At 35.8% G+C, this 72,089-nt stretch overlaps 2 protein-coding genes across 2 annotated transcripts in view; both read left to right on the top strand.

The window, feature by feature from the left end:
• Positions 1-7,827: 7,827 nt before the first annotated feature.
• On the top strand, positions 7,828-55,129 carry LOC148940026 (uncharacterized). The gene is made up of 7 exons (XM_089105967.1): positions 7,828-7,887; positions 23,362-23,456; positions 28,714-28,806; positions 43,888-44,008; positions 45,249-45,389; positions 49,217-49,342; positions 51,791-55,129. The coding sequence occupies exons 1-7, from the start codon at positions 7,834-7,836 to the stop codon at positions 51,878-51,880; spliced, it is 720 nt and encodes a 239-aa protein (XP_088962093.1). The 5' UTR covers positions 7,828-7,833; the 3' UTR covers positions 51,881-55,129.
• A 7,278-nt stretch (positions 55,130-62,407) lies between these two features.
• The window catches only part of Stim (stromal interaction molecule), a 28,987-nt gene continuing 19,305 nt past the window's right edge, over positions 62,408-72,089 (top strand). The window contains exon 1 of the mRNA XM_089106296.1: positions 62,408-62,470. The gene's annotated coding sequence lies outside the window, so the exon portion shown is untranslated. The remainder of the gene's footprint in view (positions 62,471-72,089) is intronic.

Raw genomic sequence — 72,089 nt, forward strand, 5'->3', positions numbered from 1 at the left:
TATTGGGCATGAGAAAAAATTATACTAACTTGACACTGGCAAAGTTTTCTCAAGTATGTTCTCCTGATGAAAAAAGAGTTTTCGCTGTCCGGAGGCGATGGGTCAATTTTTTGTACTGCTCTTCAGGGTCCAAAGGTCAGCATTCCAAATTTATTGTTGAAACTTGAATGTTTTATGTGTTCTTTTGTCTGGAAGCACTGTTTTTATATTTCTTGATGAATCTTTCAATAAAAGTTTCATAATGTTCGTATCTTATTTTAATTATGGTAATATATATCACAGAGTGGTATGTCTACATGGGGTATTGAACATTTTGTTTAGAATTGTTATTATTTATTTATTCGATCTAAGGACTTTATTTGTAAAAGCAAAGGGGCACTTAAAAAAAAGACGCCCTTAGTTCATTTTTAAGCAGAGCCCATAGTTGCTTTGGCGGGGGACATTCTCCCCCTCCAGACCTTGCTTTCCCCTTCCCCCATCCTTATGTTTGGAAGCCATTTGAAACAATGTATGAAAGAAGAAAAATGCACGAGAAAATCAAACTTCTAACCACCAAGTCAAAAATTTTCGTTGGCTCGCAGCTTAAAACAATCTTTTTAAGATTAATTATCTCCTATCCAATGTGTGTGAGAGACAAATCAAAAGTAAAGTTCATAGTCTAAGTGTACTTTGTATGTTTTTATGGTGCTTTGAGCTAGAAAATAAAGTTTTAGGCCCTCCACAGAATTCATTCTTAAGTAAACACCCAATACCTGGGGTGGTGTAGGACATTCCAAATAATTAATAATCTTCATAGCGTAAAACATGTTTAAAGATGTATTACGGGTTCAAAAAACAACAAAATATATATCCCATACACTACTTGATAGCTAAAGACAAACTATTAGGAAGACAAATCAAGGACATCATAGGTTGTAGCATTTCAGGCAGCGGTTTCTTCGTAGCCCACGAAAAATTGGCCTCTCAACCAATGTTTCACACACTCAGCAATCGTACTCCACACAGTGGGAAGAACATAACGTATAGAAAATCCAGAACACGTAGCTATCATCCGGGGTCTCATAAATTGAAAGTAATTTTTCACACAGTAACGATAATACTATGCTATGTTTTATTGTATTGCTTTAAATAATTGTTAAGCGTCCTCAACACTTAGCCAGTAACGGGAGGCTATAAAACGAATAGCTGAAGCTAATGCTTTTTTGGAGTACTTTTGCGACAAGATTTCAGTTAGATTCCGATCACCGCGAGAGAGTAAACCCTGTTTTGTCTCATGCTTGGGAGTCAAGTAGAGATTTCAGGTTTTTTATAGGGGGTATTCATAATTTTATGTTTGGGGCGAAGGAATAAAAAGAAATTCTGTGGCCCTATTAAAAGAGTATGCTATACGCTGTTTTTTCTTTTTTCTTTTTTTCTATTGTTCGTCAGGCTCTTTGGCTGCTACATTCATTTTTTTCAATTAATTGATTTAAATACCTTCTGGAGGTGTTTGCTTTGACATGATACGAAGATTCTTGAATTTGTGTTCTATTGAGCATTTGATAATGAGTTTCACTCTGGGAGGGGGGAGGGGATGTAGCATCTAACATTGTCATTTTACTTGAAGAACCTTTTTCCTACCTATGCTGAGGTGGCAACTGGTCGAAGAGGCAATATCTAATTTCATCTGCATGCAAACATTGATGCCCTGAAAAAGGGAGCTTATAGAAAAGTCTCTGTAATCCCAAGTGTACTGCTCTTCAACGTTTGACCAGTAAAACAAATTTCTTATAAATTCCAGCATACCTTGTACAGACGTCAATAAAATTGAAGAGTATTGTCACAAATTAAATCGGAAAGAATTGGTTCGGTTTATATTTTGTTTTTTTTAAACTTGTTTCCATCAAGAAAATTCATTTATACTTTACGGTATAATTGGCAATGTCGATAACCCCAAAATTAAAACGTCTCTGTAAATCCTATGTACCTTTTGTCCGTAAAATAAGCGCAAATAAGCTGACTGATGATGTTTCCTTGCATTTGTAGAATTATATGGGACTAGCTTTTTACTGAAAAAAAAACGAAACAAAAAACAGACAGTTTTAGATGTTTGTACAGTAGCATGAAGCCGTTTGTGATGTTTTTTAAAGTTTAAAAATACAGCATTTTCGGATGTTTGTATATGGTTTAAGTTTGCTTAATGTGGTACGATTAGTGTGAAATCCGCCCAACCTAACGAAATGCTCTCTAATCGGCTTCAATTTTGATAATTCTTGATGATTTTGTAGACACATCCGGAGTAAATCTGTCTTGGAGGTACTAATCAGGACCGTAGACCAACTTCTGAAACTCACATCATAGTTCGAAATTCTCCGTACTTCAGACATTATCAAGATGTATTTCTAGTTGTTTTTTTTGTTTATTTTTTTATCAGGTTTACGTTATCAGGGCTGGTAAGACAAATGAGTTATCTTTTTAATAAGACATATTTCTTTTAGGCTGCCTGTTGCCTTTTCTGTTACTAAAATGATATTAATTTTTTCCCTTTAGTTTTCCAAAGAATTTAATTGTATGCTAAAAGTTGCCGATACCAGAGCTGATGAAAGGCTATTGAGAGCTTTGTAAAGCAGTCTGGTATTTCTTGTCTGCTAAACATTCTGGATTCTTAAATGGGTTTTGTGTTGTCAGTATAAAGGGCTAGTTTTGCATGATCCTGCAAATATAGGGAAACATTAGCAGTCAGTTTGTTTGTATTATCTTTATAGGTAAATGTAGCATAGTCTAAAAGTGGTAATTTTTGTTCCCCATTACTTTTAATTTTCCTCTTTAGTCTCACTAGGAGGAAATTCTTTTTTGGCCTTTTTTTTCTCAAATGTATGTCAAAATCAGTGGATGCCAAAGTGGTTGTAAAGTGACCAGTTAGAGGTTTACTTGGGATCACATTCTAGTTACCCATAACGGATTAGTTTCTTGTCACTGTTGACACATTTGAGAAACAGGATGCTAAGGTGATTAGAATAATCTAGGATAAATTATTAGTTTAGAAACAGGTAGAAACAATTAAACATTATCAAGTATTGTTCTCCTTTTAGACTGCAGGAATATGTAAAAAAGATATAAAATCAAATTTATTAGGTAAATGTGATCTTTCCATTATAATGAGCTAGTATAGTGAAAGATGTTAGTTTTTTTTTTTTTTTTTTTTTTTTTTTTTTTTTTTTTTTTTTGTCATAACGAACGCTAAGATCCACGAAAATTGTCAACTATGGTTGTACACAGGTATGTATATAGGGAGAAAAAACGCCGTGACCCCCCCCCCCAAAGCTCAAATATTCCGCCATTGTGTACTCTATTTTGTATATTAGACAGAGAAGTAATATTAATGGGGTTAGTCACTGAATAAATGCTTTCATTCTCACATTGCTTAATGTCTGTAATTTTGCTCGGATATCCATGGCTCATTTTCCCAACACTAAACTGGGCATATATTCAATTCAATTCACACTTTTTATTTCCTCCGAATACGAAGAGTAAAAAGAAATAAATAAAAATAATAACCGCTAATCAACAGGCCATAAAATTATTTTAAACTATATAACAACAAATACGCAAAGGCCTTCAATCAAATTGATTCACTTTTTAAGAGTCAAGAGATTGAAGGGTAGCTAGCCCCCCCCCTACGCCCTTTTTCCCCCAAACCCATCCGCTACAAATTTTTAGATAGCCATTTTTTTTAAATAGTTCAAAAATTAGATAACAAAAACTCCGGTGTCTACACAACCCCCCAGGGCCCGGGGGGTAGGCGTTGTTAGTGTTGTCCTGGGGGCATATATGATTCTTATGAAACGGATGCTCGTATAAACTTCAGAGAGGGCTCATTTGATAGGAAATTGAAAGTTCTAGTTCACTTTTTAAGAGCTAACAGATATCCGAGGGCAACTGGCCCCCCCCCATGCACATTCTTTTTTCCCCAAACCCATCCGATAAAATTTTGAGATAGCCTTTGCGTTGAAAATAGTTCAAAGGTCAGATAAAAAAACTCTTGTGTCGACGCAACCCTCCAGGGCCCGGGGGCAGGCATTGTAAGTAACGCTCTGGGGGCATATATGGTTCTTATGGAAGTGATGCTCGTACAAACTTCGGAGAGGGCTCATTTGATCGGATATTGAAAGTTTTCGTTCACTTTTTAAGAGACAAAAGAGACCGGAGGGTAACTAGCCCCACCCCACACCCTTTTTTCCGCAAACCCATCAGATAAGAACTTTGAGAGAGTCATTTTTTTCAAAATGGTTCAAAGATTATATAACGAAAACTCCGGGGTCAACACAATCCTTAAGGGCCCGATGAAGTGGTTGTAAGTTATGCCCTGCTGGCATATATAGCTGTTATGGAAGGGAGTCTCGTATAAAATTCAGAGAGGGCTCATTTGATTGGAAATTGAAAGTTCTAGTTCAGTTTTTCAGAATCAAAAGAGATCAGAGGGCAACTATCTCCCCACACCACTTTTCCCCCAAATGTATCCGATAAAAATTTTGAGATAGCCATTTTGTTAAAAATAGTTCATAGGTCAGATAACGAAAATCCCGTACCGACACAAACCCCCAGGGCCCGGGGGCAGGCATTGCAAGTGATGCCCTGGTGGCATGTATAGTTCTTGTGGAAGGGATGCTCATATAAACTTCAGAGAGGGCTCATTTGAATGAAAATTGAAAGTTGTAGTTCAAATTTAAAGAGTCAAAAGGGATCGAAAGGCAACTAGCCCCATCCCCACCCCTTTTTTTCGCAAACCCATCCGATACAAATTTTGAGATAGGCATTTTTTTAAAATAGTTCAATGGTCAGATAACAAAAACTCCTGTGTAGACACAACCCCACAGGGCCCTGGGAGCAGGCTTAATAAGTTATGTCCTGGGGCCGTATATGGTTCTTATGGAAGGGATGCTCGTATTAACATCAGGGAGAGCTCATTTGATTGAAAATTAAAAGTTCTAGCTCGCTTTCTCAGAGTCAAATGAGATCGGAGGGCAACTAGCGGCTCCCCTCCACGCCTTTTCTTCCCCAAACCCCTTCCGATAAAAATTTTGAGGCGGGCATTTTTTTAAAAATAGTTTCAAACATCAAATATTAAAACTTCAGTGTCACCACAACTCCCCAGGGCCGGAGGACAGGCGTTGTAAGTTAGGCACTAGGGGTATATATGGTTCATATAGAAGGGATGTTCGTATAAACTTCAGAGAGGGCTCATTTGATTGGAAATGGAAAGTTCAAGTTCACTTTCAAAGAGTCAAAAGATATCGAAAGGCAACTTCCCCCCACGCCCTTTTTTCCCCAAACCCATCCGATAAAAACTTTGAGATAGACATTTTGTTAAAAAATAGTTCCAATATCAGATAATAAAAACTCCGAGGTTGACACAAACCAATTTTTTACTGTGATAGTGTTACTTTGATACTATTTTAAATCATTTGATGAACATTTGATTTTGAAAAAAAAAGTTTGATTTCCAAAAGAAGTTTTTGAAAACTTGAAACTTTTTGCGATCAAAAACGAACAAAAATTAATAAAAAAAAAACTTTCCAAAAAAGAAGTTTTTCAAAGAAAAGTAAAGGCCATTTTAAACTTGAGATCAGCAGATACAATCAGTGTCATTTTAAATGCTCATTTGTGGGTTATAAATAAATAAATAGACAGATGCTCCCAAGCACAGATCACGCCAGACGAATAATTAGCGAATAACGGTCATTCTGTAGTCAGATTATAGTCATAACTGTGAATAAATATAAGATAAATGCAGTCATCTTCACTAAATTCTAAGGGCATCTCACGTAGCCTACTGGAGGCATGATTAGAGCCAACACTACCACCAATGGGTAAAACTCCGATAATTCTTATGCAGTAGGGTAAGTCAGGAGAGCAACAGGAGTGATTCCCCAGAAATCAGATGAAATCCTATTCCTTCTGTTTTTATGAACAGTTCCATAATGAGATATCAAAGAAATAAGCATATCATTTGATTTGCTTTTAAGTGCCCTATTCAAATACTAGAAATATTTCCGTTGCAAATTCATTCGACAAAGTTGGCCAAATTCTTCAGATTTTATCTGCCTATCTTTCTTTTTTTCACTAATCCAAATGAGAATTTAAGAAAAGTTGAAATGGATTAGCCTCGAAAAAAGCAAATTTTCAGTGCCAGATTTAGCACAAAGATAATTAAGAGGAACAGAATGAAACTCATAAATATCAATATCAATTTTATTAGCTGTCAAAAGCTTTTTTCCAGCTTTCTAGCTTCATTCGCAAATGAGATATTTAGATTTAGTGCCACGCGACAGTTTTGTAACTGGTACTTTCCTAAGTAGCAAGATGAGCTCATTATTATACCACGAAGGCCCGTTGATAAGACCTTTCTAAAAGAGGTCTAACTGCCCTCCTACCCCAATCCATTCCAGATATGGAATCGGTGCCGTTTCGATGCCACATGACACTTTTTTGCGGCTCAAGTTATCACAAGGTATTATATGTAATTAATAGCTTTCAGATAAACCCTTAACAATTTCTTTACGACAATTCAATAATTAGCTAGGCCCGAGAAAAAAAGATAGACATGTCAGTGACAGCGATGCTGAAATAGAAATTTTCTTTATATCATGGATGTGACGGACTGTAAACCAACGGGGAAGAGTTTTCTGCCATGGTGATTTTAGTCGTATACTTTTCATTTTGATCCGACGCCATTTTTGAGGGGTTTCCCGCTATTTTCTGAAAATCGTAGAAATTTGTTGTCGCGCTCCAAATTTACTTCGAAGTTTAACCTAGGTAATAGTTATTATTTCTGAATCAATATTGAATAAGAGTTTTTTTTGCACTAAATGGCTTTTCCAAAAACACATTTAAATAATTTTCAGTTACTATGGGCCAAGGTTGGCTCTTTGTTAGATTGCAGCTACCCTTGTAACTAAAATAGGGACACACTTGTCTATTTTGTTTTGACTTCTCCCTTTAAGCAGCCCTTAAGAAAATTACTAGTCTACTGTGATGGTGGCAGATTCCGCCTATCTACGGTGATCCATAACTAGTCTTCTAATACAAGCTTGTGCTTTGTGTTTAATCGCTCTGCAGGAATGTTTTTGTACTGTATGTCTTGATTTGAGTTTTCTACTGAAGTCACAATTCTTAAAAGTCTAAATTATGTCGTTGCCTGGTTTGAAAGTCAAACACTCGTCATCAATACTATTATTTGGTGTTCTTTTTTATTTTTTGTTTAGAGTCGAAGCTGTCCTTCCAAATAAGCTGTTCTTCATTTCTTACCGTTTTTTTTTCTTTGCTTCAGGCTGCCATTGTAACAAAATGGCTGTTAGTTATGGCACTTAGGAGTTCACTAAGATGGTGTATATTTCTGACTGAGGGAATGTGCAATATAAAATGCCAAAGACAGCTAATTCTTTTGACTGTCTTACTGAAAATATTGATATGTTTCTCTAATGTATTTAACGTGCTCCTTCAAAAACTCTGCATAGATTTTAATTCTTGTTTCACGGTCCCATGCACAGTTAGGTCGTTTTGCTGGCTCTTATTTCGCTTTTAACCTATACTTATGTGAAGGCAATTTGATATGTCAATTTTATTTTATCCTCATTTTACCCATTGAAGTTGAGCAAGAAATATTTGAATTAATATCTTTGATAATTTTGCCTGAAAAGGGCTAAATTTTGAGTTATCATAGAGTTCGCTGTTTTTGGGCTAGTCTGGGCCATTTTTGGGCTAGTGATCGCTCCGACTCGGGCTATACATTCCGCAAAAAACCTGGCAATTGTAAAATATATTTCAACAACAAAAAGAAGTAAAAAGGAAAAAATGGAAAATTTTGTAACTGATGAAACTTTTTGTTTTGATGAAATAGAAGAAAAGGTGAAAATTTTGTTAAACAGCCCACTTTTTTTCAAACCTAAATATCTAATTATTAAAATATTTATTTTTAAGTGCATTTAGGAATTGGCTATATAGCCTAGTTAAATATTGATGCTTATTCTGAGAGAATTAGGCTTAATTATCTAGGCTAGCTAGTTGGGTAAATATCTACGAAATCATATTATTGAGTGGGGACTATAGTGAATACACTATTCGATGCCTTTTTTATGCTGATAACAAATATAATAATAATTTATTTTGATAATTAATTACAGCCCCCCCCCCTATATAGGCTATACCTAACCCTGCATTGGCATATAAAGGGGAAGGGGCTGAAATTCATTTACGATAGAAATGCTAAATTCGTAATCAGCATAAAAAAGGCATTGAATGGTGTATTCACTTTAGTCCTAACTCAATAATAGCCTATGATTTGGTAGATATTGACCGCTAGTTGGATATTGTTATCTGATTGCATGACATTTTACTTATCTTGCTGTGCCTAAGAGAAAAAATTTATCTGGCTAGTTGGATATGATCCCAAAACTGCATAATAGAATTCACTTATCCTCCTAGTTTGATATATATCAGGAGTGTTAAGACTTGGTATTATCCACCTAGTTAGATGTTCATGCTGTGCCTAAGAGAAATGAATTATCTGGCTAGTTGGATATTAACCCCTAACTGCTTAGAGGATTTTCTTATCTGCCTAGTTGGATATATATCAGAAACACTAAGCTACATTTTTATCCAACTAGGTAGATATTCTCTATAACACACAGTCAAATATTCAGCTTGGTAGGTAAAGGTATAAGAGTTTTAAAAATGCTATTATCTGGCTAGTTGGATATTATCACTAGTTTGCATAAAAAATTTACTTATCTGTCTAGTTATATATATATATATATATATATCAGAAGCATTAAGTTAAAGTGTTATCCTCCTAGTTAGAGATACTAAGTTGGCTCTTATACTATATTGTATTTGGATAGCAAGCTAAATTCTATTTTGCTTTTAAATTTTGATTATTTTCCTAGTTGGCTAATTTCTTATTTGCTTAAAAGGATTTTTCAGATAGCTAACTAGTTGGATAATTTTGGCAATAACTAAGTGTGGTTGGATACTATTTTTATACTCTAGCCTAGCCTATAGAATAGAAATTTTTTGATACTATCCATTAAGTATACTCCCCCCAGTTTGAGACACTTCTGGCACTAGATAGGCTTTGGGCTGTACGCCTTGTGCGGTTTGATTTGCCCGAAAAGGAATAAATTTTCTGGGATATTAATTTTTTCTTTCAGTGTACATAAGAAAGATTTACTTGTTTTTAGGCCATTAGAGTCGGGTTTACCCAGTTGGGTGACATCTTCAATAGGGATTGTGTTGCCAGCTCTATCTGAGAGCCCTTCTTTTAACTCCTGAATAGGTATTTCTGGGGGGACATTGTACACTACTATTTTGTTTGGGATTGGTTTGGGTTCCATGTAGATGAGTTAATTGGGATATTCAGCAGATATTTTAGGTTGATTATTATATCTGCTGATTTCTGATCTTGACAGCTATTAGCAAAGATCCATCATGGTTCATGTTAAGAGAGAACACTGATTTTAACAATTTGAAAATTGCAACTCTTATTGTAGTAATCTTCATTAACTCAAAGGGGGTATTAGGAAAAATTTTGATGTAAATTCATAAGTTTCAAGAAGGAGAAGCTTGGGCAGGGGGAGGGGAAATACTTTTGATTGGGGAGAAGTTTATTATTGGTAAAAAAGATAGTTTTGTGTTTTTTAAAAACAAAGCATTATTATTTTCTATAAAAATTAAGAACTCTAAGCGCAAATTGCTCCAAAGTGTTTTCTTTCAAACTAAAAGGCAACAGTTTTAGGGCGCACCAGAACGTGTTAGAAGAAATTTGAAAATTAGAATCAAATATAATTACCCATTAAGGTAATATAAATGGATTGAGTTAATTGGTTTCAAATTGACTGTTGATTTGGCAATTAAGAAAACAATGAGTGGCAGGAAGTCATCCAAAAATATAAAATAAAGTATTGAATGTTTTCATTCTCACTTTGCACATCTGAGTTAGGTTGCATGTCATGTTATTTTTATTTTATGTAATGAAGCAATGTATATAGGTTATTGAAAATTGTAGAATTTTGTGATATATAGTTGCTATCATGCCTAAAGCTCATGTCTGACATTTTCATACTGTCTTGTGAGATAATTGCCAAAGGCCATTTGCAAAGCTGCCCTTGGTAGTAGTTTGTTTGCCATTTGAATTGCAATTAATCAATACAATCTTATTTATAGAAAGCAGAAGAGTTAGAAAACATTTTGTTTTCCAAAAATTTGAGGAATTATTTCTTAATCGTCTATCTTTCTTTTAATGAAGGAACTAAATGCCAGAATTTACAATCATATTCACAGTTTCAAATGCATATCAGCCATATTCTTACCACTTTTTCAGGAGTTGGTATGATTGTTGGTAACTCTGTATCAATATCCTTGTCCAAGAGCCTGGTTTTAGCTGGAATGACTGGCATTATGTCAACCCCAATAAACTCAGCCTGTCCCTTAACTATAGATGACTTAACAACATTAAATTCACCAAGAACATTGATAATCATATGACTTGTCAGATCATTGTCATGTATCACCTGAAATTGTTGGATTTTACTTTAAATTAAATAAAAAGTTAGGTTTTTCAACTGAAAGTAAGGAGCAACATTCTAATTGCTTTGATTCTAAGCACTTTGATGTAGTCTTGGGAAAATATGTTGGTCCCCACCCTGCATTGGTATCCAGGACCATTACTTTTCCTGAGGCTAAAATAAATTCAATGATTTAAAGAATGTGAAAATTGGAACTTAGAATTTTATGACCTTAAAAAATAACTATTGTCTTGACATTTTGACTGCCAAATTCAGACAATTCAAACTGGACTGATTAGGAGTTTCAGAAACTCATATCCCAGGGGTAGGAAGCATGAAATTAGGTGATATAGAATCATAGACAGGGAGTAGGGCTCACAGTCAATAAAGAAGCTGGTAAGTCTTGTTTAGGCTGGGAAGGTATAATAATAGAATACTAATTGCTTGTTTTGTGACTAAAAAGCTCAGGGTATCAGTTATAGAAGTCTAAGCCTGGTCCCAGGTAGAAATATGATGTTTTTATTAGGAGATTTTAACACCCAAGTTGGTAGAAATAGGGAAATATGGTATCCTAGCCTAGGTAAATTTGGTGTAGGAAAAACAGTAATGGTTACAGACAGCTTCAATTTTGTAGGTATAACAATCTAGTTATAACCAAAAAAGCATTTGGTCATAAAATGGCCCATATGGTATTCAAGGGATGGTTAGACAGACAACCTTATTGATTATATTGTTGTAAACCAAAGACTGGCAGGATCAATCCTTGACACTAGGGTATGTAGGAGTTCTGTTATTGATGTTAAAAGTAAAAGATCATTATCTAGTAGTGTCTAGGGTTAATTTAATGCTGTATTTTTAAAAGGGTAAATACCTCCCAAGAACTTGTGATGTTGGTAGATTCCAGGATAAAATTTGAGAGACACTTTCTGGCAACAGTTGAATACTAAACTTGAGAGTTTAAAATTTGACAATGTAGAAGATGGATGGAATAATTTTAGAGAAAGAGTTTGTTAAGTCGCTCATGGTGTCTTAGGGAAGAAAGTTAGGAGTGCAGCTAGGAATGTTAGTGAAAATGCTTTATGGTTAATAGACAGGATAAGGGGCTTGTACAAGAATTATCTAAGCAATAGATCATTTAAAAACAAAAGGAATGCAAAGAAAGTGGAAAAGGAAACAGTAATAGCTATAAATAATACAAAATCTTATATTATTTTGTATATTTTCTAAAATTATATTCAATCATAAATACAAAATCTGAGGTTCAAAATCAAAATCTAATAAATCAGTAATAGTAAATATATCAAAATATCAAATATATCTCTATACCTCAATACAAAAATACAGAACTTCAAATGGTGCTGACTTTGTGTTATCAAAGCATCTGAACACTGGTATTTGCTTACTTGGCGATGCAAATGACCTGAGGATAGACTCTATCTGTACCACTCTTAATATTAAACAACTGGTTAAAATATCTACAACAAAAGGTAACACCTCTCCGGATGTTATTTGTTCAAACATGAGTAAGTATTACAACTCCCCACAAGCACTGCCCCCATTAGGAGGCAGTTACCACTATTGTCTTCTTTTTTCTCCCTCTTCAGCCATTGAACATTCCTTTACTCCCTCCATTGGGGTGTGCCGTCCCCTCACTGACACAGGCCTTTTCTCTTTTGGATCATGGCTGACCAGTGAAAGTTGGTCAGACTTTTATAATTCTAATAACCTTGATGATAAAATGTAGATTTTTACAAAAAACTAACTGATTCCTACTCATTATGCTTCCCAGAAGAAAAAAAAATCAGAAAATGCTCCAGTGATAAACCTTACATGAATAATCACATAAAATTTTAATCCGCACGAAAATAAGCTTATTTAACAGGGGTAATTTAGCTGAAACAAATAAATTAAGAAAGGAATTAAAAAGTCACATTAGAAAAGCTGCCCGAGCCTACTAAAAAAAAAAAATTAAAAACTTGCACCATAATAAACCAAAGAACTGATACTCTGAAATTAAAAATTTACCGGCAAGAGTCAAGAACAACTAAATTTTAATATAAATAAACCTCCAAAGACCACAGCTAATGACCTCAATAAGTTTCTGGCTTCTATTGTCCAGAGTCTCCCACCACTATCTTACGCATTTCCAGATATTCCTGATCCCTTTTCACTCCCACATATTTCTCCACTTGACATTGTAAAAAAAGGGAAAAACTAAAACAATCAAGCATTTGCCCTTTAGATATTCCTGTTCCTCTGATTAAAGCTTTCAGTGATTACCTCTCAAAACCCCTATCCACCCAGTTTAATGAGATTACCAAATCTGGACAGTTCCCTCAATATTGAAAACAAGGCTTTATTACCCCAATCAAAAAGAAAAATGGGAAGTCTGGCTTTGATGGCATTCGTCCTATTACCCTCACCTCAATTTTTTCAAAATTGTACAAAAGTTTTCTCGCAGACTGGCTTAAGATGAAAGTCCTCCCCCTCATTGATCTTAGACAGTTTGGTAATCTCAAATCCACGTCAACCTCTCATTACCTGATCCGTCTTGTTGATACCATGGGTAAATTACTTGAATAATTTCTGAGACCACACTGGCTAATCATGATAAAACGAAAAATCGCGAAGAAAGGAAGAAAACGAGGACAAAATGTCCTCGTTTTCTTCCTTTCTTTGCGATTTTTTGTTTTATTATAAATTACTTGAAAAAACCTAACACTTGGCTTAATCTGATTTCTATTGATCTTCAAAAAGCTTTTGATTTGATTAACCACAATTTACTCATATATAAACTTATAAATGAATTCCACATTGAAACGTTCCTTGTTAAGCTTGTTGCCTCTTTTCTCTCTAATAGATCTCAAGCAGTTAAATATCTAAATTGTTTCTCAGATCATCTCCCCATATTTTATGGCATTCCTCAGGGAACTATTTTAGGCCCTCTTCTTTTTTCTCTTATGATTAACAGCCTTTCAACCCTTTGTGACAATAGGTAAATTTGTCGATGACTTGACAGTTTAAGAGATATGTCATAAAAACATGTTTAGCAACCCAATGGGCATACTCCAAGATATTGTCTGTGACAATATCTGTCCCTTGACATGACATTGTCCCTTGACATGACATTGTCCCTTGACATGACAGTTAACCCTTCTAAATCTGCAATAGTCTTAGTAAGTTTCCTTAAATCCCCTCCCCCTTTTCTTGCTCCTATTCCTCCTGATACCTCTGTCACATCTCTTAAGCTCCTTGGTGTTACAATTTCTTCGAATTTGAAATGGGATGCCCATATAAATAATATCCTACGACAAGCAAACTCCTCGCTTTTCCTCCTTAAACTTTTAAATAAATTTAGTTGCTCCAAATCACATTTACTACTAGTATACATTTTGTTTATGCGTCCCATATTAGAGTATGCTTATCCTGTGTGGCACCCTGGCCTCTCAAATGAAGCAACACAAAAAATTGAAAATGTCCAAAAGAGAGCTCTAAGAATTACTTTTAAAGAGAGCAAGATACCATATTTGCATTTGTTAAATATTTCAAAACTAGAGACCCTCGAGAGACGAAGAAATAATTTGTGCCTCCGTTTTGCAGAAAATGCCATAGCAAACCCTCAGACGGCAAGTATTTTCCCCAAACGTCACTCCCCATCTAGATTATGGCCACCTCGAGCTGTTTCTGAGCCCATCCCTGTTTTGTCCCCCATTCGCTACATTACTTCCAGATACGAAAGAACTTTTGTCCCCTTTATTACAGAAAAAATTAATAAAATGTCCCAAAAGTTTCTTTTTTTTTTCCTCTTTTTTGTTTATTAGCTGATGGAGCTGCCCAGGTTTTTGCACTCATTTGCTTGTCCCCCCCCTTTTTTTCAGTTCCCCTTTTAATTTTTATATATTTTATTTTTCGTTCTTTTTTGGGGGGGTTTATTTATTTATTTCTGTCCCCCCTCCCTTTCTTGACTAGTTTTTATTTTTTAAACTCTTTTATTGACTTATTGTAGTTGAATTATTGACACTTTCTTAGAGTCCCTTTTAATTTACATGTATTTATGTCTCACTCTTTTTTTTGTGTATATTCGCTTATTCCCCCCCCCCCCTTTTTATGTCCGTTCTAATTCTTTTTCTGATTTGTATTTGTGTAAGTTTACTTTGACCAGTTTTTATCTTTTTCACTTTTTAATTGACTTTTTACAGTTTTAATTATTGACTGTTAAATGATTGTTCATAATGATTTTTATATTTCATTGTTGTTTTTTGCATTTTTACCAGTTTTAGTGCAACCATTTATATTGTAGACTCCGAAGTCCGAATTCGGCCCTTTGTTGGCTTCTGATAGTGATCTTTTTGAAATAAATATCTTATCTTATCCTAGTGACTTTATTTTCTTCTTAAATAAAGTAGTAATAATGTTTCATTTTCTTATCTGTCATGCATTGCACACTGGAACCTCAGATTTTGAACTCTTGATGTAGCCACTCATTGCCAGTTTTGCACTTAAGTGTGTGAGTTGATTCTGCAGATACATTTGTTTTCTTAGCTTGCCAACACTATAATTTAATTGCAAAAGAATTCAGATCAGTTGAATAAATATATTATTTACAAATTCTTATACTTAAAAGAAACATGCTGCATTTTATAAAGCAAGGATTTCATCAGCTGTGTCCTCTTTTAGTGTTGTATATAGCATAGGGCTATATCTGGGACCATCAGGGGGAGGGAGTAGAGTGGTTTATCAGAGTAGAAAATATATTAGAAAAGAGGATTAATTAGGGAGCCAAATGGCACTACTCTTGTTTTATTACAGTATTTCTTTCAGGAGAGCTGCTCTCCTAGACTCTTACTCTTATCATACTCTTAAAAGCGGATTGCTTCACTCAACCCCCCACCCATTTGGTGGATAAATATACAGCCCACTGTGTTTATTCTAACTATATTTTACAATACTGAAGAATTATAATTTGCAATTTATCTGTATCTTAGCATCAGGCATTATATAACCTTACAGTATTGTAAAATTTAGTGAGAATCTATATAATGAGGCTGTATATTTATTCGTCATGGGGAGGGGGTGTGATTAAGGTGAAACAATGCATTTTTAGGAATGAGATAAGTAGGCCAAAGTATTTATGACTGTTCTGAAATATGTCTCAAGATTTTCCCGGCCTTCCTTGAATTGGTTCCCAGTCCTCAAGTATTACCAAGCAGCTTTCTGCCTAGACTAGATCTGAAAGTTGATGTGCCCAGTAAGTGAGGCTTTTAAGCCTTAAACATATTCACTTGAAAAGGCAGCTTTTTAGATCTAATCAGCATTTTCTCAATAATATTAAGGACCTGCTGTACAAAACTCCAGAAGAAAGTTTGATTTCAGCCCAAAAGCTACCTTCTTTAGTGACATGCATTTTGGAATTTAGATTGTATTCTCATGCAGGAGGTGTCAATTGAGTAAGGGGGGTTTGTCCCTCTAGATTTTGAATAATACCTTTTTGCAAAGGACTATAATAACCAAATAACAATACTATTCAATTCCCCAATCAGTGTCCTTTCCAAACATAATTCTACTCCAACAGAAGTGTGCCTCCCCCCACAAATTGTCAAAGATCTAGCCATTAGACTGTATAAAACTAAAAGAAAATACTTACAATAGAATTTCTTACTTTGTAGTATGCTGCATGTTTCTATTGACCAGATTTTCATCTTTCTTTCCATTTTTTCCATGTTTGTAGACCACTTTTTGCTAGCATACTAAATTGTTAGATGTTTGTACTTAATTTCACAAATGCACATCTTTCTTCTCTGCTTGAGCTGCATTCCTATTGTATGATGTTACTGTTTGTTGTTTGCTATTGTAAAATATATTGTGAATAAAAATAGTCTCTAACAATTACAATGGTAACATTGACCAAATAGGAATACAGCTCAAACACAGAAGAAACGAGTTTCTGGATGAAAATGGAAAGAAAGATGAAAATCTGATCAGTAGAAGCTTGGTGCTTACTGTAACATGAGAACTTTGTTGTAGGTATTTTTTTTCGCGTTTTATATAAATAGCCTAGGGCTTTAAGGGACCTTTAAGGGGGTAGGGGGGAGGGCATGCTTCCGTCAAAGTTGCAAGTATTATATTTGGAAAGACTATCAATTATGGAATTGATTGGCACTACTTTTTTTATAATAGTGTTTCCTCCATAAAAGCAATAATTCTATGGTGAAACCCAGCTGTTTTTTTTTGTATTTTCAGCAAAAAAAAAAAAAAAAAAAAAAAAAAAAAAAAAAAAAAACACCAAGAGTGCCGCTCTTCATATTTTGAAAAGCTTTTATTGCAACTTATTAAAAAAAGGAGAAATTCTGGCACTTCCTGTATTTTTGTGAAATACTTGCACTCCCTGTACAGCCTGTTTTTTGGCTAATCAATTCGCTAATGTTTCACATCTTTAGACAAAAAATGATTTTGTTAAAAAATCTCAAGCTGTTTTTTTTTTCAAAAAATCAAAACTTCAAGGAATATTTTGTATAGGTGATTAATTGGCATTTAAAACACGAATAAGGGAGTGTACCATTTATCACTCCCATTCAAAATACAAAAAAGCTCATGCAATATGATAGTCAAATGGATTCATTGAAGCATTTTAATTGTGCAATTAAAAGAATGCATCCAATGATGGATTTCTACATGGTTTAATGTTTCTAGTTTTCCTATTTTTGTTATGTATTAGGATTAAAAAAAAAGAACCAAAAAGCTACAGCTGTTTTGACCTATGGTAAAGACACAAATAATTTCTTTGTTTGACTTATTGTGGATATCTTCCTTGTTTGGTAAATTAAAAATAAAACTTTCCAAAAAAGAAATTTTTCAAAGAAAAGTAAAGGCCATTTTAAACTTAAGATCATCAGATACAAATACCTGTTAAAATTCAAACTCAAAATGATTGGAAATTACTATTAAAGAATAAATGAAACCCAAACCAACAGAAATAAAATAAACAATCATAGCAAAAAAACATACAACAATAATAATATAAATGAATAAATAAATCTTAAAGCAGGTTATGCTTAATTTGAATATGCCAATCAAGCTTAAAACGGAAAAAAATATTTTCCAATTGAAGAATAAATGAAACCCAAAATGAACAGAAATTAAATAAGGAATCAATGCAAACATTGGGGCATGCAAAGCTATGCCCTAAAAATATTGCATAGGCTAAGCTGTTTAGGGATCCAAGGTTTTATCCTGAAATGGTTTGAATCATATCTTAACCAGCGTATTATTCGAGTCTGTATTAAAAATTCTATTTCAAAAACTTTTATAGTTAATTCTGTTGTGCCTCAGGGTTCCGTGCTTGGCCCACTTCTTTATCTAATTTATGTTGATACCATGCGTTTTTATATATCAGATGCACTGATAACGTCTTTTGCTGATGACACGGTATCTACGATTACAGCTACTTGTCTGAACCAGTTAATTGAGAAGGCAAATAAGGCCCTTAAGATTTCAAGAGGGTTGGGTGTGATAAGAAGACTGAAAAATCAACTACCATCAAATGTTTTACTTTTACTATATCATTCTATTGTTAGCCCTTATTTATCGTATGGTTGCATGCTATGGACTGGTAGTTTTATTTCAAGTTTTAGACAAGTCCAAATTTTACAGAATAAAATAGTTCGTATTTTAGGTAATTATATTCAGTTTGAAAATAGCATGTTGAATTGCTTTACAAGTTTGAAATTTTTAAATATTTATCAGTTACGGGTTTACCAGTTAGCAATTTTTATTTATCAATGTTTGAATACGTGTCCACCGGAGGTATTTTGGGAAATTTTCAAAGTTAATCCATCTTATCACTGTTGTGAAACTAGGAATGCAAATGACCTTGCATCTCAGCTCCAGAATACTCAACGTGCTGCGTTTCTGCCTCGTGTTGCGGGACTGGGGTGTGGAATTCACTCCCAGATGGTATTAGACAAGCTGATAATGTAAGCCAGCTCAAGAGTAGATTGAAGCGTTACCTTTTGGGTGATAATTTGAATGATTAGAAAGTTGAATGTGAAAAATGTTTGGTGTGAAAAATGCTTGGACAGACAAAGGTCGCATTTTCGTGAAATTACACAGCCAAAGCGCACCGCGTTGGCTAGCTGATATTTATTGAATTTGTCATAGTTGATTTAGTTAGAAGTATCTCTCATTTTTTTTTCTTACCTCTGTTGTTGCTAATTTTTTTTTTTTTTGAGTAGATGTTGTAAGGATGATGGGTGATATTTCTCACTCGCGATTTTTAGAGAGTAATCCTTTTAGAGTAGGAGATGTTCTTTATGATGATTTAATTCAAATGCTGCTTTTTCCCTGCACAGAGATAGTTGTTTTGTGGATGGTTTTTTTTTTTTTTTTTTTTTTTTTTTTTTTATGTAGTAGTTGTAGAGCTTTATAATAATGGAATTACAGCCATCTTAAACAAACCTTCGGGTTTTTGTAGATGGCTGCTGTAAATTTGTTTGTATTTTTTTATGTAAAATAAATTAATTTGATTGAATTTGATTTGATTCTGATGTTGAAAATAAGCAGTTAGGATGCAACTTTCCTACTGAGCTTCTCAAATACAGCCATTATTTCCGTAATTTTACAGCACTACTGCAAGTTTTCACATTTGAAAAGCTGTGTTTTTCTACTATTAATCACAGCCAGCTTGTGAAATACAAAGCTCTTGTTGTTTTGAAAAATATATCCACTGGTTTCTTTTCAGATCTATTATTAAAATGCATAGATGAATTATGGGTAAATGAAACCGTCAAAAATGACAAATGACGTTTTTTAAAGTAATCTGTATAGTTTTTAATAAGGTTCAAATTCCACTCATAGCTTTTTGAGGTTTGAAGAGGGCAAAAGCCTATATCCTTATTTGTATTTCTGTTTGTTTTTCGAAGTTCGACATTTTAAAAATGTCTATATTTCAAGAAACAGTCCATTAACGCAAAAGCAAAGGGATAAAAAAGCACATTTTCTTCATCACAGGGTTTCCTTTTCTTGTATCTGTTTAAAAAACTCAGACTTTCAGTTCAAACAGCTCGGAATGCTGTCAGTAAATACAAAGCTTGTTTATTACTACAGTAACTGAAGATACTTTTCACATTCAAAAACTATGAAGAGCTAAACATAAGTGATTGAACTCAGAAATCTATCAACCCATTCAATTGGAGTTTTTAAGTTGTTGTCTGTTGCTTCATTTTATATTATTAATGAATTTGCTTGAATTAACGAATGGTGTAAAATCAAGAAATCCACGTATCTGGAAACAGCATGAAATAACACATATTATTCATGTACATATTGTTACCAATTTTTTGTTTGTTTCAGGTTCTATTGATAATAGATATTTTTGAATGGCTGGAAATCTCTTTAATTTTTGATTTTTTTTTTAATTTAATTTTTAGCATTAGTAGTAATAATTGTAATGGTATCCAGAGTACTTCATTGCTGTTTTTGAACATTAATGATTCAGTCACTCAGTGATTGAATTTAATGATTGATTTGGGGATTGTTTTGAATAAAATATTACGGTTGTTTGTGTGATCATGCTGACTTTTTAAGCTACAAGACCTCTTTTTTGTCTCAGAAGTCTCACAAAATGACTATATGGTTTAAAAAAAAAAAAAAAAGAAATGGAAACTTCGTGGGTGGGTGTAAAAAGGGAGGCTTTGAATAGATTGGGGTGGAGGAGGAGCGTGCGTAGCTGTGTTGGCCTCAGGCGGCTTGGTGCTGCTGTGAGTTGTTAGTAGTAGTAGTAGTAGTAGTAGTAGTTTGTTTATATAGAAGATCTTATATAGTAATTGTAAGTTAAACTGTGTCCATACATGTAGTATAGTGTTACTTTTTTGTTTACCAAACATTAAACATAGATTTTAAGGCGATAATTTTAGCTTAGGTCTGTAACTTTTTCTGAAGTGTCTGTGGTATGTCCAGTAATATTTGGACATTGTGCTTGGTCCTCCAACAATAGTCTGCCATCATATATACATCTTATCTAACTTGATATAATCTCTTAATGACGTTTCAGTCTTGGTTGGAATTACTTACCCTGCTCATCTCTGACTGCACCAAAGTTTTAAGGAAGTCAGTAAGATGGCTGAATAGAAAATTCAGTTTGATGCTCATATTGCAATTAAGCCTTTTTTGCTTTTCAAAAGCTCTTGGGGGCAATTTTGTGCTCTTTTATTTCCAAGAACTATTTTGACAGTGCTTTGAATGCTAGCTTACTATTCAATGAGTTCTGCAATGGTTTTAATGGAATATTCATCTCAAACTAGCTGCCAAATCTATGGACTATCAAAGATTAAAGAATTTTCAATGACAGTCAACAAGCTACCAAAATAAAATACTTGAAATGGTCTTCTTCAACTGCCAAAGCATCAACAAAGGGCTTCCTAAGATCCATTTTCAAATGGCAGGTAGAAGCATAATGGTCTTTTTGTTACCAAGCTTGTGTCACCTGGTTTTGGATCAAGTCTTGGTAGTCCATGTGATGGCACCCAATGCTTCTTGTGAGCTCTGCTGCATTGCAAACACAAAATACTCTGTATATCTGTGTTGTTGACTAAAGTTAAAGCAGACCTTTCTAAGGTCAGCACAAATGAACATGACATTGAAACTGCATCAGATAAATTATCATAGCAGAGAAGGGAATGCTTCAAGCTTTGTTTTGATCTATTGATGAACAATTGCCATTCAATTATGTTGAAGTGTAAAGTTACTGATTTTTATTAAACCATGTATTCCATTGTGATTCCATCATTGATACATTTTTCCATCATCATTTCAAAATATTATGGAAAAGAACTTTCTCTTGGTTAACAGGAAGATATCCTAGTTCCCTGTTCATGCAAATTTTTCTCATATACTCCATCACCGGAATCTTTTGCTGTATTTTCAGAGAGAGGAGCTATTCAAATCTGTTGCTGGGATTTCAACTGAATGAGGCACCAGGAATTAAGTTGATAGTAAACTAGGGCACTATTGGGGATTTCTTTTGCTTGCTATATTCATTAGCTTATACTCCTAGACGAAATTAACAATCATTTAACAATCTCCAGGCTCTCAGTCATAAACATAACAAATTAAAACCTCTCATATGTTCTATTTCTCCACACACTCTTGACGCAATGTCTGAACATTTTGTTGTGCATCAATGATTTTGATGCATATCAAAATGATGTTCACTTTAAATGTGAGAAAGATGGGTGTACCTGGCAATTGTACTACAAAAAATGTGGGTCTTTTTAAGTACATATGCCATAAACTAGCAGAGATAGACAAAAGTAAAGGTTTCAGTTCATAATAAAAAAAAACATAGATGTAAAACGCTGCTAGCCCTATATAAAAGCAAAATTCATACTCTTATGTTGGTATGCACATCCTTATGTCAAAGGAATACACTACAGTATCTCAGACAGTTTAAACTGAATTTGTTTTTATATTACTTAAATTTTTGATTTTATGCTTTTTATTACTTGTTCCTTGTTTTTAAGAAAAAATAGCGCATACTTGTTTCTTCTTATTCATTTCCAGCTCATTTTTCAGTACTTTTCTTTGGTTCTTTCTCATTTTATCATCATTTTTTAACTTTTATGGTTGTATCCCAACTTTTTGATTTGTTTTTACTTTAACATGTTTTATGAACCTAACTCTATCATATTTGTTTTAATTAGCTGTTTGTTTGGTTTCACTGTCATTTTGTAGTTGGTTTTTTTTCTGACTATAAAACACTAATTTGATATGTTTCTTTTTATTTGTATTCACATAAAGTGTAGACAAAAAACTTGATGAAGGAGAAGAAAATTAACAATGATTATGAAATGAGCATGTGTAGTATGCACTGAAATTGTTCCAGTTTCAAGTTCAGCAGAATTGATGTTAAAATGTTTTCCCTGATTGAGCTAATCTAAGCATTTGAATCAATTGAAAAAACCCTTAAATGATCATTGAATGATCTGTATTGAACAGAGGTGGAATATGTTTATATTTAAACTTTTTTGGGAGGGGGCTTAGGATGCTTGATCCCACCTTAAGGCTTTCAAGGTTTATAGATTATCAGTCCTTGCACTATTTTGATTTCAGTGAGGCATAACCAAATCAATATGGTTCTTTTTCTCTGGATGTTGGTTATAGGGACAATGATTAAGTGACAGTAGATGGCTATTTCAAGGTTTTAGTTCTGTCTGTATTGTTTTCTTATTCTATATTTATTACCACAGTTTATAGACAGTAAGCTTATCGCAGATAATTTCTGGTCTTCGGTCTCGGTGCGAACAAAAAGCTCCTCCCACTTGTTTCTGCCTTAGCAGATTAGTTTGTTATCGTCAATCACTGAGAAATGGTTACCAAGTGCATTATTCGTAATAGGTGGTTCCACTTGTTTCGTTTCCAAGAGAAATCTGACTTGTCTACCCGCGAAAAGATCTGATAACGCCTATGTTTCTATCTGCAAAAACGTTCTCCGGAGCACTCGCACCCCTGTCCGGGTTTTTATAATGGGAGAGATAGAGAATGATCATACTGCTAATTCTATAAACTGTGTTTATTACTCAGTGGCAGAGATTCAATTCAAGGATGTATGTAAGATATATGTGATTGTGCATAACAGATCATGGTACCAATTTGATTCTTAAGGCTAACACTGCTCAAAGCTATGGCACAAATGTTCAACGAGCAAAAACTGCTGCCTCTATGAATAAGTAATTATGTTGTTTGTATTTTTATTTATTGATTCGTCTCGTTTTCACTATTTCTGTTTTTTATAAGTTTATTTACTATATTAATTTCTATTTTTCAGCCTGATGCTCCTAGTTCAACAACTGTTGGTGCAGGTGGCAAGTCCCCTACTACATCTGGTCCTAGGGCTGGTCCTGGCAGTACAGTTCGTCAAAGGTTACTGAATGTTTTTTTTTTAATTTAAGTGCTGCATTTTGCAGTTTGACTGATGTAAATTCTCCAGTATAACTATTTAATTTGTCTAGGACATTGCAGCCTTATTTGAGCTATACTTATAATTGTCATCATATCCTTACATAGAGGGATTGGATGGAAGGATCCTCTACCAGAAAAATTATGCCCTAAAAATACACATTTGTCATGCTCAGATCTTCTATCTCTCCTACAATGGTTGAACCTGTGTGTACCTTTGGTTCTGATGGTTGTTGCAACCTAGGAAAGGAGGAACATTTTACATTAGGCGACAGTAATGAATTTGGTTTTGAAATAAAGTTCTATTGCAGAAAGTGAAAAACTGTCAAAGGACACTGTGGGAGTGAAATTGTGGTTAATCAAATCGAAAGCTTTTTGAAGATCAATAGAAATCAGATTAAGCCAAGTGTTAGGTTTTTAATTTCTGACCGTTTTTCAAGACATGCCAGGAAATCCCCTTCCCTTCCCTCATCGTACAAACTTTTTTCACCCTGGGAATTTTTTTTTTTGTCTTTTTTACCTTCTTCTCTTGGACAATACCGTACCCACCTCCCACAGAAAATCCTCCTCCCAAGAAAAAATTTCGTATGTTTCTCAATTGACAATACTATATTGGAAGCATTGGCAAACTCCGTAACTTACGCCCCTTTTTAGAGGGACTAAAGGGGGAGGGGATCATGTCATCCCCAAAGAAAGAGTCATAGGATCATTCAACAATGCTGAATCAAATGGTTATCACAGAATTTTGATCGGATAGCTTCGGGGGTTAAGCGCATGAGAGAAGGGCTAGCTGCCCTCCAATCGTTCTGATAAATTAAGTTAAGCACTACATGGTTCAAGGGGAACCATTTGAAGTTTTCAAAGGTGAGCCATTTGAAGTTCAAAATCTGAGGTTCCAGTGTGCAATGCATGACAGATAAGAAAAGGAAACATTATTATTACTCTATTTAAGAAGAAAAAGAAGAAAATAAAGTCACTAGGATAAGATAAGATATTTATTTCAAAAAGATCACTATCACAAGCCCACAAAGGGCCGAATTCGGACTTCGGAGTCGACAATATAAATGGTTGCACTAAAACTGGCAAAAATGCAAAAACAACAATGAAATAGAAAAACCATAATGAACAATCATTTAACAGTCAATAATTAAAATTGTAAAAAGTCAATTAAAAAGTTAAAAAGATAAAAACTTGTCAAACTAAACTTACACAAATACAAATCAGAAAAAGAATTAGAACGGACATAAAAAAGGGGGGGGGGGGGGAATAAGCGAATATAACAAAAAAAAGAGCGAGACATAAATACATATAAATTAAAAGGGACTTTAAGAAAGTGTCAATAATTCAACTACAGTAAGTCAATAAAAGAGTTTAAGAAATAAAAACTGGTCAAGAAAGGAGGGGGGACAGAAATAATAATGGGGGACAAAACAGGGATGGGCTCAGAAACAGCTCGAGGTGGCCGTAATCTGGATGGGGAGTGACGTTTGGGGAAAACACTTGCCGTCCGAGGGTTTGCTATGGCATTTTCTGCAAAACGGAGGCACAAATTATTTCTTCGTCTCTCGAGGGTCTCTAGTTTTGAAATATTTAACAAATGCAAATATGGTATCTTGCCCTCTTTAAAAATAATTCTTAGAGCTCTCTTTTGGACATTTTCAATTTTTTGTGTTGCTTCATTTGAGAGGCCAGGGTGCCACACAGGACAAGCATACTCTAATATGGGACGCATAAACGAAATGTATACTTGTAGTAAATGTTATTGGGGGCGACTAAATTTATTTAAAAGTTTAAGGAGGCAAAGCGAGGAGTTTGCTTGTCGTAGTATATTATTTATATGGGCATCCCATTTCAAATCGGAAGAAATTGTAACACCAAGGAGTTTAAGAGATGTGACAGAGGTTTCAGGAGGAATAGGAGCAAGAAAAGGGGGAGGGGATTTAAGGAAACTTACTAAGACTATTGCAGATTTAGAAGGGTTAACTGTCATGTCAAGGGACAATGTCATGTCAAGGGACAGATATTGTCACAGACAATATCTTGGAGTATGCCCATTGGGTTGCTAAACATGTTTTTATGACATATCTCTAAAACTGTCAAGTCATCGACAAATTTCCACCTATTGTCATAAAGGATTGAAAGGCTGTTAATCATAAGAGAAAAAAGGAGAGGGCCTAAAATAGTCCCCTGAGGAATGCCATTAAATATGGGGAGATGATCTGAGAAACAATTTATAAATTTAACTGCTTGAGATCTATTATAGAGAAAAGAGGCAACAAGCTTAACAAGGAAAGTTTCAATGGGGAATTCATTTATAAATTTACCTGAGTAATTTAGGGTTAATAAAATTGAAAGCTTTTTGAAGATCAATAGAAATCAGATTAAGCCAAGTGTTAGGTTTTTCAAGTAATTTACCCATGGTATCAACAAGATGGATCAGGTAATGAGAGGTTGACGTAGATTTGAGATTACCAAACTGTCTAAGATCAATGAGGGGGAGGACTTTCATCTTAAGCCAGTCTGCGAGAAAACTTTTGTACAATTTTGAAAAAATTGAGGTGAGGGTAATAGGACGAATGCCATCAAAGCCAGGCTTCCCATTTTTCTTTTTGATTGGGGTAATAAAGCCTTGTTTCCAAAATTGAGGGAACTGTCCATATTTGGTAATTTTATTAAACAGGGTGGATAGGGGTTTTGAGAGGTAATCACTGAAAGCTTTAATCAGAGGAACAGGAATATCTAAAGGGCAAATGCTTGATTGTTTTAGTTTTTCAACTTTTTTTACAACATCAAGTGGAGAAATATGTGGGAGTGAAAAGGGATCAGGAATATCTGGAAATCCGTAAGATAGTGGTGGGAGACTCTGGACAATAGAAGCCAGAAACTTATTGAGGTCATTAGCTGTGGTCTTTGGAGGTTCATTTATATTAAAATTTAGTTGTTCTTGACTCTTGCCGGTAAGTTTTTTAATTTCAGAGTACCAGTTCTTTGGTTTATTATGGTGCAAGTATTTAATTTTTTTTTTTTAGTAGGCTCGGGCAGCTTTTCTAATTTGACTTTTTAATTCCTTTCTTAACTTATTTGCTTCAGCTAAATTATCCCTGTTAAATAAGATTATTTTCGTGTGGATTAGCATTTTTATGTGATTATTTATGTAAGGTTTATCACTGGACCATTTTCTGATTTTTTTTTCTGGGAAGCATAAGGAGTAGGAATCAATTAGTTTTTTGTGAAAAATCCAAATTTTATCATCAAGGTTATTAGAATTATAAATATCTGACCAACTTTCACTGGTAAGCCATGATCCAAAAGAGAAAAGGCCTGTGTAACTGAGGGGACGCCAAACCCCAATGGAGGTAGTTAAGGAATTTTTAATGATTGAAGAGGGAGAAAAAAGAAGACCATAGTATTGCCTCCTAATGGTGACAGTGCTTGTGGGGAGTTGTAATACTTACTCATGTTTGAACAAATAACATCCAGAGAGGTGTTACCTTTTGTTGTAGATATTTTAACCAGTTTTTTAATATTAAAAGTGGTACAGATAGAGTCTATTCTCAGGTCATTTGCATCGCCAAGTAAGCAAATACCAGTGTTCGGTTACTTTGATAACACAAAGTCAGCACTACTTGATTAATCCCTTGTCATACCTCATTTAGTAAATAAATCCTCAATTTGGCTTGTCCTTGATACTACAGATTAATATAGAATTGAGAAGATACAAAGGAGAGTGAATGTAACGGTTCATTGCCTTTGTAACCTTTCATGTTACCAGATATCAAGGCTTCAAATCTTTTCCCTTCATTAGTGTGGTTGGTATACTGATATTATTAACATGTATCAAATTACCAAGTGCATTGGTGATGTTGAAATTCGTTGTCTAATTTTGGCCATGATCTCGTTTCTAGTTGACGTTATCACTGAATTTATTAAAATCAAAAAGGAAAATTGGCCGACACTAATTTTTTCTAGGGTAGTTTTTTTTAAACGGATTAGTCTACCTACGAGGCAGCAGCTGCTGCAGTTGAATATGCTCATCTTCAAATATTAAAGTGCACCTTTGTTTATAAACCATTTTACTCCAATCATTACTGTTTCAGCCTCATCTGGTAGTATCCTAATATACCATCATGGTTTTCAATCATCCTATATTTCTAATTTTTCCTTTGTTTGTTCCATTACTGATTTTTTATTCTGTATTTTTGTATTGAGGTATAGAGATATATTTGATATTTCGATATATTTACTATTAGTGATATGCTATTTCCAATTTGTTTTGTCTAGGCGTATGTGCAGTTTTAATGTAAGACGACACTTTTGCTGGATTCAGTGTAGGATAGTTGTGATTCAGCTTTGTCCATAAACTGAATTATATTTTTGAAACTTGCTTTTTCTAAATTCAATTTTTTAGATTGACAATATTCTTTATTTTGAAAATACTCGAGAAATGTAAGAAAATTGTATTTATAAGCAAGTTTAAATTGTTCTTTTAGAAAAAGTCGAAGAAATATCGTAATTCTGATGTCAATAAATGGATAGATCTAAAACCACTAAATTCAATAATGTAAGTATATTTTCAATTTACTGTAGGCCTGTCACAAAACTGTATGTTCCATAGGGAACTTAAATCATGCAGCAAGCACTGTGTTTAATGACAAAGAACTTTGTCATTGAACTCGCTGAAAATAATCTAGTGGATATTCCGGAAGTTCATTATTTTGTGAATGACCCAAAAAGTAAAATGTAATAAAATGTAAAAAAAAAAGAAGTAATTATTGTGTATAAAAATGCTAGTTTCAATTATATTATTTTTGTAATTCTACTGATGACGGTCGCTGTGTATGTGATCGAGATATCTGGACTTTTGTATCTGTTTTTTTTTCACTGTCTAAATAAATGGATTTATCCCCATTTGAAAATTTATTTGTTGGTCCATGAACGGAAGTTTGATCGAAGAAAAGAATACCTAATTTAAGGTGTTACATCGAAAATACCAGGCTTTTTAGTATGTTCTACACCTTTGGTTGTATTTTCTATTTAGGACATAAAGGGGTTTTCTCTAAAGTTACACTTTTCAATTATATGCATCTGTTTTTTTTTTGTTTTTTTTTTCTAACTAGCTGCTTTTGTCATAATTATATGAATCCCTTTTACCTATCAAAAAAGGAATTGTTGCTAAAAGTTGTCTTTATTTTTTCATTAATTTGTTCTTTCTTGCTTTCAGAAGTTTAAATGACGTTCGAAGTCCTGCCAAACTTAAAGAAAACGTCAAACCCAAAAGAAGGATCTATATGGAAGTTAATATTGAAGTGGAAAGGTAAACTTTAAAAACATTGTGAAAAAAATCCATATGATATATCTATTCCGACAAACTTCATTTCCAAAGTGTGACTTGTTGAAAAAATCCCTTGTTCCAATAATGAAACAGTATAGTCAAGGGAAAGGGCTGAGATGTATTTTAAGGATGTATCTTTATCCTCTATAGAAGTAGTGGGTAAAGGTAACGCTAGGGGTGTATCGATATCCACCACATGTTACTGTTACGACTGGAGGGTTGGGCGTAGCAGGTCTCTTTCTCTTTAAGAGAATTTGTGTCCATTGGAATTTTTTACCGTTTACATACTCTTAATCATACTGATTCTTTTTGACGCTGTCCGTTGCTTTCGTTTGAGAAAAGGTTATTTTTTTATAATCCTGTAACGAGTCAGCATTTGTGCTCTCTTTTCTCCTCTCCGTTTTTCTTGAAACATTTTTAATTCTTAGTGCTACTTTTTTGAAACAATAATTTTTGTGGGAATCCTCTCAATTATCTCGTAAGTTTGGCAGACATATGACAAAATTAATGTTTTAGGCCTTGCGGTGAAATGAATAAAGTTCAAAGATAAAATCCAGCTTCAATTTAATTTATCTTAATCATAAACGCTAAATGAAGCATAAAATGTAATTTGAAAATTAATATCTTCAAGTGTAGCACAGTTGTTCATTTTGCTAACACCACAGTGGTTGAACGGTGTCTGCTGGGATTTTTTTTTTACGATGTCCCACATTCTGTGAGACATCGAGCTACCGTAGGACCTTGCGCCGTTAATCTTGACGAAAAAAGAATAACTAGCTATATAATAACAAATCTGTATATATACAAAATCTAATGTATGTGTGTCTGTCTGTTTGCCCTCTGTGCATTCATCCGATCGGCAAGAACCTTAATGAGGCTGTTGATTACACTCTTGCGAAGCTATTAGGTACATAAAATATTTCCTCTCCTCACTCCCCTCCTCATGCCACTCTTAAATCTTTTCGCGCATACTGAAATTAGAGATCCCTCAGCACAAATAACTGAGAGTTCTTTTTGGTCAAATTATTCACATTTTCTTTATATTCAATTCCTGGATTGAAGAAGGATTTTTGTATCTGTTTTTTCCACTGTCTAAATAAATGGATTTATCCCCATTTGAAAATTTATTTGTTGGTCATAGAATGGCAGTTTGATCTAAGAAAAGAATACCTAATTTCAGGTTCTTTTTGACGCTGTCCGTTACTTTCGTTTGAGAAAATGTTATTTTTTTATAGTCCTGTAACAAGTCAGCATTTGTGCTCTCTTTTCTCCTCTCCGTTTTTCTTAAAACATTTTCAATTCTTAACGCTACTTTTTTGAAACAATATTTTTTTTAGGAATCCTCTCAATTATTTCCTAAGTTTGGCAGACCTATGACAAAATTAATGTTTTAGGCCTTGCGGTGAGATTAATAAAGTTCGAAGACAAAATCTAGCCGAATTTAGTTTATCTTAATCATAGACGCTAAATGAAGCATAGAATGTAATTTGAAATTTGATATCTTCAAGTGTAGCACAGTTGTTGGTTTTGCTAACACCATAGTAGTTGAACGGTGTCTGCTGAGATTTTTTTTGCGATGTCCCGCATTTAGCGGGACATCGAGCCACCATAGGACCTTGCGCCGTGAATTTTGCCGAAAAAGAACAACTACCTATATAACAACGAATCTGTATATATACAAAATAGAATGTATGTGTGTCTGTCTGTTTGCCCTCTATGCATTACTACACTGTTCATCCGAGCGGCAAGAAACTTTAAGAGGCTGTTGAGTACCCTCTTGCGAAGCTATTGGGTATATTCTATAAAATCTTTTCTTCCCTCACTCCCCCCCCCCCCCCCCATTTCCCTCTTAAATCTTCGTGCATACTGAAATTAGAGTTCCGATCCCTCAGCACAAATAATTGAGAGTTCTTTTTGGTCAAATTATTCACATTTTCTATATATTCAATTCGGTGGTTACTTAATTATGAATTCTGTCATCCAACACGCTTTCGGAATTATAAAATTTCTTTTACAGTAATCTCTCTGAATTTGATATTCAACATTAATTTTCAAATTTAAAAATACTATACTTTATTTCACATTTGGGGAAAACTTTCCGTGGAGATGGGGATGAAGGGGGGGGAGGGAGAATTGTCCATATTAAAATCAGTTTGACTTGTATATCTTTTTCTGGCTTTTTGCATATGTAATAATCAAAATAAATTTATTAAGTACTTCACATTATTTATTTATTTATTGAAAACCCATCTACAAAAACTTGAAAAGGACTCAGGGTTGGCTCGAAGCACTCAGGCCAGGGGGGGGGGGGTTGAGAACCTTCATTTAAAAAACTTTTAGATCATATTCTACAACTCGTAATTACCTACGAATTTCAAAGACAATATTGTTTTATCATTTATACTTATCTACGGGAACAATGAAGGACAAAAACGGAACATTACATGCGCAAATACACAACTAAGAAAAGCTTAAATCTGGATTCGCCTCTTCTTCAAAATAGACCGCCGCTGAACAATCTTGTGTAAGTCTACACCATCGGTGAGGTCTTTCTCACTCGCCAAAAACATGAGGGAATCCAGCCGAGAATCAAGCATGGCAGTTCTCAGCCATCATATTTTACGACTCGTCATTACCTACAAATTTCATAGACAATAGTGTTTTATCATTTATACTTATCTACGGGAACAAAGAAGGACAAAAACTGAACACTACACGCACAAATACACAGATAACAAAATTTTGAATCTGGATTCGACTCTTCTTAAAAATGGACCAAGGTTGAATAATCTTGTTTAAGTCTACACCATCGGTGAGGTCTTTCTCACTCGCCAACAACAGGAGGGAATCCAGCCGAGAATCAAGCATGGTAGTTCTCAGCCAATTCTTCACAAACTTGAGTTTGCTGAATGTTCTTTCGGCAGCTGCAACTGCAACAGGTGCAGTCGCTGCCACGACGACTGGCTTGCTTAAGCTGACGGTTCCGGCGATGTCCTTCACAAAGGACTTCTCTGAAGCAAGCAGCGTCTTGGCAAAACTGGAACAAAACTTCAAGCTCTACTTGAAGAGCAGTAGCGTCTGGAGCTCTTTCCTGGTTTGGGAAAAACTTTGTTGCTTGCTCAATATCTGCAACTGAGATACTTTAGTTCAAAGGAGGCTGGAGTAAGGTACAAAATGGCAGAAAATTGGCAAGGCAAGCTCTGAGATGATCTCCCATCATTGTAGTCAACTTGTCAAGCAAGATTCTGAAATATTGTCTATAGAACTGATGCATTGAGATATCGGCTTGACTTTGAGCTCGGCTGTCATAACGAGATGGTCCAAGTCTCCGACGATGGTGTCTGATAAAATGAGCCTCTGGGTTCACTTCAATCCCTTTGGCAAACTGTGCTGCACTGTCAATTAAACTGTTCATTTCCTCACAAGATATTCTTTCAAAAAGTTTCTTCGTAGCGTCTAGCATCTCAATTGCGTCGATTATGTTCATTTCCTCTTCTTCAAGCTTCTTTTTTGTAATCCGGGCATTGTACATGATATGTTTCATGAGCATGAAGCAGGCGATACAATTAAAGTTGAGAATCCTTTTTAGGGGGCCGCAGGCTTGTGCTTTCGTCTTTATATCGGTGATCTTCGTCTGTTTTATTTCGGCAAAGGCTGACACTATTGATTTAAACGAAGTTATCACTGCGTGTACGGTATCAGTCCTCGCGCTCCGCCGAGTTTGTGATAAGTTTTAGAGATTAAGGTTGTTTTTAATCGAAGAGAGTTTTTCTTTAAGGGCGGCAAAACGCTTTGTAGATGGAAGAGAAGAACACATACATTTCTTCGAGGATATTGAAAAGCTCGGTTATCAAGAGAGATGAATTGCAACTATGCTCCATCTCGGTGTTTAGTCTGTGGGCCTGGTAGGGTATATAAGTCACACGGCGACTGAGAAGTTCCGATACTTTCTGCTGGGCTTCATTAAACTGACCAGACATTGCACATGCATAGTCATACGACTGAAAAGCTAGTTTATCCAGCGGAATTCCTCTCCTTGTCAGTGTTCCTATTATAGATTCTACTATACCCTGACCGGTTTTGTCACTTGCCTCGCTAACATCTAATAGTCTCTCTCTAGGCATCCCTTCCGAGCTGATGGTGCGGATTACGACTGCAAGCTTATCAGAATGTGAAGCATCAGGTGTCGTATCTGCCATCACAGAATAAAATTCCGAATCCAGGGCTTCGTCAAGGATCTTCTCCCTGACTTCTGCTGAAAGCAATTCAATAAACTCGTTCTAGGACATTTTATGTAGATAGGTAACTTTGTATGGTCTATACCGAGAATCATTTAACCAAGCTTCAAGAGCAGGCACATATTTCGCTAGAAGTTGAACAAATTGAACAAAGCTGCCGTCTTGCTCTTCCATTCTTCTAAATGCAATGCCTTGTCTCGCTAGGGTTCTTGCAACGTCCAAAAGAATTGTCACAATTTTTCTGTTTGTCTCTTCATCTTTTTCTTGTTGCCAAAGCTTAGCTCCAGTTCTTTTAATATGTAGGAAATCAACATGACCACTACTGCTGACGAAGTGACAATAATCCGACAAAGCTGCTTTGTGTGACCCGGAAGAGAAGTGACTAGCCAGTTTTCCTTTCTTTGCTTTTCCCTGGCTCTTCATTTTGTGCCATTGCCACACACCGTCTTCCACCCAAGTGTTTTCGGACTGGTCTCGCCCCGGATCACTAGGGAAAAGCGAGCAAACGTGGCAGAAGGCAGCATCTTTCTTGATACTGTACTCTAAGAACTGGTAATCTTCATACCAGCCGGGGTGAAAACGACACTGTTTCTTTTTTTATATTGACGGATCAGCTGGGAACACACTCAGCTTTGGTTGATTAGGACCACATGAAATCAGGTATTTCCTTTGGTTTTCGCTAGAGATTGGCTTCCTTATTCCAGGATCCTTGTGAACTGCACTTTTGGAGTCGTCACTGTGATTTTCGACAACAACTCCACTAGTTGCCGAAATGTTAAGAAGTTCTTCAGTGCAATCGACTTTTAGTTCCTTGCACAGCTCAAACACAGAAGATGATGTAGATTGTAATTCCACCAAGATATCTCTTGCATTCAACGCAGAATTTTCCCGGACGGTCTTAACTATGTCATTGGAACCAGCAACTACTGATATAATGTACTCCAGCTTGGCGACACATGAAAAGAGTTTCATTTGTGTCCTTGATCGGAGACCTCTTGCCCTATATCTGACTCCTTCTCATCATTTGTGTTGACCGATGGCATGAAGTCTTCTCCGGTTTCGAATTTATCTCTCGTTTCTGTCGCTAGGTGTTCTGTCAAGGTCGGTGTTCTAATGCCAAGTGTTTCCTTGGTAACTGAAACATGCATTTCCTGAAACAAAATTGTCAGTAAACACAATTTCGCCGGAGACCGCCCCAAAACCGGTTTTGGCCGGATTCTGGGTGAACTACTTGTCCGGTAAGAAATGAAGCTGAAAAACGGATTCAGAATGTCTCCTTACTCCTATATCGACCCTCTAATCAGCTTCAGGAACAACTTTTACCTTCTTTCAAACCGGATTCCAGGCGAACTCAATGTTCCAGCGTCAAAATAAATTTCAGGTTTGGATTCAGCATGTCTACTTACCCCTATGTCGACCCTCTAATAAGCTTCAGGAACAACTTTTACCTTCCGCCAAATTACCGGTTTCGGCTTTCCGGTTGAACTGCTTGTCCGGTAAGAAAATGAAGCTGACAAGCGTATTCAGAATGTCTCCTTACCCCTGTGTCAACCCTATAATCAGCTTCAGGAACAACTTTTACCTTCTTACAAACCAGATTCCGGGCGAACTGCTTATCCGGTAAGAAAATGAAGCCAAAAACGGACTCAGAATGTCTCCTTACCCCTATGTCGACCCTCTAATAAGCTTCAGGAATATCCTTCAAATTTCCGGTTTTGGCGGGATTCTGGGCGAACCAATTATCCGGCTTCAAAATAAATTTCAGCATTTTATTCAGCATTTCTACTTACCCCTAAAGTGACTATCTCATTGGCATTTAAAAAATATTTGTTCGTTCCTTAACTTGAAATCCCCTCCCTCACACCCAAATATAGAGCTAGGGACCCCATATACGAGCTCGACCTTTACTTTGACCAAAATGCACCAAGTTTGAACAAATTATCTCAACCCCTTCGAGAGTTATAGTGCTAACAGACAGACAGACGGATAAATTGGTATCCATCACTTACGTTTTGGGATCCCAAAAAAATGTTCACGGCTAAATATAATAATATTCTTTCAAAGTGGATTAATTTAAGACCACGAAATTTTGTAGTGTGTCCTTTCTTCTTTTTGTGCTATATTTTATTGGCTTATTTGTGGGCTATATCAGTTGATCTCTCGTTTGTTTTCATGTTTGTGACATAACTCCTTGATCAGGCTTTTCTGCGATATTTAGTTGATTGATTTTTTAATCTGTCTGATTGGTTTTATCAAAGCATCAGACCCGCCTTATCTTACTTACGTCAGACTCCGAGATCTCGAACTTCTTAGTCCATTCTTATCCACCCTAACGGAACTACACTGATTTTTGCATTCTCCTTGTTTGACTCTTTTCGAGCCAGGTTAGGCTTCCACTTTTTCTGATCCTAAAACGTTAGTGACGGATACCTAGCAAGGGATTGAGTTATTTTGTTCAAAATTGGTGTGAGAATCCTTTGGGTCAAAGTACAGGTCAAGTTCGTTAATGCCAAAACCGGGAATTTGGTAGAATTAAATTTTATTTTTAAAGTTGATTAGAGATTCGATATAGGGATAAGGAGAAATGCTGAATTCATTTTTGATCTGTATTTTTTTGAAGGATAAGCAGTTCACCCGGAATCCGGCCACAACCGGAAATTGGCTATAGGTAGAAGTTTCTTTTAAAGTCGATTAGAGATTCGAGTTCGGAGTAAAAATAAGTACTGAATATGTATTGGCTAAACTTTATTTTCTTCACTGGACAAAGAATTCGTATGGAATCCTGCAATCCGAAAATTAGATAGAAAGCTAGATTTGATTCTGAAATCATATAGAGCTTTGATTTGGATTGCGATGCAGAATTAAATTTTCAGGTGGTTTTTAAGGGTGAATGTTAACCTGTTTTCGGAGCCTGGCAATGATCGGAAATCTACAAGACCCGATTGTCTGGACAAAGAAGTCTAATAAATATTCCACTTTTTGGGATCCCATCGAAACCTTTGGTCTGCTTGACTACGAGGAGATAGTTAGTCAGAAATACCGGGATTTCAAGTTTTCCGCAGTAAATACAGAAAGCACTGCTACTGCTGCAACCTTTGCTTTAAACGACCTAGGATCACTAATGTACGAGGCCATTCCAGGACAAGACTGTATATTTTGAGGGAAACGGTGATTATCCTACGCAACTGGTCCCACATCCGCTTTTTCGTGCCTATAAGACTGTTACTAAATATTCGATGCAAAATCTTAAAATTTTGGGATCTCAAACGTAAGTGACAGGATATCTATGACTTTGTACAATTTGTGCGTCTGTAAGCATGATAACTCTCGAAGGGGTAGGCCTATATGTGTCTTGGTCAAACTTGGTGTGAGGATTCTTTGGGTCAAAGTACAGGTCAGTTTCGTAGATGGGCTATGTAGCTCTATATCTAGGGGTGGGGGTTAGTTAAAGATATTTTAAAAGTAAATAACATAGTCGGTTTAGAGGTGTAAGGAGACGTGCTGGATCCATATCTGAAACTAATTTTCTTGCTGGACAAATAGTTCGCCCGGAATCCAGCCAAAACCGGAAAAATGATTAACAGTAAAAGTTGTATCTGTAGTTGATTAGAGGTTCGATGTAGGGGTAAGGACACATACTGAATTCGTTTTCGACCGTCCTATCCAGGGATGGGACACTTCTCTCTGATGAGGGTTCTTGTCTCGAGCGGTGGAAGGGCCACTTCTGCTCACTCCTGAACAACACTAGCCCGTCTATGCCTCCTACTGATAGTCCCAGCCAACCTGGCAGTCCAAGATACGAAACAGATGCTCCTCCAGACGAGCCTTTCAGCCCATCAGAAATTGGAAATGCAGTAAAAAGGCTCAAGAACAATAACGCTGCCGGTATCTGTGGCCTGAGTGCGGAGCTGCTAATATATGCAGGTCCTGTTATGCTCCTGTTTCTCCACACCTTGTTCTCTACAATCCGGCAAACCGATATAATTCCCGAAGATTGGCGGAAGGGTGTCATTATCCCTTTATGGAGGTGGAAAGGTTCTAGAAGCGACTGCTTGAACTACCGTGGAATAACCCTACTGTCTGTCCCGGGAAAACTTTTCTCAATGGTCCTGCTAGATCGATGTCAAAATATCATTCGTAAAATCCGGCGACCGGAGCAAGCTGGTTTCATGTCTGACCGTTCAACCATCGAGCAGATTTTTACGATCCGACAAATCATAGAAAAAGCCACGGAGTTCCGACAAAAAGCTTTTATTACCTTCGTCAACTTCCGTGCTGCGTTCGACTCAGTGGACCGAGAAGCTCTTTGGCGGATTCTAGAATCGACAGGCCTCCCCGAGAAATACTGCAGACTCTTCAAAGCTCTACACCATGGGACGGAGAGCTGTGTTGAAGTGAACGGCCGCCGCAGCCCGTTCTTCCAAATCACGACAGGAGTGCGCCAAGGATGTGCAGTTGCCCCAGAGCTCTTCAATGTCATCATAGACTACGTTATGACTAGGACTACTTCATGTCTCAGCTTTGGACTCAAGTTTGGAGATCGTGTCATTACAGATGATGATTTTACCGATGACTTAGCCATTCTGGCGGACTCCATGGAGCAGTTGCTGGAAGCGCTTCGAATCCTACGAGAAGAGGCTGCCAAAGTAGGACTGCAGATAAACTGGACTAAAACGAAAATCATGGCCATTGACCCATCCTCTCCTGCTGCCAATCCTTCAGTTAGCCTGGATAGCACCACTAGAATCGAAGTTGTCCAAAGGTTCACCTACCTAGGCTCCATAATTTCTTCAGATGGCTCACTTCTTTCTGAACTACAAGCGAGAATATCCAAAGCGTCTTCTGCCATGGGCAGATTGAACCGTCACCTCTGGCGAAAACCGAACATCAGTCGCACAACGAAGCTGCGGATTTTCAACGCCCTCGTCGGTTCTGTGATGCTCTATGGAGCTGAGACGTGGCAAGCTTCAGCCGCAACCCTCAAGGCAATTGATGTGTTTCAGTCGAAGAGCCTGAGGAGGATCGAAGGTCTACGATGGTTTGACTTCGTCAGCAATGAGAAGCTGCTGCAGCTCACCAAGCAGTCTCGGTTTTCGACCCAAGCAGCCGAGCGAACACTACGATGGTTCGGACACCTACTTCGAATGCCTCTACACATACCTGCGAAAACGGTCCATGACTTCGACCCTGTCAAAGCCGGTTGGAAGCGACCTCGCGGCCAACCGAAGAAACGATGGTCTGACAGCCTGTCCTAGTTCTTGGTGATGACAAGTATCGGGTTGAGCGATGTGCAGACGCTTGCCATGTACCGAAGGGGATGGAGGAGGCAGACGTCACTCTCTACGCCGAGCAGCACCCGGCAGGAGACATAAATTAAGTAAGTCAAGTCGATTACAGATTCGGCACAGGGGTAAGGATGCATGCTAAATCTGTATCTGAAGTTTTTTGGGCCGGACAATTAGTTCGCTCAGAATCCTGCCAAACCCGGAAATTTGGTAAAACGAAAACAAAATCCGAAGTATAAGGGGTAAGGAGACATACTGCATTCGTTTTTAACCGGAAATTTAGTGTACTAGTAATTAAATTTGTTATGAAGTCGATTATAAATTCGAAATAGAGTAAAATTGCATACTGAATCCATACTTGCTCATCCGTCACTTTATATTTTTGCCGGACAATTAGTTTGCCCGGATTCCGGCCAAAATTGGTAAAAATATTTTTCTGATCTTAATTAGAGTTTCGGTATAGGGGTAATGAAACACGCTGAATCTGTTTTTGAGCTTTATTTTCCTGCCGGCAAGTAGTTCGCACGGAATTGCTAAAATTGGGAATTCAGTAAAAGTAAAAGATTTTTCTAAATTCGATTGTCGACTGGAGATGATATTTAGGCGTAAACATAGCTGCTGAATCCATATCTGAACTTGATCTTCTCAGCGGAATAGCCGGTTGGTCGTAATCCGTCGAAAACCCCACTTCGGTATCATTTTTTTTTTACATTTTCAAGTGGTTGATTAGGGATAAATGCTAACATGCTTACGGGTCTGGCGAAGACCGGAAATCTACAAACCCGATTGTCTGGACCAAGAAGTCCAATTAATATTCCATTTTTGGGATCCCATCGAAATCTTTGGTCTTGTTTTTACTTCGACAATACGCCTTTTTTTTTTTTTTTTTCTTTTTTTTAATCCCACCTCCCTCCTTTCAGTGACAACAAATTTACTTTAAGCAACAAATCTAATTCTTAACTTTTATGTGTCACCTACACTTTTTTTAAATATCAATTAGCAGCCGAACTGGACACACAATAAGTCACCATACACTACCTAAAACTGTTTCATTATAAAAAACTTGCCTTAACCGTAGAAAAGGGTGTCGTTCCAACCACAGGAAACTCTTCTTACGGTGGCTGTCTCTTACCAACTCATAAAACTTTTCCAAATAGTGACCCGTAATGTCCCCCCTCCCCCCCCCAAAAAAAAAGGAACTAAAACAAACTATTAAATTTAATAACAATAACAAAACCTAAAAAACGATTTATATCATTATAACTTTCTTTATCACAATAAACCACAATAATACAGCAAAAACAAAAAAAAATCGAAGAAAGTTGTAATTATAACACTTTTTAAGTTTACCTTTTTTCTTTTCAATTTAAAACCAAAGTCGGCTGCTATTTAACGACAATGCACCTTAAGACCAAGGCGAAGTACTAAATTTATGTTTGGGGACGTTTCGCCATGGGGGCGTTTGCCAAGAGGAAATTATGTTGTGGGGACATCTCCACGGAAAGTTTCGCAGACAAGCCGAGTTTGTAATTACGTTTCACTAGAGTCGAAGCCAAAAACTTACCTCCCGACTTGAATGAGCTATTCCAGCGTCTTCAGAACCACCCCTGCCCTGGGAAACAAATTCTGGGTACATGGCCAAATCTTCCTTGTCCTTTTCAAGCGCTGTATCCACCTCAGCATCAAACTCGTTTTGTAATCGAGCTTTTTTCACTGTCCTAGATACACTTGCTTCAAAGGGGTTTCGCGGGGCTCCTGTCATTTGAATTCTGATTGCTTTTCCATTGTGTTTAGAAATTTCATGCCTTCTTTTCCACTCGTAGTCAAAGTTTGACCCACAGTCCTTGCACGTAATCTTGTCTCTCACTTTCGGTTTATTCATGTTATCCAGTCAGACTTCACTTCACTTTAACAACTAGCCTACAATAATGTTGACAGGCTAAATCTGAACGACCTATCTGAGACAGACACAAATTATATACGAGTAAGAACAGGTTTTGAAACAAAGCGAGTTGCTGCCAGTCCAGTCCCTTTGGGACAAAAATTATATGCGAGTAAGAACAGGTTTTGAAACAAAGCGAGTTGCTGCCAGTCCAATCCCTTTGGGAATCATTTCACCAAAGACCTAATAGGGTTATGAAACCTGGTTTAATTTAAACGACTTTGTCTTTGAGTGAAAGTCTTTCAAGGAGGAAGAAAAACGACTCGGAGTGTCACTGACTGAGATGAGTGCCCGGGACCTGGATGAGGCCAAAAAACGACTGATAAAACTTAGCAAGAGGCAGGGGGGGGGGGTGTATCACCCCCCTCACCCCCCCTTCGAGCCACCCCGGGACAAAAATTATATGCGAGTAAGAAGAGGTTTTGAAACAAAGCGAGTTGCTGCCAGTCCAGTCCCTTTGGGAATCATTTCACCAGAGACCTAACGGGGTTATGAAACCTGGTTTAATTTAAACGACCTTGTCTTTGAGTGAAAGTCTTTCCAGGAGGAAGAAAAACGACTCGGACTGTCACTGACTGAGATGAGCGCCCGGGACCTGGACGAGGCCAAAATAAACGACTGATACAACTTAGCAAGAGGCAGGGGGGGGGGGGGTATCATCTCCCCCCTCACCCCCCCCCCTCGAGCCACCCCTGAAAAGACTGGGCAAATATGAAAAAAAAACTAAAGATTAGAAAACAATAGTACCAGAAAAATATCGACAAAACCAATAAAAATCAAATTCGTACAAAATCAAATTCGTACGAGATGGTCTAGGAGAAGGGATCGGGTGCGGCGTAGCGACGAACCAATGTGAAGACCTAGATAAACGAGGTGGTCAATAGCTCTAACAGTGTCACTGCCAAGTGCTATAGAGGACGGTGGCTCACCTTTCCAATTAAAAAGCCCTATTTCTGACTTATCAGCATTGAAATGAAGGTCAAGTTTAAGATTGCAGGCCAAGTTTAAGGAGGGTACGGCTGAGACTTAAAACGTCATCTGCATAACAAACTAGAGACAGACTCAATGAAGATAGTAACAGAGATGTAGGGCACTGGTCTTGGCCATCCAACACACAATTATTGAAAAGATTAGGAGAAGAAACTGCTCCTTGACGTGCACATTTCAAGACAGGAATGAGTTTCGTATGTGGAATAGGGGGCATATTTTATCCGGAAGTAGTTTCAGGCGCATACATAATCGAGAGTACATATCTCGAAGACAGTGAATCACCGAAGAATTTTGTCCACGTTTGGCCGCTTTGAGGAGCATAACCGGGTGGATTAGGGAATCAAAGGCAAGTCTGATATCGTGACTATGGAGAACTAGACATTCTCTTGAGGATTCGGTATCAATTAGTACATTGGCTACAATTGTAAGGGCATCAGCACAGCCTATTCCCCGCTTGAACCTGAACTGGTGAGGTGAAGTATGACATGTCTGTTCAAGGTCAGACTGACAAAGAAGCTCGAATACTTTGCAAAAGGAAGTCGCAATCGTAATAGGTCGAAATGACGAACATTCTGGGTTTGGTTTTCCTTTTTTGGGAATTAGGATAAGATCTCCAATGCAAAAAGAAGAGGGATCAAGTCGCTGTGTAAAAATCATCTGCATTAAAAGTGCCAAGTGTTGGACTAATACCTCTCCCCCAAACTTCAAATGCAAAGCACGGATGTGGTCGATACCCTTGGATGATTTAGGTTTTAAATGCCCAATGACATCTACAACTGATGCTGTCCTGACAATGAACTCTCTCTTGGGACTTGTATCAAGGAAATTATCTAACTCAGTTTCATAAAATAGTTCAAGGTTCTGATCAGGAGCAGCAAATTCGGATTCATAGTAGGCATACCATTCCTCATCAGGAATGCAACAGATGAAAGAGACCTATCTCTGCAAGGGATAATTCTAAAAAGAATATTTCTATCATTTTTAGCGCTTGCCGAATAGTAGCAATCCTTCCAGAGATTGAACCAAAATTTTGCTTCGACGCAAAAAGCCACGAGATCGGGGTTCAAAGACCAACCTGGAATGACACCCTTGCATATTTTCCGAAGTAGGACAGAATGATTTTCGGCAAAACGAATATCATGGCTGATTTTGGCTACATACGTATCCTGGCAAAGTCTCGCATCATATTTTGACAATTTAGTTGACCTTTGCAAAAGGTGGAAAGGAGCCCGAACTTTACTCAGAATAAAACCCGTTCAAGAAGAAAACAAATCAGAATTGATTCCAGCCCAATCACGACGGGTTTTTGGCCTAGGATGAATCACATAATTATTCTCATCTTTGAAACCGCCAAGTAGGACAATGGATGTAATATAGAGATGGTCAGATAGCTGATAGTCCGAAATAAACTTCACCACTTCAGCAGAGAGATTGTGGGATACAGCGACATGATCTAGATTAGAAGTTTGACCAGTTTTGTGTATATATGTAAAATTGCCATCTTTCGCAAGAACGCGAAAATAATCGCCAAACTTACTTGTTATCATTGACGTACAAGCTGATTGATGAATCCCTATTCCTGATAAATTGCAATTAAAATCACCAAGCAAAACTACTCGTTACTTCCATATACCTATACTATAGCTTATAGAAATCTCAGCACTAACAGTAGTTGGCAGCTGACTTGAGTTTTGAAATGAAATTCAAAGTAAAGGGGTCAATATAGGTATAAATTACCTTTGATAATGTCTTTTATCCTTGCAAAAATATCAACACAAGTAAGCTAGGCACAACAATTATTCATCATATAGATGGAACAAACTAGTAGAATGTAAACTTTACTCAGTCTGGGATTCAATTTATTGTGAAAATTATGACGTTTAGAAAAAATCAGTTTCTGAAAAATCAGGGAATTTTAAATATTAAAATGAATTTGATTAGTATACCTTTCCCGGCTCTTCATGTAATCAAAATGGATTAACCCTATCGTGGAAAGATTGACGTTTGAAAAAATCAAGGTTCATGTTTATCGATTCACTGCATTATTGCGTTTATCGATTTATGGACTCGATTCCCCAATGAAGGGGTATTGTAGGTGGGGGGGGGGGGTCGGATCTTTGTAGGATGTGGTTGAAAATTTTCTAGAGGGGGAAGATTTATCGACAGAAGAATCGTCCACGGAAAGAATTTTCTAGGTGGAGATATTAAAATACTTTTAAATTTAATAATGCAATCGTTATTAAAACACTGGGGAAATTTTTCGTGGGAAAATCAACCGCGGGGAAGAATTTCTCTTGGAGTAAGGGATTCTCTGGGGGGAGGGGCTGATTTTTCTTTAAGTTCCTTTCCTTTTAGATTACAGTAACGCGCGACGGGTAGACTAGTAAATAATTGGCAATAATAAAATTCAACTGCGGCAAATTCAACAGCAGATTAGCCTCTTCAATTGTCAGATCTTCTAAATAAGGTGTTTCCTCTTCGCTTTGTTTTCTGTGTCTAGTTTGTTCTCGACATGGATAGTTTCATGGCGAAAATTGAATTTTACTTAGCCTTGTTGCTTGAAGGTCCTATCAAGGTTTAGCTGACGAAATATTTGAACGTGTTTTAGTGGAAGTACAGAGAAGATTCCAAAGCAACATGCTGATGATTTTGCGAGCAGAATAAACGCTGAAGTGAGGAAGTCCCGACAAAAAGATGAAGAAATAAAAAAACTACGACAAAAGATGCAGGTTTGTCTCTTCTTTTTATTTTTATTGCTAATGTGCCATAGAAGTAAGGATAATAACACAACTTCGGAATGGTCCATATTTCCTTTCAGGTGGTACTGGTGACTGAGTCCAAGTTATAAAGGCCAACCCTCCTAGATTGGTCCATTCTTTAAATCCCATGAAAAGAAGTTTTTTTTACCCAAAAAAGTACCCCCTTCCCCCACACCAAACTCAAGGGGTTATCATGGGTAACTGATATTAGTGTTGATACTCCCTGTAAAAAGTTAAGTATTTAGAATATACCAGGACAAAGAAATGGTTTTTGTATGAAGAGTTTTAAAAAGCTGCCTGGCATTTGCCCTAAGCCTTCATTCTTTTCATTGTGACCCTTAAATGTTTATTTAAGACAAGAAAACAAAAATTGACTTTTAAAAAGTAATGAACGACGTTACTACTTAAAGCGCATCTGAACTACACAGTATACGATAGGAGGGGGACTGCCTCTTTCCTCTCTATACTTCTATTATGGGTAATACTTTCTTGAATGCTACAGAGATGGTCGGCTGCTAATTACTAATTAGTTGTTTACCGATTGTCTTTAAAAAAATACGAACAAAAAAATTTATTATTTAAAATATGACTAAACCTATAATTATATATAACTAAATGAACCCTATAACGTTCATAAGTATTATGATACAAATTTTCAACTTTATCATGTTGCTCATGTGTTAGAACATTCACCCTTGAAGTATTATCTATAGCGAAAAGAGAGGGGGTAAGAAATTGGAATGAGTGTTCCCTCTCCTTTTTTGTACTTAGAATGATTTATTTGTACTTAGAATTATTTAGAATGGCTGTTTAAATTTTAACGCTTTTCACAAAACATGTTTTTGTTGTACATCCAATTTTGGCTCGCCAATTTATCACATTCAGGTTATCGTATTTATGAAGGAGCTACCACTATATAAACCCCCGCCTTTTGCGCTTATTTTTAAGAACTGTTGGACATTCTCGTAGATGTATTTGTTTTAAAGAATAATATGGAAAATATCTTAAATATGATGGTGGCTGTCCCCCTCCTGCAAATTCTACTCTTTGAGCTAAAACTTTTCTGTCATATTGCTTTGATATATAAAAGTGAAGAAGAAAAGAAAAGATTACTGTTTCCTGTCCTATTGAAGTTCTATTTTTTCTGTAATTTAACACATTCAAATTTTGAAAATTCCACGGTCATTCGAACTGCAATTTTATCTTATAGGGATTTGCAAGTGCATTGGAAAGGGAGCGGCTGAATAGAGCCGCTAATGAGTCTTTAGTCCTTGAGAAGATCCAGCAATTGAAAGACGACGTTTTGAAAATATATTCTGGAACATTCAAGGAACCCATCGAAAATTATGAGGTACAATGATCACTAACTCTATTTCTCAATTAGTGTGTTATGTATCCTATCTGACCACCTCAAAAATAAAAGTACCTCTATAACTCGCTTCGTGACTAATGGTCGCTCGGGTTTATTATTCAATTAGTCTAAACTCGCTATTACAAACTCTCTGGTAGCGTTAATTACGTAGAACTATTTCTTCAAAAGAAGAGATGGCAGCAGATTCTTGCTCACTAATTCAAATTTAAGACTATCAACCTATTTCAGCTGTATTTTTAAGCTTGCGCAAGGTGAATTTAATCCCTGAGTTTGAATTTAACGAGTTAAATAGTTTTCAAAAACAAGTCTTAACACAAGATATATAAAGTAAAAAAATCAAACGCCAACTGACTTGACCCAAATACCGCGTGTTCCAATCCATAGCATAACTTCAGTTGAAACCAAGTCTAAAAACCTAAGTCAGTTTCTCATAGGAAGGCCATCAACACCATTTAGCGATTTTTAAGTTGATTATAATGATGCCATTTGACAAACATGCCTTAGCTGCATTTAAATTATTGTAGTTTAGCATAGATTTCCATATATATATATATCTTTTTTTTATATTACAGATCTTTGAAATCTATTTAAAAAGCGACTAGAATGCAACTCTGCATGCCCTTTCCGATTAAAATCCCACACTCAATATCAATTTTGTCTCTAGTCTTTTTCGATCTCCGCTCGTTTTAAGCACCTGTTGCCTACAAGTTAATTTGTTCTTCTTTAAAAGTCTTGTTTTGGATTTATTGTTTAATACAAATCCCTCTTTTTGTAAGGCCTCCAAAATCGTCTAAAGACCACCCAACAGGATCCAAAATACGGAAAACGTTTATTATACCAATTCCTAGCCCACAAATAGTACCAAAGCTTGATATATATATATATATATATATATATATATATATATATATATATATATATATTTATATATATATGTATGTATGATATTTCATAGTATGATATGATATTTATCATAGTATATAAACTTCGCTTCATAGTATGATATTTATCATACTATAGTATGAGCTTTCATAGTGTGATATTTATCATAGTATATAAACTTCGCAGTTCGTGTTAACGAACTGTGAGTAAGGAGTGACGCGGCTCAATAATAACTGAAACTCTAAAAAGCGATATTTTATATCAATAGAAATATCAAAAGGATTGGCTTATTATGCTGATTCCAAATATATAAGATTCATTAGGTTCTGTGTTACTTATCAAAGGCTACGAGTTTGTGAAAATTTGCCTGATTTTCGAAAAAGAAAACACCCCCTAAAAGTCAGAAAATCTTAATGAAAGTAACACCATAAGATTCAGAACGTTGGAGAACCCTACTGTAGAGGTTTCAAGTTCCTACCTGCCAAAATGTGAAATTTTGTATTTTTTGCCAGAAGAAAGATCACGGATGCTTGTTTATTTGTTTTTTCTTTCCCCCTAGGTTATCATATCGAACGAATGGTGCCAGAACATTTGGAAATGACTCATTCGAGCGGAAATTAAAAGTTTCTAGTGCCTTTTTTAAGTGACGAAAAAGATAGAAGGGTCACAATGCCCCCTCCCACGCCCCTTTTTCCCCAAAATCGTCCGATCAAAATTTTAAAATGGTCATTTTATTCAATGTAGTTGAGAGGCCATATAACTGTACCTTTGCAGATAACATGAGCCCCCACAGCCCCTTGGTTAAAGGTTTTAAAAATATAAAATTTGTCCATTCTTTACGTATAGTATTTATTCTTGGGAAGTATGCATACATTTTTCGGGTGGGGGGGGGGGGGTGAATTTTCTGTAACAGGGATTTTCCGCGGAGAGACTTCTTGGGGAGGGAGGTTTCCGGGGGTGAGAATCTCAGGGAATATTTACACTGGGGAACATGGCCAGAATTCCTATACGAAATTCTTTTTATTTGTCTTAAATTTCTCTTTGCCAACTCAATTTTACGCGTAGAGATGTTACGGGTAATCGTCCGGGATAAATTTTCACCGGGGGATTGAATTGTATAGAAGATCTTTCCTTGGGGAGGGGGATTTTTTCCATGGAGGTGGAGCCGGATTTCTTGGTATTATTTAAAAAACGCAGAAATTAGATAAAAAAAAGGGGTCTTTTCATACTGAAAGTATGGAGCAATATTAAAACTGAAAACGAACAGAAATTATTACATATATGAGGGGGGTCATCCCCTCTTCAACACCTTGCTCTTCACGCTAAAGCTTGAATTTTGTCCTAATTCTTTAAGAACGACTCCTGAAAGACAAGGGTCGTTTAATTAGAACAATAAGAAACTTTTTTAAGTATCAAAAAACTTTAGCGTGAAGAGCAATGCATTGAAGAGGGGACTATCCCATCCATATATGTAATTATTTTTGTTCGTTTTAAGTTCTAATGTTGCTCTTTACTTTCAGTTGAAAAAAACTTTTTTTTTATTTAATTTCTTACCAATAGAACGTACTATACCAATAAATTTGATACCGATAGAACAGATCATAACTATCATTAATACCAAAAGGACTTACTAAATTGGCTTTTTATCAAAGGAGTTTTTTTAGGTTTCTGGTTTCCAAAGATGTGAATAAAAGATGTATTTTCATAAAAGATGTGCATATGCCATATACTATAATGACAATGTATCATATCCCTGTGAATTCCGCTTTTTCTCAGACAGAATTCATAGAGTAGCATTACTCTATTGTTTTCAATTTACAAAGTTTATCACCTTTTGTCCGGTCAGATCTTTCTATTTTTGGATCTTTCTATATCTATTTTTCTTTCTTTCTTTCGATCTACCTTTCTTTCTCTCTTTCTATCAGACAGGATTTCATAGATTTGTATCGCTTTATCGCTTTCAGTTTACAAAGTTTGTCACCTTTTATCGGATCAGATCATTCTATTTTTGGATCTTTCTTTTTTTTCTATCTTTCTTTCTTTCTTTCTTTCAGACAGAATTCATAGAGTAGCATTGCTTTATCGTTTTTGCTGTACAAAGTTTGTCACCTTTTGTCGGGTCAGATCATTATTTTGTCGGATCTTTCTTTATCTACTTATCTATCTTTCTTTCTTTCTTTCTTTCTATCAGACAGGATTCAATGATGTGTATCGCTTTTTGTTTTCACTTTACAAAGTTTGTCACCTTTTATCGGATCAGATCATTCTGTTTTTGGATCTTTCTTTATCTATCTCTCTTCCTTTCTTTCTTTCTTTCTTTCTATCAGACATGATTTCATTGAGTGACATCGCTTGGTTTTCTCACTTGGTAAAATTTTCCACCTTTTGTTAGGTCAAATATTTGCTTAAAGCTATGTCAAATTTCGCTTGGATCTGACGTTGTATAATTAGGAAAGTCATTTGGGGAAGTATTTGAATATCATCAGCGTTAGCTTGGATCAGCATTAAAAAAAAAGTTTTTTCCTGGTAAAGTTAAACTTAAAACAGTAAAGTTGTGGTAATGATTCAAAAATGTTTCCAGATAGTAAAGCGAAAAACACTTCATTTGTAAAATGAACTGGAACTCCACCTACTAACTCATTATTTGAAAATAAAGCAACGAGTCAAATGATCTAAATGCTCGGGAGGGAGGAACCAAATCCCTGTGGAACTCCAGTGTCTACTAAATATAACCTGTCAGGCATGTCAACTCTTGATATATGAAAATCTGAAGGTTGTCCGAATAGAAGAAGTGTCACTGATTATTTGAGACGAAATTCCATCTTTCACTGACCTATATGTGTAATTATGGTTTTTACTGTAAGGGACAGCCTCTTTTTCGGCCCTTTGTTGTCTATATACTAAGGACTCGAACTTTTTTTCAGGTAGTAAAACGAAATATCCTGGACAAGCCCAAGGCTTCACAGAATGCAGAAGTAGCATCTCATACTGGGTCAACCACCGAGTCAACACAACCAGCTGTCCAGCCCACTCCTGCTTCTATCGTCTCTGTGAGTCTTTGGTATTGTAAATCTCCTAAGAAAAGACATAATTTCTCATAAAATGTGAAAACATACTTAGGGTAGTTGTATGATATACCCCCAACCACTTAGGTTGTTTCATTCATTGACGCATTGTAAAACCGGTATTTTTTGTTAGTTTTTTTTTTCAGCTTAGCGTGAGACATGACAAAGAGATGTGACAAAATAGATGGAAAATATATAATTTGGGCAGTATATTTGCACATTAGGGGGGTTGAAAGGGGGGTTAAAGTATTTGGACAGTATGGAGTTAGAAATGATTCCTACTTGATAATATGCAGAATAATTGTACCTAATACATTTTGCATGCAGACCCGCTATACTTCACCCCCCCCCCCCTTATGTTCAAATAGATTGCCCAAATTTGTTTCTAAAGTATTATGTTTTTATCATACTTAGGTATATTTCATTAGGACTGAGCGTTAGAGAAACAGGTTCTACTTAGATGAAGAATATTAGGTCGGGAGTATATCATATAAATACTATGCTTAGTTTAGGGGTAAAAAAAACCTATGGTCTAATATTGTTTTTTAGGCAATACCCAGTCCCATCAATTTGTGTATATGTGTATCGTCGCTGTCGTGTCTAAAGGTCGTATCCTACATTCCACCGGCACGATTTGCTTTCTGTTTGGTTTCAGTTGAAAAACGAAAGTATAATCTTTGGCAATCTGTCATCCTTCAACCTAGTCATCTCAGCCTTTCTCTCATTATAGCCCTAGAAAGTGGGATAAAATACATTTTTCATTGTTATTGGCGATACGCTGGGTATTGGGAGAAGGGTGGTTAGGGAAAATAAAGGTTGGTACGGAGGCAGAGCGGGAAAGGTGAATATAGATGAGTGATGGAGACTGGATTTGTTTTTATTGTTATTTGTTCGGTTTGTCTAATTATTTGATTCATTAGGTAAATTGATATATGTACTTTTGTGCGACCGCAAATCCTCATAAGTTTTTCTCAAGCGTGAAAGTATTAATTTTTTTGTGAATGTTAATTAATAAAAAAAAATTCTTTGGAACTTATGGTTTGTCAAAATGTCTTTAAAAATATTAATTGGCCAATTTTTTTTTTTTACCAATTTTGACAATTAATCTTTCTTGTTTTGAGCAGAATGACCCCGGCAGTTGATATTTTACTTGAAGTTAAAATACAAAGTTTTGACGAACATGTGGTACCAAATAGATTCCATATTCAAGAGATGTGGCAATCAATAAGCTCAAGTTTGTGTAGTGGCATTCAACAATCTTTTTTTCCTTGTAATGACTTATTATCTATTGATTTTACCCCAATACTGGTACATTTTGAAGCTTTAGACATCTCTTCCTTCTAAAATCTTCTGGGTCATACTTAAAGCTCCAGACAGTTTACAGGTTGTACCGAAAATTAGATTTTTGGTGGTGGAGGGAGTTTCAACTATGAATATTTTTTCATAGCAATTATGTAACCGAAAAGACTGTCCTGTGTATTTTTTTTTTTACAGCGTCAGGGGGCAGGTTCAAAACTCAACCTCCCTAAATTGAATAAAAATTGGCCAAATGTATAAATTCGTTTTTAAAAAAGAGCGAAAAACAGAAAAAAACAAGGAGTGAGTGCACCAAAAAATTCTTGGGGGGGGGACATCTTTCCAACTGTTTGTAGGTAACAGTTAAGCGTCATTCTATGTTTGCATTTTATTTGTGCTTGTAAAATTATGATGGGAGAAAGCTATACTTCCTACGAAAAAACCCTTGAATTACTATATATATATAAAAATATCAAAAATCCTATATAAAAATCCTATTATAAACTGTATAAAATCCTATCTATTTTTTTTTACAGTGGTTGGGGGGAGGTTTAAAACTAAAGACCTCTGGGTAGGGCCTTGCCTTTGTGTACCCTTACGCTTGTTAGAAGTTCATGGAATAACAATGAGGTCACAATGGGAATCATACACGTTAACAAGTGGGCTATTACTCCTCCCTTTCCACTTGAGTATAAAAATTCAGTGTTGGGACCTTTGGCCCTGCTTATCAGAAAAATTTCCCTTTCAAAAATGATTATTATATTTGGAAAGAGCAAGTACACTTACCAGAGAACCCTGACGGTTGTGTAAACCGCCAGAGACGGGACAAGCAGAAATCCGTGGCGCGTAGAAGTTACACTGGCTTTTGGGGTGCTGCCAGATCACTCTGGTGGTATTAGAGTTTTTTTCCCAATTTCAGTGGCGAATATCAGCATCTTCGCCCTCCCCCCAATTCTCAATATTTTTCTATTTCAGTCTTTAATTGTCAGTATATTATCATACATTATTCCTTCCTATTAATTTACCCCCTCCCCCTTCCTCCTCCGAAAAAAAACTTTCAGATACATACTGATGCGTTAACTATGCAGCTTAGTTTGTTCAGTATTTATACGACTTGTATTTAGAGTTTTTTTTTAGGAAAAGGTTTTGAAAGGACTCCAAGAAGAGATTCGCCAAGTAAAGGCTATGGAGCGTCAATTAAGAGCTTTGGAGTCAGAGAAGTTTTGAATTTTTGTTCTATTGAGCATTTTTGTTCCAGTTTTCATTTTTTACTCACGATAGTTGCCAGTGCTTTAAATATGTTATTGCTCTCTTTCTTTGCCTTAGGTCAGATAGAATCTACACTGCATTAATAGCAATTCGAATGGTGTTTGAAGTTTTTTTTTTCAATTCGCTTAAAAGTCTGCGCTATAAGCTCAGAAATTAGAATTTATTTGTGTTTAAGTTGTGGGTTTAAATAGCCTATCTGCGATTTCTCGGGAATAGGTTTGTTTGTTAGGAACCAATAACTGTTCTCGGCTAAATAGTTGCAAAACAAATAAAAACTGTAGAAAGCAATCTCATAATAAAATCAAAAGAGTCCTAGCATTAATACTTCATTAGTGGAGTATTGACTTCACTAATGAAACTCGTACTATGTCCTGATTTCACGGAAAAATTCACTGAACTTCTGTGAAGTAAGGACGTAAAAACTCTTTTAATTCAGTAAATCTCCAACTTTATTATTTTTTTTATACTTTATTGCATTTTTTATTTTGCTATTAAATTTAGTGGCCTTTTTTATTTAAAAAATATTTTATTTTCTGTACTAGGACACTCCTAGCAAAAACAAATCTTGTGCGTTCCTTTGAGTCTGTTGAAGCTGGCAGCTGACTAGCCGCCGTATGTTTTCGAATTTTAATAAATCTAGGGGCAGATGAAATTATTAGAGGATTGACAGTGTTTTTTAGGAGGGCGTAGACTCCTTCTCCCCTCATGTTGCTGACAAAGCCTTTTGTATTAATTTAATTTTCATTGAAGGGATTTTGTACTGTTAATTTTATTTAATTTTTTTGTTCAGTTTTTCTTCCATTTTGCTAAGGCAAGATGTAGGTTACGTACTTAAAATGTTTGTATATATTGCCTTACTTTTCTCTCTTTGGAAAAGTAGCTATATATTAGAATTATATTGTTCTTTTATTAAGGGGAAATACCCAAAACAGAATTTTAGGAATAGCCGAGGGGCAAGCCATTAATAAATTACTGAATTAACGGTTATTGATTATTAATTAATCAACGCAAAAATATTATAGATATTAGGCATACTATTGTAACAGACCATTGCATTAAAGATTATAACGGCCATTATTAATTATTAACTATGTCATTATTAATTACTGTGAATATTTAAAATAATTTAAAAATTGTATTATATCTAATACAAGTGGCTATTATAATTTAGGAAAAAAGAAGGTTTTGAAAAGCGAATAACAAAAAAATGACGAATAATGAATAAAGCAGTAAATGATTACACGTTATCAAATGCGGTAAATAATTAATAGTTGCTTGGACAATTCTTTCTTTTCTATTTAGTAAAATTAATAACACAAGCCAAAAAAAAGAGATACTAAAAAGAGAAAACGTATATAAAATACATTTTTATATAAAATAAAAGTTTAACATACTTAATCACTTTTTAGTTTAAGAGTAATCGGTTAATATTTTAGCGCCCACTTAAGACTTAACCGCCATTGGTTATTTAATTGTCTGAAATGTGGTTTTGTTATTCTTGTGAATGATTGGATAGAAGCAACTTTGACCGAAGTCTGGACACATGGTTGTAAACTGTCGCACATGCATGGAGATCGTTTGTGTCCAAGATGCGATTATATTATCTTATCAGAGATATGCCATCAATTTGTGTGCTAATGCAGTGTAGATACTATCTTATCTTGATACCTAAGCCCCCTGGAGAGGTCCTTTTTCCTTTGGAAAATTTACCTACAAGAGAGTCTGAAAATCTAGCAATAGACAACCACATCACCTTAAGAAACGTAGCTGACAGTGATCAGTTGATTCCTTCCCTTGACGGTGCACTTGAGGCAATTGGTTCGACAAGCGCTAGTCAGAGTGATGAGGACGGATCTTTAAACGACCTTCGATGTGATAAAAAAAAGAGTTAGATTTCGTGAATAGAACGTGTTAAATCCCCTCGGGAGTTATCTTTTAGTTGTTTGTATTGTAGATTTTAAAGAACAAAATTAGTGTTTTGACTCTCTCTAGTCTCTCGATTGCGTAGTGTAAAAATAGACCAAAGCTCTTGTTTTAGAAAATGTTTGCTTCTGCCACACTTTACTTTGCATTTTATTAGTTGGTAAGAAATTGATGTAGTGGAACAGTTTTAGTTTGTAATTCTAATTTCGGTCAGCTTCTTTTGTGACGGAGATCGTACTTTTTGACTCACCAAATGGGCTTTTCCAATTTGGTTTACGAAGGCTATATTTGTTTTATTATTTAAAAAAGAATTAAATGTTCTAATTAAAAAAAAAGAATTAATTAGATGTTCTCACTGTTCTGAAGCATGCTTACTAGTAAAATACCACTCTATGCCCAATTTGTTTTGTATATTTTGTATTTCCTTTGACATGTCTTGAAAGAAACTCATTTCTTTTTTTTTCTTTTTTTTTTTTTGCCGATGCCAAATTCACGAAGTTTTTATTTAGACGTACAAAAATTGAAGAAGTCCAAAATGTACCTGATCTACGCAACTTTTTACTAGTTTATATCTGAAAGGGAACTTTGTATTTCTTTGTTTCTCTGTCTTCAGATTTGTTGTTTTGTAACCCATTAATTTTATTCTAGATAGTAGAACTTTAGTACGTTGTTCATAAATTTATGACTAACAGCCGGTGTTTTTCTAATGTCGTCATTCGTTTTTTATTAAAGTAAGCTCATGTTTAAAACCGTGGGCACAACCAGGGCATTTGGTCTAGGTTGGGTGGGGGAAGATCTGTTTCAACTATAGGGTTTTATTCAAATCAATTCTCAGATGAGCTTGTTTTTTGTTGAATAAAAAAAAATACTATAAATTTACCGTCGGAGGAAAGTAAAAACCGCATACTTTTTTTTTAAGTTTAAATTGCTGTAATGCATCTCTGCATTACAGCAATTATTGATCCGTTTATTGATTCAAAAATGATGCTGGTGGACATTGTAGGTCCAAATTTATTGGGTATGAGAAAAAATTATACTAACTTGACAAAATAAAAATTATACTAACTTGACACTGGCAAAGTTTTCTCAAGTATGTTCTCCTGATGAAAAAAGAGTTTTCGCTGTCCGGAGGCGATAGGTCAATTTTTTCTACTGCTCTTCAGGGTCCAAAGGTCAGCATTCCAAATTTATTGTTGAAACTTGAATGTTTTATGTGTTCTTTTGTCTGGAAGCACTGTTTTTTATATTTCTTGATGAATCTTTCAATAAAAGTTGCATAATGTTCGTATCTAATTTTAATTATGGTAATATATATCACAGAGTGCTATGTTCACATTGGGTATTGAACCTTTTGTTTAGAATTGTTATTATTTATTTATTCGATCTAAGGACTTTATTTGTAAAAGCAAAGGGGCACTTAAAAAAAAAGACGCCCAATACCTGGGGTGGTGTAGGACATTCCAAATAATTAATAATCTTCATAGCGTAAAACATGTTTAAAGGTGTATTACGGGTTCACAAAACAACAAAATATATATCCCATAAACTATTTGATAGCTAAAGACAAACTATTAGGAAGACAAATCAAGGACATCATAGGTTGTAGCATTTCAGGCAGCGGTTTCTTCGTAGCCCACGAAAAATTGGCCTCTCAACCAATGTTTCACACACTCAGTGATCCTACTCCACACAGTGGGAAGAACATAACGTATAGAAAATCCAGAACACGTAGCTATCATCCGGGGTCTCATAAATTGAAAGTAATTTTTCACACAGTAACGATAATACTATGCTATGTTTTATTGTATTGCTTTAAATAATTGTTAAGCGTCCTCAACACTTAGCCACTAACGGGAGGCTATAAAACGAATAGCTGAAGCTAATGCTTTTTAGGAGTACTTTTGCGACAAGATTTCAGTTAGATTCCGATCACCGCGAGAGAGTAAACCCTGTTTTGTCTCATGGCTGGGAGTCAAGTAGAGATTTCAGGTTTTTTATAGGGGGTATTCATAATTTTATGTTTGGGACGAAGGAATAAAAAGAAATTCTGTGGCCCTATTAAAAGAGTATGCTATACGCTGTTTTTTTTTTTGTTTTTTTTATACATATATATATGTATATCTATTGTTCGTCAGGTTCTTTGGCTGCTACATTCATTTTTTTTTCAATTAATTGATTTAAATACCTTCTGGAGGTGTTTGTTTTGACATGATACGAAGATTCATGAATTTGTGTTCTATTGAGCATTTGATAATGAGTTTCACTCTGGGAGGGGGGAGGGGATGTAGCATCTAACATTGTCATTTTACTTGAAGAACCTATTTCCTACCTATGCTGAGGTGGCAACTGGTCGAAGAGGCAATATTTAATTTTATCTGCATGCAAACATCGATGCCCTGAAAAAGGGAGCTAATAGAAAAGTCTCTGTAATCCCAAGTGTACTGCTCTTCAAAGTTTGACCAGTGAAACAAATTTCTTATAAATTCCAGCATTGACAGATGTCAATAAAATTGAAGAGTAATGTCACAAATGTAATCGGAAACAATTGGTTCGGTTTATATTTTGCTGTTAAATGTTTATTTTACCTATTAAAGTTTATTATTTACAGCAAACGCATTCCTATAGTGTTATTTGCAGATGAAGACAAAAATAAAATTATTGCTCAATGAACCATTAGTGAAATTCTGGAACAGATTTTCCGAAACAGATGAAAGATTTATGCAACCCAGCAAGGACTGATTGTCTGAAAGAAGAAATTGAGAAAGAAAGTCTTGCAATCCCAATTTCAAATATCTTTAAATTTTAAGTTATTAACAAAAAAAAATAATAACATTTGATGATGAAGAAAACAGCCAAATTGAAAATTAAAACGTCTCTGTAAATCCTATGAACCTTTTGTCCGTAAAATAAGCGCAAATAAGCTGACTGATGATGTTTCCTTGCATTTGTAGAAGTATATGGGACTAGCGTTTTACTGAAAAAAAAACGAAACAAAAAACAGACAGTTTTGGATGTTTGTACAGTAGCATGAAGCCGTTTGTGATGTTTTTTAAAGTTCAAAAATACAGCATTTTCGGATGTTTGTATATGGTTTAAGTTTGCTTAATGTGGTACGATTAGTGTGAAATCCGCCCAACCTAACGAAAGGCTCTCTAAGCGGTTTCAATTTTGATAATTCGTGATGATTTTGTAGACACATCCGGAGTAAAGCTGTCTTGGAGGTACTAATCAGGACCGCAGACCAAGTTCTGAAACCCACATCATAGTTCGAAATTCTCCGTACTTCAGACATTACCAAGATGTATTTCTAGTTGTTTTTTTGTTGTTTTTTTTTGTGTTTTTTTTTTTATCAGGTTTACATTATCAGGGCTGGTAAGACAAAAAAGTTATCTTTTTAATAAGACATATTTCTTTTAGGCTGCCTGTTGCCTTTTCTGTTATTAAAATGATATTAATTTTTTCCCTTTAGTTTTCCAAAGAATTTAATTATATGCTAAAATTTGCCGATACCAGAGCTTGTGAAAGGCTATTGAGAGCTTTGTAAAGCAGTCTGGTATTTTTTGTCTGCTAAACATTCTGGATTCTTAAATGGGTTTTGCGTTCTCAGTATAAAGGGCTAGTTTTGCATGATCCTGCAAATATAGGGAAACATTAGCAGTCAGTTTGTTTGTATTATCTTTATAGGTAAATGTAGCATAGTCTAAAAGTGGTAATTTTTGTTCGCCATTACTTTTAATTTTCCTCTTTAGTCTCACAAGGAGGAAATTCTTTTTTGGTTTTTTTTTTTTCTCAAATGTATGTCAAAATCAGTTGATGCCAAAGTGGTTGTAAAGTGACCAGTTAGAGGTTTACTTGGGATCACATTTAGTTACCCATAACCGATTAGTTTCCTGACACTGTTGACACAATTGAGAAACAGGATGCTAAGGTGATTAGAATAATCTAGGATAAATTATTAGTTTGGAAACAGGTAGAAACAATTAAACATTATCAAGTATTGTTCTCCTTTTAGACTGCAGGAATAAGAAAAAAAGATATAAAATCAAATTTATTAGGTAAATGTGATCGTTCCATTATAATGAGCTTGTATAGTGAAAGATGTTAGTTTTTTTTTTTATTATTATTTTTTTTTGTCATAACCAACGCTAAGATCCACGAAAATTGTCAACTTTGGTTGTACACAGGTATGTATATAGGGAGAAAAAAGGCCGTGACCCCCCCCCCCCCCACAGCTTCAATATTCCGATATTGTGTACTCAATTTTGTATATTAGACAGAGAAGTAATATTAATGGGGTTAGTCACTGAATAAATGCTTTCATTCTCATATTGCTTATTGTCTGTAATTTTGCTCGGATATCCATGGTTCATGGATATGAATGCGATGCCTAAGTAAAGAACGATGTGGGCACAAAGTGGTTTTTTTTCAGCCGGGCACTTCGTATCAAAGGGGTTGTCGTAGAAACTTCGAAAAGTGCTCATTCGATTGGAAATTGGAGTGGCTAGTTCCCTTTTTAATAGTCGAAAGTGATTGGAGGGCAACTAGCCCCCCCCCCCACGTCCATCATTCCCCCAAAAATATCCAATCAAAATTTTGAGATAGCCATTTTGTTCAGCGTAGTTGATTTCCAGATAGAAAATATATTTTTGAGGAGGACGCTCCTCAAAAACATACTCACATCCTCACTGGGCAAGGGTTTTAAGTTATGCCCTGGAGCATATAATGTTTTTATAGAAGGTGTTGTCATAGAAACTTCAAAACAGGCTCATTCGATTGGAAAATCGAAGGGCTAGTACCCTGTTGAACAGTCGAAAGTAATTGGAGGGTAACTAGCCCCCCACGCCCATCATTCCCCCAAACACATCCAATCAAAATTTTGATATCCATTTTGTTCAACGTAGTTGGTTACCCGATAGAAAATCTGTTCGGGGAGGACACTCCCCCACAACCCTCAGGGCAAGGGTTTTAAGTTATGCCCTGAGGGCATATAAGGTTTTTACAGATGGCGCTGTCGTAGAAACTTCAAAAAAGGCTCATTCGATTGGAAATTCAAAGGGCTAGTGCCCTTTTTCATAGTCGAAAGTGATTGGAGGGCACATAGCCCCCCCCCCCCCCACGCCCATCATTTCCCCAAACACATCCAATGAAAATTTTTAGATAGCCATTTTGTTCATCGTCGTTGATTCCAGATAGAAAATCTTTTTGAGGAGGACATTCCACCACTACCGTCAGGGCAGGGGTTTTGAGTTATTCCCTGAGGCCATCAAAGGTTTTTATAGAAGATGTTGTCGTAGAAACTTCAAAAAAGGCTCATTCTATTGGAAATTCAAAGGGCTAGTGCCCTTTTTAATAGTCGAAAGTGATTGGAGAGCAACTAGCCCACGCCCATGCCCATCATTTCCCCAAACACATCTAATCAAAATTTTGAGATAGCCATTTAGTTCAGCCTAGTTGATTACCAGATAGAAAATATGTTTTTGAGGAGGACGCTCCCCCACAGCCCTCAGGGCAAGGGTTTTAAGTTATGCCCTGGGGGCATATAAGGTTTTTAAAGAAGGTGTTGTTGTAGAAACTTCAAAAAAAGCTCATTCGATTGGAAATTCAAAGGGCTAGTGCCCTTTTTAATAGTCGAAAGTGATTGGAGGGCAACTAGCCCCCCCCTCTCATGCCCATCCTTCCCTCAAACACCTCCAGTAAAAATTTTGAGATAGCCGTTTTGTTCAGCATAGTTAATTTTTCATATAGAAAACATGTTTTTGAGGAGGACACTCCCCACAACCCTCAGGCCAAGGATTTCAAGTTATGCCCTGGAACCATATTAGTTTTTTATTGAAATATTTGTCGTATAAACTTGAAAAAGGGCTCATTCAATTTAAAATTCAAAGGGATAGTACCCTTTTTAATAGTCGAAAGGGATTTGAGGGCAACTAACCCCCATCTCACGCCCACCTTTTCGCTAAACACATCCAATCAGAAATTTTAGATAGCCATTTTATTCAACGTAGTTGAAAGTTTCGGAAATTAGGTCTTTAATGATGAAAACCCCTCCCCCCACAGCCTTTAGGGCTATGCTAATAAGTTATGCCCCGGGGCAAATACGGTTTTTATTGAAATCGTCGTCGTGAATACTTTAATTGGGTTTAATTAATTGGAAATTGAAAGAGCTAGTTCCTTTTTTAGTAGTTAAAAATGACTTGATAGCGACTCACGCCTCTCTCACGCCCACCATTTTCCAAAACACATCCAGTCAAAATTTTGAGATATCCATTTTGTTCAAAGTAGATGAACGTTCTGGAAATTAGGTCTTTTAAGGTGATAACCTCAGAGCCCTCAGTGCAAGGGTTTTAAGTTATGCCCTTGGGGCATATAATGTTTATATAGAAAGTTGTTGTATAAATCATAGAAGCAGGATCGCGCTGCCTAAGTAAAGAACGGGGACACTCGAGAACGAGACAAGAAACGGGGACTAGGTAAAGAGGAAGACACAACCCTCAGGGCAAGGGTTTTAAGTTATGCCCTGGGGCATATAAGAACGATATTGGCACAATGTATTATTTATTATTTTTTTTCCTTTAGAGCAGGGCACTTCGTATCGAAGAAGCTGTCGTAGAAACTTCAAAAAGCGCTCATTCCATATGAAATTGGAGTGGCTTGTGCCCTTTTTAATAGTCGAAAGTGATTAGAAGGTGACTAACACCCCTCTCACGCCCACCATTTCCCCAAACCCTTACAAACAAAATTTTGAGATAGCCATGTTGTTTAACGTAGTTGAAAGTTCTGGAAATTCGGTCTTAGAGGATGACAACCACCTTAAAAGACATTAGGGTAAGTGTTGTAATTTATGCCCTGGGGCATATAAGGTGTTTATAGAAAGCGTTGTCGTTTCCAAAAGGGCACATTCGATTGGAAATCGAAAGGCCTAGTGCCTTTTTTAATAGTCGAAAGTGATTGGAAAGCTTAACATTTTTATAGTAAAGATCGAAGTAGGTATAATGTATTATTTTGTGTTGTTTAGACCTGGGCACTTCGTATCAAAGGAGTTGTCGCGGGAACTTCGAAAAGGGCTCATTCGATTGAAAATAGAAAGGGCTGATGCCCTTTTTAATAGTCGAAAGTGATTTGAGGGCAACTAATCCCCTTTCCACTCCCACCCTCCCAAGCCAACCCTCCCATTTCTGCTCTTAATTTAATCAAATCAAAATAGTGTCAGTGTATCCAAGCTATCAAAGAAAGTAAACAGATTTTTTTGCGAATGGTATTAAGTTTTCCATTTCAGGTCAACTAGAGGAGGTATGAAACTAAATTAAACAGTACTATTTGTGTCCAGATTTTTAAAAGGGTGCATGCTGTTGAAAATTGCTGAAAATTTTTCTCCAGCGTACAAATAGCAGGTCAAACCATAAAGTCTTAAAAAACGAAAAGATTTAATGTATTATTTTCTTTTCTCCCTGAAAAGACTATGTCAATATAAAACAAAAAGAAATTAATTTAAAAAACTTTTTCCACAAAATAAGTTTTTCAAAGAAAAATAAAGAACTCCATTAAACAAAAAATGAGCAAAAACAAAATCAAATAATCTACCAAGCGTAAAACTACCACAAATCAGCATCGATAAATAAATGAAACCCAAAACGAACAGAAATTATAATAATTAACCGAGTCAAACTCAAAACGAGTAGAAATTAACATAAGTTTGGCGCAAAACCCTTATGCCTTCCCAAGGCCAGAACAAAATTTGCACTTTACTGACAAAATACAAATGAATGTGCATTGTCAGTTTAATATACATATACTGATATATAGTAATCAATATGTTAATATTATTGGATTTATTAAAGTAATAAAAGTAAAAACATTTATATTTGTTCATTAAAGTGTAAATTCAGTAAACTGTCTTGGCTTTTTCTTTCTACAATTAGCCATGTATTGATGCCTGCTGCAAAATACTTGATTTTCAATTCAAAATCAACGGACAAATTGGACAAATACTTGCTTGTTAGTTTTTGAAAAGCACGCCTGCCTAGAGTCTCAGGCAGGTTGGCCAATAATTTAAAATTGACAATGGACCTTTAGATTACCTGGAATGAGAGGCAAACAAATTAAACTCTTTGTCAACCTGCCTGACGCTTTAGAAAGACGTGCCTCTCCAAAAACTAACAAACAAGTATTTGTCCAATATCCACCCGCGCAACCTTTTAAACATTTGCCTCTCAGTTACTTGGACTATCTGTCTTGGCTTTTTCTTTTTACATTTAGCCATGTCTTGATGCCTAATGCAAAATACATGTTTTTCAATTCAAAATCAAATATTTTACTGTAGGCATCAAGACATGGCTAATTATAGAAAGAAAAAAATACCCAAGACAGATAGTCCAAAGTAATTGAGAGGCAAATGTTTAAATGGCTGCATGGGTTGATTTTGGTTGATTGGACAAATGGAATGAGCCTTTCTTACTAAAATAGGTGTTTAGTTCCGTAGTAGAATATTTTTTCGGTCATTTTAGCCGTTCCTCGTTTTGCGGTTTCTATCTTTTATCCTGATTTGACAACAGAGCGAGACGTGTACTTTTGAACAAACTGTAGGCTATTTGCAGGCTTATTCATTTCATTATGTTGCTACAAATGGTAGGGAAAATTCCTATTTAATCTACAGGATTAGGTTTTTTTAGTTGATGCACACGAGATTCTGCAACCAATAAGGTGACCATAGGCCTAGTGCTTGAATCCTTTTTTAAGCTCTCCAAACATAGCTAGCTAGGCTAATCAATTCACTTGCACCCCCCTCCCCTTTTGGTCTGATATGGGTAAAATTCTACTTTAGCTACTTTTGGCTATCTTGGAAAGAGGCAAGGATAGGAAAATGAAAGTTTCAGGGATGTGTCTACAGGCTAAAGTATGCCTGGGAAGGTGTTCTGAAGTATTTACCTCCACTCCTCCCTCTAGAGGGTCCTAACCTTTGATAACCTTTAAAAATCTGTGTGTTATAAAAGTGAAACCGGTAAAATTCTACTTTAGCTACTGCTGGCTATCTTGGAAAGGAGTTTGGTTCGGAAAATGAAATTTTCAGGGATAGATCTACAGGCTAAAGTATGTCCCGGGAAGGTATTTTGAAGTACCTACCTCCACTCCTCTCTCTAGAGGTTCCTGACCTTTGATGGCCTTTAAAAATCTGTGTGTTATAAAAGTGAAACCTTGTAAAATAGATCTTCTGCTTAAAATGAAGTCCAACAAAATAGGGTAAAGTTCTACCATATCATATTATTGAGTTAGGAATAAAGTGAATACACCATTTGATGCCTTTTTTATGCTGATTATTAATATAGGGCCTAATAAGCATTTCAATTGGAAATTAATTTCAGCCCCCCCCTATATATACCAAACCCTGAATTGGCATTTATAGGGGGGGCTGAAATTCATTTCTGATAGAAATGATTATGATATTTGTAATCAGCATAAAAAAGGTATTGAATGGTGCATTCACTTTTGTCCTAACTCAATAATTATTTGAAAAAAACTACATTTTCTAAAGAGTTAAAGAGGCTGAGTTACAAGGTCGAACCTTAAAACATACAGGGATTAGGAGGCAGAGTAGGGGGGCTGCCGCCCCCCCCCCCTTTTGCAGTCTCTTTTGTTAAGTTTTTTAAGGTCACCCCCCACTTTTGCTCTTGCAAAGAACTGGTTTGCAACACAAATGAAGTCTGCTGTAGTTTCTTACCATAAAAACAACTATTGCATCTTTTATTGATGAGGGCTACCGCCCCCTGGTTTTGCCCTTGCAAAGAACTGTTTTACAACAAAAAGAAAGTCTTCTTGAATTTTTTACCATAAGAACACCCTATTGCATTTATTTGATTAAAAATTTAGTTTAGTTATAACTCTAACAGACTGAGTAGTCATTGCCAAATCCTCAGAAGATATTAAAAAAACACCATTGAAAGTTTCATTTGTATTGGTACAACCAATTGATTGCAGGGTACAGGACTTAAAAAACCTTAACAAAAGAGGCTGCAAAAGTGGGGAGGTTTGGGGGCCAGTAGCCCCCCAACTGTGCCTCCTAATCCCTGTACGTTTTAAGGTTCGACCTTGTAACTCAGCCTCTTTAACTCTTTAGAAAACGTAGTTTTTTTCAAATAATTTCTGCACGTTTTTGTACAGTTTATTACTTATTATTGCTTCACTAACTGTTAGATGATTGTGTAACATTCTTTTCTTTCTTGACAGGGTGTTTTCAAGAAGCCTTTTGCCAAAATTGGGAAATGTAAATTTGGGGGATAATTTTTTCAGTCTGAAACTATCAAAAGGCCCTGCTGGGTCTAATTCCAGTTTGAATGAGTCCTCATTCACCCGGATCCGTTGCCAACTGTGGCCTGTAGGCATGGCTGATAAAAAAAAGGGAAATGAACATAAAGTGGCTATATTTGTTTTTTGGAAAACAGGGAAGGAGTGATTAGATTGAGCTGAAATTTCAAGGATAAGTGGATTTAAAAAAGAGTTTCTTTTTTAAACTTTAAATTCAGTATATAAAAAATTGTCTCTGACAGGGAATCAAACCTGGATCTTCTGCCTGACAGTCAGGAACAGCAACCATTGTAACACAGAGACACCTGTTATATTACTTTAGTCTCCAATATCTATTTTTGACGCAAGCAATTCCCACAAAACTTGATATTTGGTTTTTGGAAAATAGGGAAGGAAGGATTGGATTGATCTGAAATTTTGAGGATAAGCTCCCAGGCCCTAGGAAAGCTTATCTTTTAAATTTCAGCCCAATCGGACAACGTTAAAGGGGGGCTGTGGTGGGAAAAATTAACATGGGCTCTTTTAGGAAAACAAGGTTTTTTGTAAATGTAAATTCAGGGGATAATTTTTTTGGTCTGAAAATATCAAAAGGCCCTAACAGGTCAAATTCCGCTTCAAATGAGTCCTCATTCACCCAAATCCGTTGCCAACTGTGGCCTGTAGGCATGGCTGATAAAAAAAAGAAGGAGAAATGAACTTTAAGTGGCTATATTTGTTTTTTGGAAAACAGGGAAGGAGTGATTGGATTGAGCTGAAATTTCGAGGATAAGCTCCCGGGCCCTAGGAAAGCTTAACCTCTAAATTTCAGCCCAATCGGACAACATTAAAGGGGGGCTGTGGCTGGAGGGTCAAAACTTCCAGCCCACTTTTACCCATGAAGATAAAGTTGGAGGGGGTGAAATTTTGCACGTTTCTTAGTTGGAGCTTGGGCTACAAAATGTGATCACTGCTGTCTCTCTGCAACCACTAGGACCGGAAATTGCTTAACATTGTGGTGGGTCACCTCTTTATAGAGGCACGAGTGTGCCTCCTTGATATGATCTGGTAGAACTTTACCCAAAATTGTTTTCAGCTTCACAACTTTGCTCAATCCTGATTTATAGAGTTTTAAAGATATGCAAATACATTTCCTAAATTTTGAACATTAACATTGATATGGCTTAAAATACTACTCAAATAACAGGAATTGCATTTTCAGAACTAAAGCCAGAGAAAAAGAATCTTATAGCAGAAAATTAAGGTAAAATTTTGTTTTGTAAAAATTTCAATAGGTATAGACCTGTCATGTATGCAAATTTCAGGATCCTCTAGAGGGAGAAGGAGAGGAGATAAGTACTTCAAAATGCCTTCCCAGGACATATTTTAGCCTGTAGACCCATCCCTGAAAGTTTCATTTTCCTAACCTCACCCCTTTCCAAGATAGGTAGAAGTAACTAAAGTAGAATTTTACTGTGAAACCTTGCAAAATAGATCTTCTGCTTAAATAAAGTACAACAAAATTCTTTTCAGCTTCACAACTTTGCTCAATCCCAATTTACAAGGTTTTAAAGATATGCAAATATATTTCCTACATTAAAAAAAAATTATATGGCTTAAAATTCTACTCAAATAGTAGGAATTACATTTTCAAAACTAAAGCCAGAGACAATGAAACTGAAAATTAAGGTTAAAAGTTGTTTTGTCAAAATTTCAATAAGCTAGGTATAGACCTGTCATGTAGGCAAATTTCAGGAGCCTCTAGAGGCAGAAAGAGTGGAGATAGGTACTTGAAAATACTTTCCTGGACATACTTTAGCCTGTAGACCTATCCCTGAAAGTTTCTTTTTTCTAACTTAACCCCTTTCCAAAATAGCCAAAAAGTAGCATTTTACCCTGATATATAGCCCAAGGACAATATAAAATCCTTATTTTATTATATGTAACTTGTATTTTTGAATCAGATTATCATGTTTTTCTTTATTGTTAGCCTAAGCCCATCCACTTTTTAGATCATTTCAAATAATATTTTGGTAAATTACACACTCAATCACATACAGAGATAAATTTCAGACTGAGAATAGCCTATAACTGTTTTAATGTAGGATTTATCATGTTTGACTACATTGAAATAATTGAGAAATACATTAGCCTAATGAGGGGGTGCACCCCTCCTAACTTAGTCTAAAGTAGTGTAATTTACTTATTAATGCAAGTTTGTGTTAATTAAACTTGCTCCTAATGCAAGTTTTATCAGATCAACCCATTTTGCCCCCTCCCCCCCCCGAAAAAAAAAATCCTTGATCTACCCCTGTGATGAGCTGTGGTGCCTTAGAGATTGTTTTTTTTAGTATACCCATGAACTTTCAGCTGCAAATCAAATATGATACCAAGATCTCTTTTAGAGTCAGCAATTGTCAGGGGTATTCTGGAGCCTACATTTTGTTATTGTTAGCTAGAGTGTACCTTAATTAGTACTTATGAATGAATTAAGATCCTCCTTGATCCATGAATTGCTCCATAGTTGATGATGCAGGTGATCAAACATCAGGTACACCCTACTGATATTTCCAGTGAACACCATTCCCATTGATGTCCAGTAACTTCTTAAAAGCTTCATAATTGGTTGCTGAGACTGTTATATGGAATAGAATATGGTGCTAAAATAGCACAAAAGCTCACATAAGCATGACAGAAAACTTACAATAATAAAACAGATGTTAGGGGATAAACATAAAAAAAAAAATTAAATCAATTATAAAAATAGGAATCAAAATGTGCTAAAATAGCACAAAAGCTACCATAAGCACATCAGAACAATTACAATAATAAAACAGGTGTTAGGGGATAAAATAAAACAAAACGTTAAATCAATTATTAAAATTATTTTAATAATAATTCAGATATCAATTAATAATATCAATCCAGAACCTAATTATTTGAGAACTGTTTGAGAAGGGAGAAAGATTTAAGGAGAAAACTAACAGATTTAAAAATGTGGGAGTTCCATTTAAGGTCATTGTCCAATTGCACACCAAGCAGTTTAACCATATTTAAATTTGGTATGCAAAGGTAATTATTTGTAGGGTGTATATTTTTTAAAAAGGAGAATAGCATGAAACTGCTTTTGGGTAATCATCTGCAAATTTAAAAGAGTTGCCAAAACTTTGTAAAACATTATTAGAAACAATTAAAAATGCTAAAGGACCTAATTTAGTCCGTTGAGGTGCTCCACAGGAAATTGAATAAAAACCTGATAAATCCTCATTAGGGAGGACTACACATTGTTCATGGCCAGACAAAAAACTAGCTACCATACATAAAACAAAATCTCTTGCACCTAAAGCCATTGCATTATCTGTAACTGTCTGATGATCCAAGGAAGGCTTTGCTAATATCAGCAAAAACATCCTCAATGTAGGAGCTATTCTACTTGAGATGTTTGAAAATAGTGTCAAGCATATAAATTAAGCAATGTATGGTGCTATGATTTCCTAAAGCCAAACTGATTTTGGTTGATTTTATCATGAATATTGTCAAAAAGGAAATTGTAAATAAAACTTTCAAAGATTTTAGAGAAAATGGAGGTTCTCGATATTGGTCTTAAGTTAGAGGAAACTTTTGGGGTCTTAGTTTTTGGTATAGAAGATATAATAGCTTGTTTAAAACACTGGAAAAACACCATGTACAAAACATTGGTTAAAAATTAGAGGTACAAATTAGCAGTTAGAGGTACACTTAAATACTGTGCACATTCTGCAATAAATTTGGTAGGTATATCACCTGGGTATACTGACTTATTTGTGTCAAGAGGTTCAAGTTCAAGTTGGGTCTGATGTATTTCAATCACAGGAATGTTACTCACTAGACTGTTGGCCAGCATATGTTGGAGTGGCAGGTGAATCTTACAAATTGAAGCCCAATGATCATTTATGACAACCACACCCACTGGGGCACCATTACTGTCCAGTAAGAAAAACTTTGAAGAGACCTTTCCCATGAGATCTTGGACACTTTTCTGGAATTTCTTAGGGTCAGAATATAATAACTTATTGAGTACGTGAGCACCTTGCTCCTTTCATGCTTTACAGATTTTGCTAACAACAGTGTTTCAAAGTTTTTGAGATTCTTGGAAAAATCCTTCCTTAAAGAGTTTATCATGTTCATTTATTAGGTTAAAAAAATTTTCATTTATCTACGGTTTGCAGTTAGATTTGTGAGTAAATTTTTTTTTACTGAAAAGGTGTCTACAATATAACTGGAAAAGTTCCACTGAAAACTTAGAAGCTATTTCATTACCATTGGTAAGACATAGGATATTGGCCCAAGATTTGGAACTAAGTTTTACCTTGAAATGCATGACCTTCTCATCAGTAATGGGTCTATAAGAATAACTGATCAATCATTTTGGGGGAAAGGATGATAAAGGGGTCCAAAAGATGCATAGATGGTCACTTGTCCCTAATGGAGGGGCTATTTTGGGGGCACAGTAGTAATCTTCAATGTTGATAAAAATTAATTCTTTGGATTTAACACCATGTGTAGGCAGCTTGACCACTTGATCAAAGCTAAGAGCAGAGCTAATCCACTTTTGGTCTTGCTAATTAAAATCACCACATAATGTATTGCAGCATAAGGATAGTTGCAGCAAATTCTGTCAGTATAAAATTGCAGATATGCTGTCAGCTCCTTCTTAAATCCACTACAAGGAGGGTAATAAACGATACAAAAAATCATGGAAGATACTTCTTTTGGGAGGTTTTTGGGGTCTGGTCCAGAGCCATAGAACTTTGGTTGTGGAGTTGTTCTCTATTTCAGAAAATGAAAAAATCCAATTAGGGAGGATAGACAAATAAAAAAAGCCACTCCATCATGAGATAGATGGATACCATCTGTTGGACTGTCTAATGGTTGACTAAATGGCAGAAAAAAAACTGTTGACAGTGTTGAGTTTTGACTGATGGTTTGAATAGCTTCTTTGAATGTCTCCTCCTTTCAGTGCCAATATTTTGGGTAGTTGATAATTGATCTCTTTTTTTTGGTGGGGGGGGGGTTCTCGGGAAGTTAGCTTATAAGTCTTAGGCATACCAGCTCTTCATTGCTGGTACACCAGTGAAGATAATTTCAACTCCTTCAAACATTGATTGTAAGACCTGTCTTTCATCTTTGTTACTACATGAATAACTCCTTATAGAAGCATTCTTTCAGTTAGAGTGTCAATGTCTTTTTGTAGTGATGTTATATCATGAGATGATATGAACTTCCTATAGAGTTTGACTGATTTGGTCAACATACCTCTAGTTAACATAGACATCTGACCATATGTGTTAACAAGGTATTTCAGGGATTGGGTCTACTGAATTCTAACACCATCAAGGACAAGCTTAGATTTGGTTGAGCAAGTGCTGGTAAAACAATAAATTCCATTTTCTCTATGTTGACCTGTAGTTCTATTCTTCTACATAGGGCCATTAAGAGATAAAGATAGGACCATAAAGAGGCAAAGACTACACCATCCACATAAGAGATAAAGCTTAGATCCAAGCACTCCAAAAAATTCAACAAGGATCAACCCTTGCAGGGAGAGCAGGGGCAATACAAAGGTCAACCCCTGAATCTAAGAGGCATGATGGTGCTTGCAAGTAGACAAGAGACTCACATGCAACAGAAATGTCAACACTGTAGAGAAACAATAGCTTTTATAACTAAAGTTCAGTTCTCATTACTTTTCTTAGTTGCCAATGGGCATATCCACATCCCAACCCATTTCTGAATCCAAGTTGTTTGTTGTGAGTCCCATTAAAGCATGCAGTATTATTGGGTTACTATAGTCATTGCACATTGGTTACATATAAGTTTTATCTGTTAATCAGATTGTCAGGCTTCCTTCCATTAATATCCACTTTTTAAAATCATTTCAAATAATATATTGGTAAATCACACCCAAAGATAAATTTCAGACTGAGAAGATAACAGGTTTAATATAGTATAATTCTTTGTGGTAAGAAATTTGGTATTAATACCAAATCTATACCAAATATTAATACCATAATTTGGTGTTAATACCAAATTGTGGTAAGCTTTATGAAGCTTATCACACTAAACATTATAAAAAAATTTATGACAACAATGGCAACATAATACACACATACAAATCTATGAAAAATAACACACTAATACAAAAACACCTAATACAAAAATAAAAAATATTCTCAAAACAGATCATGATAAGACCTAGTATGGAAATCTATCAAAATAATGATTACATATGAATAATACTGTGCCTGCTGATTATATACAATTGCATAAGAATAATCAATATATTATAATTACGTTACTGGCAATAAGTAAATATTTTAGAATATTTTAAAGTAGTTTTAAGAATTTCACCATGCTTGACAAGTTCAACATACTTCTCAATGCCTTTTCTTATATGGTTTCAAAATATGATAAAAGTTACAAAGGCAATTTAAAACCCTTAATGGATCTAATTGTGATGCTCAATTCCTGTCACTACTTGACAAGAGTAGTGTCAATAAAGTACTTACTTACTTAAGTCTGGCCATCCTTGTGGGATGTTTTGGTGTTACTCCTCTTGCTAGCTCATGCATAAGGGCTTGGTACATTGCTCTGTCTGGTGTGATACATGATAACTGGGCTATTTTGATGTTGTTGAAGTATAAGTTTTCTATCCATTGTCTTTGTGGTCTGCTTTGTGAACAAAGGCCATTGGGGGATCCTCCAAGGGCAATTTTTGGGAGACACCTTGGCTCTATTTGCTTGATGTGGCCAAACCAGCACAGTTGTTGTTTCTTGATTTTACTGATATTGGTTTTAGTTGACTGGAGCCTTTGACATACTTCCACATTTGTGATTTGGTCAGTGTATTTGATTCTAGTGATGCAATGGGGGCATCTCATCTCAAAAGCTAGAAGTTTTCTTTTGTCTTTGATTTTCAGAGTCCATGGTTTGCATCTATAAATAACTATGGGGATTACTAAACTGTTGAATAGGCACATTTTGAGTTTGTTGGATGGCTAGTCTTTGGAAGCTAGAGCTAGCAAGTGCAAGTTGATGCTTCACGTCAGAGCTACGGCAATTATCTGAGGAGAGTTGGCTACCAAGGTACAGGAAGTGTTCAACTGTTTCAACCTGTCTTCCGCCTATGGTGATAATGGACGGGTTTTCTAGTTCCCCTCGTTTGGTTAACATGAATTTGGTCTTGCTGGCATTGATCTCCATCCCAAATAACTTTGTGGTTTTGTAGAGTTTATCAGTTTGTGCCTGCAGTTCTTGTGTAGAGTTGACTAGCGCATCAGTTTCATCAGTGTAGGCAAGATTGTCTATTAGCAGCCCTCCTATTCTTGCGCCATATTCCAACTGCATCACTGACAGAACAGCATTTAGAAAGAGGTTGAAGAGATGTCATAATAAGATGCAACCCTGGAGTACTCCTGATGAAGTTGTGAACTCTTCTGACATTCCATCAACGGTTATTACTTGGCCTCAGAACTGATTATACAGACTCTTGATTATTTGGACTATCTCATAAGGGGTCCCATTGTGAAGGAGGATATGCTAGAGTCCTTTGTGCCTTATCAGGTCAAATGCCCGACGGAAATCAGCAAATAGTTGGTTGAATTCAATATATTGTTCCATGAATTGTCAAACAAAAAATATCTGATTGATTGTTGATCTTCCTGGCAGAAGCTGGCCTGATATTCTCCAATGGCAAAGGTATTTGTTGCTTGTTTATATCAGATTAGGGATTTTCGTCAGGACATGTGACTGATCACTTGTGAGGCTGATTAAACAGTAGTTTCTGCACTCTTTCTTTGACCCCTTTGTGTGAATGGGTACATTGGCAGCCTTGCACCACTGACAGGGTACGTGGCTGGTTTTCGCACTGCAGACACAATGGTATGGTACAGATCAGTTACATAATCCAATCTTACATTAATGAGTTCAG

This window comes from Artemia sp. Qi Xiang Cuo, chromosome 20 (assembly GCF_049724085.1).
Source record: "Artemia sp. Qi Xiang Cuo chromosome 20, ASM4972408v1, whole genome shotgun sequence".
Classification (NCBI taxonomy): Eukaryota; Metazoa; Arthropoda; class Branchiopoda; order Anostraca; family Artemiidae; genus Artemia; species Artemia sp. Qi Xiang Cuo.

Bases quoted from the DNA above. Each gene is read 5' to 3' on its own strand.
- LOC148940026 (XM_089105967.1), top strand. From the start codon at position 7,834: ATGGAAAATTTTGTAACTGATGAAACTTTTTGTTTTGATGAAATAGAA. The intron at 23,457-28,713 runs GTTACTGAATGT...TCTTGCTTTCAG, and splicing joins GGCAGTACAGTTCGTCAAAG to AAGTTTAAATGACGTTCGAA. The intron at 45,390-49,216 runs GTACAATGATCA...ACTTTTTTTCAG, and splicing joins AACCCATCGAAAATTATGAG to GTAGTAAAACGAAATATCCT.